We start from the raw sequence: 72,089 nt of genomic DNA, 5'->3' as shown, positions 1-72,089 counted from the left end.
AATTTCAAAACTCATTACCCAATTTTGAGTTCAAAATTTTTCAAAAACTCTCTAAAAATATTTTCAGTTGAATATTTGGATTTCTTGTGATATTGTGAGTCATTTTGATAGATCGCGTGACATCTTTTTCGAAAAGCCCTAAAAATCGTAACCTAATTTTGAGCTTAACATTCCTTAAAAAATGTTTTCTTTGGGATATATGGATTTTTCGTGAAGTTTTAACCCATTTTGGTAGGTCGCATGACATTTTTTTCCAAAAACCCCCAAAAATCATAACCTATTTTTTGGACTCAACATTCTTCAAAAATGCACAAAAAATGTTTTCAGCGAAAATTTGGATTTCTCGTGAAACTTTGAGCCTTTTCGACAGGTTACACGATACTTTTTTAAAAATCCCGAAAATCACAAACCAACTCTTGGGCTCAACATGTTTTCAAATTTTTTTTCAGAATATTTGAACTTCTCGCAAAATTTTAACCCATTTTGATAGGTCATTGACATTTTTTTTCAAAACTTCTAAAGCCAGATGAATTGTTTGCACCGCAAAAGTTCCAGTTAGCATTATTTACTTTAATCTATGTACCTATTTATTTATTGTTTCATGTACTCGACTTCGTATCGAAATGAAGATAAAAGTGCGTAAAAAAATAAAGTAACTTTCATACCTACTTATCTGTTGAAGGTTTCTTTGACTCTTTCCCCTCTATGAATGAATATCTACTTCATACATTCAATAATTACGAGTGTGTCGAGTGATAGATGTTTGTAGGTGGTTGGTCCGTATTGAGTCGCTTTTTTTTCTTCGATACCTGTTGTTATATTCTGCACCGTTAAAATTTGTTTTCAATTTGTTAGTTAATTTTTGAAAAGCAATTATCAGCCACGTTTCAAGAATGTTCGGTTTTTGTAATCGAAACCAAGTAGGAATGAAAGTCTACGCGTGAATGAACATTAGTTTCTTTTGAAACTTTTTCAAACTTGCAATCGCAGACAGGCCACCTGCAGTGGATATTTTTGAAAATTTTCCGAATTGATATGAGGAAATATGCCTTCATCGCCTAAGCGATGATTAAATTAATCATCACCATAGAGATGATGAATAAAATAACTCCCTTAAACTGCAAGTTCGGTAATGTGTTAACTCCTACTACTGTGCTACTCCTACTACGTAGCTATAACGTAATCGCGCGCAGCAAACGCATAGAACGCATCCGATGCACCCAAAAATAGTATAAATAGAGCAACACGGACGCGAGCCAAACTAGTTGTATTTAAAATGGGCTAAACTTCTAAATAAGTTGAGCTTCCAAATGATCTTGGACTCGGCGATCGCGCGAAGCTGGTTCTTGGTCAGAAAGTGCATTTATGTAGATACGAGTAAGATGAGATCCCTCTACGGGGATGCTCATCTCCTTTTATTCAGTCTTCGCCCACTTTTAGTGGTTAAAATGTTTCTCGTTTCGTGATTTAAATTATCGTATACGTAATTAATCGCGTCCACACCGGATATCATCCGATTATGCTGGCCATCGGAGATAGTCCTAGAAGAATAGGTACCTCGTGTATTACATTGCTGTCGACCGGCCTAGTATTAGTGAGCCACCTTGAAAGAGACAGTAGAAGCGGACATTATGTGAACCTGGGTGAGTATATCTCACCATTTATTCCGAAATTGCATGCAATTTCTAGGGTATCTAATTACCCACCTTCAGTAATCCATTAACGCGCGTCGTAAGGTATAAGCTTGTGCATGTACCTATTATAGAACAACCCTATAGTTATTCTATACTTCTTTATCTTTGTACCCTTTTTAATATGTATTTGATTTCATTATTTCTAATTAACAATAAACATATTATCACTTTAGTGTAATTAATATGAGTTTTATTGGTAATTAGAGATTATTTCTGTGGAGAATGAGCTGCATGACTGAAACCTCTCCGATATATTGAGCTAACCAGGCGAGGCATAAATTCACTACCTTAGGGAATATTTCTTGACTTAAGCACGTAGGTAGGAATTCTGATAAAAACTATCTATATCAATCATGTAAGATCTCACTCTATCATATTGGCGCCTAACTTCCGCGTAATTCTTCCGAAAATTGCAAAATTTTCAGTCAGACTTACTAAAAAACCCACACTTAAAAATTCAAATTTTTTCAAAATTCTCAAACTTTTCGATTTTTTCAAATTTTGTCAAACTTGAATTTCAAATGGTTCTCCTAAAGAACACAATTCGAGTGAAAAAATATGATTTTCCAAGATATGTTGCATGTCAAAATTGACTAATCACTTAGTCTGGCGCCTGACGTGGATGAACTTCTCTAGAAAAAATCATACATGCCACAGATCTTCGAAAACTCATAATATAAAAATTTAAATTTACCAAAAATTAATTTTTGAACTTCCTTGAATCCAAAAAGCTCGAAAAACGAGCATAATTCAAGCTAAAAATTACGTTTCAACGATAAGCCTTTGACCTTTGAACTCAAAGGCCACAGTACCTTACGAAATTAATTTTTGAAGTTTCTTGAATTCAAAAAGCTCATGAAAAAACGAGCATTATTCAAGCTAAAAATTACGTTTCGGATTAATCTAAATTATATCCTTCTAAAAATTTTTTTTTTTTTGTTGTTTGGTCTTTTTTCTTTTTCGTTTTGATTTTTTTTTAAATTCTTGTACCCCACTGAAAATACGTTTTTTGCCTCGAAGTCTCGTAGATAGGTCTTTAGGTAATATGATAGCTCATATTTTAATGAGAAAAGTTTCAGTACATAATGCTTACTAACACAATGCTAAAATAATGTAGTATATTTTTATGTATATAAAATGAATTTTTTCCAAACACTCTTTCGTGCATAAATTGCGAATAGGGGCAGGAAAAGATTCTAAAATACTTTCCGATTCATGATTCGTAAAAATACAAGTCGGAGTCAAAATAATAAATTCTTTTAAAAAAACGAAAGTGGTTACTACTCTGTGACCTACATGGTGGGTAGGTAGCTGCGGCTATATCATACTAATCGAGAAAAAACTCCCTGCTGAGCAAGGTGTAAAACCTGACTAGTCTCGAGGGAGATAATCATCTCGAGGACCATGGTAGAATCATGATGCCCTGGTCACTGTGTATTTACAGAGAGTATCATTCATAAGACAATAACCAAAATTTCATCTACGTAAAACTATGGCTTCGTAAAAAATTAATCTCCGACTTACATGGTGGGTAGGGGATCGCAGCTATATTGTGCCAATTGAGAAAAAAAAAACTCCTCATGAGCAAGGTATAAAACCTGACTAGCCTCAAGGGAGACAATTATCTCAAGAATCACAGTAGAATTGCGGTACCCTGGTTGCTGTGTATTTTCGAGAACATCAATCTTAAAATAATAAACAAAATTTCATCTAAACAAAATTTTAATATCACAAAAAGTGCTAGTCTCTGTCTCACGTAATGGATAAAGGATCGCAGCTATATTGTGTCAATCAAGAGGGCTTCCCCCAATGAGCAAGATGTAAAATCTGACTAGCCTCAAGGGCGATAGTCATCTTGAGAATCACAGTAGAATTGTGATACCTCATTCATTATGCACTTTTGAAAATTTTTAAAATTCAAAAAATTCTAAAAATTGCTATTCTCATAAGACTCTCATGAAGGATATTTTACTCACAGAGAATCATGGTACTCCCCATGAGCGATTGGTAAGTTTGTCTCCTAAAGTGAGTACTCTACCATCATGTGAGTCTAACTTTGAAAAATAGCAACCAAAAATTCTCAAAAAATAGCATAAAAAATTTGAAAAACGTCTATATAACTAAAACAGTAATAGAACAAATTTTTTCAAACACTCTCAAAATGCAAAAATTTAGAATAGGGACTAGGAAAAAATTTTAGATAAGACCATTAGACTCGCGATTCGTAACAGTACAAGTCCGAATCGAAATAGTTTAAATATTTTTAAATTCAATTTAATTGCTTCTTGACCTAACTAACTCATTTGTGGTGTATTTTTGGACATTTCTATGAAAGTTACGATGACGAAAATCTGAAAATACAACACAAACAAGGTGGAAATTCTTCCGAGGTTAATTTTGTTCCAAATGGAACAGATTAGCCATCTGACGAATTCGGACCAAAAATTAGGGCAAAATTGCTGTTTTATGCCAAGTCAGAAGATGAAAATCTGACAATTTGACAGAAAAATGCAAAATTACCCACAAAAAGCAAAGCATAAAACTTTGATCCTTTTATGCTCGTAACTAAAGTGTTCAAAATTCCAAAAACGTATGTATAGTTAGGTTGAGAAAAATTCACTCAAACTCATTCCTCCCTTATGGAGTTCAATGACAACTTGAGTGAGGCCACCCAGTTTTAAAATCATCAAAGTGTCATAATTTTGATGAAAATTTTTTGGCCACTTTAATTTAGTTATTCTATGTACCTAGTAATATTTTAACAGCTTGGTGTATGGGTAAAATAAGCAGTTCAGCTCATTTTATCCAGGTAGGTACCTAGAAACAAATTTATTTCTTGCTTTTTACAGACGAAAATCTGTAGAAAAACGGAATAAATTCAGCCTATAAATAGTTCGTTGATGTTCTTTCTGTAAAAAATTTTCTCAAGTTACCAGTGAGAAAATGGTCAAATAGCCTGCATGATTTGGGTTATTTGATCGAATTTCACACTGGCTACATTTTCTGTAAAAATGTACCTATCTGCTCACTCTATTTTGAATCTGTGTACGTTCAAAATTTCGAAAATCTAGCCCAAAAAGATCGTTGCAAAGACTCGAAATCTCCGAGGAAACTTTTTAAAAATCATAGGATAAAAAATATCTAAGTTCTCAGTAGAAAAGAGCGCGATCTTTTTCCATATAAAATGCATAGGTACCATACCTATAGAGAATCTTCTTTGTATCCAGCTCATATAGCTATATACACGTGCCTTGGCCTTACAGAGCCTTTACTTTCGAATAGGATTCTTTGTTTAAAAACTCCGAGCCGAAATATTCTCACGAAATCATAGCGCCAGTAAATAGTCATAAAAATTAATAAGCAAGAGACTCGAACATCTTTCGTTCAAGGCGTTGACATTTATTGCTTTAGCAATAAAAACTGTCACTATTTGGTCACTTTATTACACCTATTTAAGCAAAATATACAGAATCTTCTCGGATACCTGAGAACACCTTTTTGATATAATAAAAATGTCATCATTTGATTACATTTTTCTTACCTATTTTTTGGATATAATAAAAACGTCATGATCCAACTACTTTATTACACCTACTTGCTGGAGTATATAGATGCTCGGCAACGAATACGTAAACGACTACTGAATACAGCATAGATACATAAAGGCTGCCTTTATTTTCGTCGCATGTAAAAACTAACCATACTAATAGCCATAGAATTAATTGACTTAACATTTCAATATTTTTTGCTTTTCTATGCTGGCCACATGGGAAACTGGAGAATATTAACACGCAATATTTTAAATATTCTACTTGACATTTTGACAGTTTTTGACAATTTATTACCATTCAATATTTTTCTGACATTTTTATTATTCTTATACCTACAAGTATAAGAAAATGAAAACATACATAAATACAGGAGCTAAATACTCCGATTCATTTTTCAAAATCTATTAATTTAATCATTAATCTGTCAGCCTGATTGTTCTATGCATGTGTACATACTAACAATAAATAAATACTCTGATTAATTTTTTCAAAATTCAATAAATCAAGCCATTAATCTGTCAGCTTCATTGTTCCATGCTTATACACATACTAACAACCCTTAAAATACTCCAATCAATTTCTCAAATTTATTGCTTCTGTCAGTCTTTATTTTTTCTATACTTACAAATAGAAATAAATAGAAATCACATACTAACAATAGTCAAATACTCCGATCCATTTTTTGTAATTAATTCATATTTTTTGATTGTTTTCTGACAGATTTATGTTTTTTACAATTCAGCCAACATACATATTTACAATATTCTTGCAACCATAAATTACAGAAACCAGACATTAATTGCTACAATTTCTGACAAAAATGTGACATCTTGACGGATTTATTGGTCAAAATAGGGATGATTCAATGAGTTTAAATGATCAAAGCCATAAACTTCATCCAAAAATGAGAAAAATGAGCTTGAAATAGACTTTTATTACTCAAAGCGGAGAAATTTAGCGTGAGAAAACACATAGAGCTTAATTCTCACGATCTTTTGTGGGAAAAGGACTACAATGAAGTTCCCACCAAACCTCCAGATTTCCACTTCTCTTTTTTGTCAAAATAGGCATCCAAAATCACTATATAAGCTCAGACTATCCAAACAGTTAGATTATTTTCTGTGTGACTTTTGCTCAAGTTAGACTTTCGCGTTGGACTTTCGTCTGCACTTAGTATTTCGTGATTCTATGAACACTCCTCCAGCTTTGAACACACGCAGTAGGGTGAGTAGAAAACCTTGTAAATTTTTCGAATTTCGTAAACGTAATCGGAAATCGGTTTTAAATAATATCAGTGAAATGGAACAGGAAAATAGCCAAAATTCCACTCACTCCGTCTTTAGTGATCATTCTCAGGCATATGCTAAAGAGCATGTATATGAGGATATGAGTGACTTACAAACCCCAAGTGACGAAGGGATAGGTACCCAACAGTACTCTCGCCCCTTTGAACCAGAACTTTTTAAAGATACTACCAATGAACAAGTATTTGCAATTTTTCAAAAAACTTGGGACTGGAATGAAAAAATTGATACCGAAGTGAAAAAGAATTTTGAAAATCAAAAAGATAAAATTCAAAATGCCACAAAGGTAGCATGCGAGGCAAAGGGAATTGGAATTTATGTCAACTCTAAACTTGCTGATCTCGCAACCCAAGCTCATAACAACCTGAAAGAAGCAGGAACCTGGGTTGATGAATTGAAAGAAAAATTAAAATCTACTCGCGTTGCTCTGATCGAAACAAATAATGCCACGAAAGGAAATACTTTGGACCTGCAACGAATTTCTGAAACAATTGACAAAATTTGTCAAGAAACTAAAAAGCGTGACGAAGGTTGTGCTCAAATTGTCGAAGAAATTAATAACATCAAAGAAAAAATCCAATATACTCCCTCGGCAAGTGGCTCAAAAGTTAAATCTCTCGCGATTGATGCAGGATCTATAAAAAGTGCAGGTATTACTTTCACAGACGACCAACTGCATTTTCCGCACGAATTCTTAGAAGAATTTGATGCGTATTTTTCGGAAACAAATGTAGCTATAAAACATAAGATTCTGGCATTTAAAGGGGTGATTGCTACAAAAACTCGTAAATCATTCCTTGAGACGGTACGAAACGTACGAAATTACCGCGAATTGAAAAGTAAATTTCTGGACTTTTACTGGGATCGCAGAGCTCAAAATGAAGCAATGAAAGCTTGCAGATATGAGTTCAACTCTGCGGAAGACCTCAAAGATATGGCGAATAAAATGGCCAGATGGGCTAAATCACTTCGAAATCATCGCCATAGAAGCGAGGATGAAATTATAGACATCCTGATAGGGAAAGCTCCAGAAAATTACCAGACTAGACTAATGCAAGAAGGACAGTCTATGGACGATTTTCTTGAAAAATTGTCCAATTTGGCTAGAATTCAATACGATCCTGAAAATGAAGTACCCGTTAGGTTTCAACGAAATTATAGACGTAAATTTGATGAACCCCCCGTACCCGCGCCTGTAAATAATACGCGATACACGAATAAGGGCACACCATCAAATGAGCAACTGCTGGCGATTTATAATCTTATCTCGCAGAAGGGGATTCCAAAAAATTTTAATGAAAACTTCACCAACAATCGCCAGCCTGCTCAAAATGAAAAACCATTTACGTTTTCACCTCCAACTTCGTCGAATCTGCCTGCAACGACTTATCCTCCGAAGGATAAGCCAGAACAGAAAACGATACTTCAAAACCCCAATCAAGTAAAAAACCCAAATACGATTACGTCAAATTCAACACCCAAGCCATTCGGTATTGATAAAATGGCAATTTGACAATTAACAGATTTAGACCAAAAACTCAATCCAACGCACCTGCGGCTGCCGTACAAGCAGTAGAATTTGATCAAGACCTAGATGAATACGTTGTAGACCAATCACCCCCAGAAGACTTAAATGATCAGGTGGCGACATGCAACATGTTAAACACAATCTTCGCAGATGCGCCAGAAGAGTTGGATTTACAAACAATCACCGCTGCCTTGCAATTAATGACAACCACTCCCTCCGACGATGGTGAAAGCTCTGCTTCGGGAAACGAAAGCCACTAGGTAGCCGAGGGGCAACTCCTAGTGCTTTCATAGCCCCCTCAGATTCAATTTTGGAAAAATATATTTGGGTTGGTGATGGGTTGAGCCATTACATAATGCGCGGCGAAGTAACGTTATCAAATGATTTACCCGACTATTTACGCGACCAATTAGCCCTCGAAGAATTACATCGTAGGTTGCGGAGAGCTAATTTCCCTGAAAAATCTCACTTTGTAGTCTCTGCAGGTCAGTTAGAATTCAATTTTTCGCGCAAACCATATCACATCATTGAAAAACAGCTACACAACATAACCGACTTATTACTCGACAACGGTGCACAGAGCATAATCCTATTATTCCCTCTGGCAAAACCACGCACACCAGATGAATTTGATATAAAATTGTCTCGTTATGTCGACTTTAAGAACATATATGTACGTGTAGCTCACAATCCTAAGATAAAATTCTTACGTATGCCAGCTATGAGCTTTTTGGAAACAGAAACTATTCATAGTCAGGGTAAACAATACACCAGACCCAGAGTTGGTGCACGCAAAGAATTATTGCCAATGGAACAAAAATTCCACTATGTCTCTGCAATAAATCGATATTTCCCTTCAATCACGGAATACCGTGATGTCCGCAATTTGCTCATCTCAGAGATAGCACGAATCGAATCATTTAAAGAAAGAATGGCGACACTTCCCACTCAAGCAGAAGTAGAATACCTGGGAAGTGACACCAATGAAAACACAACAGAAGCTCCAATTTATCAAATTTTAACACTCGAAAACTCAGATTTAGGCAATAGACTCAAACCAGAAAGAAAAATTAAGAACGCGATTCGCAATCTCTATAACGACCCTGCAATTCTATCAGATTCACCAACAGCTATGAGTTTGGGTGAAATATTAGTCGCAAAAATCAATGAACAACGATTCCATAAAATGATAAATAAAAAGAAAAAACAAAATATCGAGTTCATTGATGCGATAGACAACACTTCTCTCAAGAATGAGAAGCCTGACCCAGTAACCTCTTCACAACTTGTGACGCAGAAAACTAATGACCCTGCGTGTGTCATACCAGTCACAATCGGTGCCAGAAAGGTTGCGTTACAACTCGATACAGGGGCACTTCCTAATGTGCTCTCTCGCTTAATGGTCAAAACATTCCTTGAAGAGGCTCCGAATTGGGTGAAATTCATAAAACTCAAAAAACAAGTCCAACTTAGATTGGCCAATAATACGCTAATTCCATCTGCGACGCATATCATTGAACTTCAAATGATACTTGGAAATGAAATGATAAAAGTGCCATTTTACATCATTGATGCACCAGGTCAGACATTCATTTTGGGCAGAATCTCTATGGATTACTTAAAAATGAAGTTAAATGTACCCGAACGACTCGTAAAATGTAGACCAGAATTTTGTGAAAAATTCACAATACCATTCATGCACACTGATGAATTTCAAAATGCATTGACGGTATTCTCGTTGGTTACTAATAAACAAGAACATGAAACATTTTCCGAAGATATGTCTGACACTCATCATACTATCATTGAACAAGAAATCTTTGAAGAGCGTAGATTGGCTCAACGTACTTTTAAAGAGAATTTACGAGCTGACCTAAATACGGCTCTTGAAAATGGATCAATTACATTACAACAAGCGATCCGAGGGTTCGATAGACTACAGCATTTTGCCGATATCTTTGACCTCAACCCTGGCAAATACACTGGAGAGCAGGTTGAATTCACGTTTCAAGAAGGAAACACACACCTGCAACCATGGAGAGGGGAAAAATTTCGACCTAGCAAAAAATTATTGCCTGCTTTACGCAAAGCAATAACTAAAATGCTCGCTCTCGGTATCATCAAATATTCACATTCATGCTACATTAACACCTTAGCACCTGTAGTTAAGAAAAACGGAGATATTCGTTTATGTCTAGACGCTGATGAACTAAATAAATTCCTAGTCAATGTCTTAACTGAGCCAAATACAATCGCAAGCATGCTCTATGACAATGCTGGCGACAAGTTCTTTTGCACCCTCGACTTCACCGCAGGCTTTTGGCAACTTGAACTTGATTTGGAATCACGTAAATTCACTGCTTTTCAAGTTGAAGGGCAAGTGTACGAATTCACCAGGCTACCTTATGGGCTCAAAATCTCATCAGGCGAGTTTGTACACATGATTAATCAAGTCATTGAAAATGAGGACGGAATTACAAAATACGTCGACGACATAAAAATATCAGGAACAACTTTTGAGGAAACTATCAAAAGACTCGAAAAAGTCTTTCACCTCATAAGAGAGCACGGTCTGAAGCTAAATCCAACAAAAACTCAATTTTTCAAAAATTGCGCTGATCATCTTGGTTTCATAATTTCAGATAAAGGAATTGGAAAACAAAGTGAAAAAATTAGAAAACTAGAGGAATTTGAAAAGAAACACACTAAACGAGGAAAATTCTCTCTATCCAAAAAGAACGACATTCTGGCTTTAGTTGGCAATACCGGCCTCTACAGGGATTTCATTCCTGAATATTCCCAAATTGTAAACCCTATTTACCATCTTACGAAAGGTGATGTACCTGTTGAATGGACAGAAAAACAACAAGAAGCCTTTGAGACCTTGAAAGCTGAATTCAAGAAGGATTTCAAACTACAACAAGCTCCAAAGGAAGGTGATCTGTTCTTAGACACTAAACTTTCCGATGACTCAATGAATGGAGTTCTATTTTATATGGTTGAGAATGACAAACGCATCATCATGTTCATCTCGATAGCATTCAAAGATCATCAGAAAAACTTCACCTTGTTTGACCGAGAAATTATGTGTTTGGTAAAATGTGTTCAAAAATTACAAATGTGGCTACATGGTCGACGAGTCCATGTCAGATCTAACCTTTTACCAATAATCAACCGATTTCAAGAAATTGCTCAAACCCACCGAAAGGCGGCTCACTGGGTAACCGTTCTAAATTGTTACGATATTATTTATGATATGAATTTTTCAAACAAGGCCCTTTATAAAATAAAGGCGCCTGAATTAGAAGTTCACAATGTCGAAATTCCGGATGACTCAGATCCAACAGAATTGGAACCATTTGAACCTCAAACTGAGCCATCTGAACCTCAATTACAAGAATTTGAGACAGGAATCTCACCCCTGGAAGTCAAATTTCTTGCTGAAAACATTCCTGAACTTCATAAACGTCTCAGAAACATCTCATCATATCAGCAGACAGACACGACGTGTAAGAAACTTATTGAAATTCTTGAGGAAAGTATCCCGGCGAATAATAAAAAGCAAAGAGATGCTCAGAAAAACAAACTTTCGAAATTTGAAATATTCAAAAACGTCAAAGGGGAGAAAATTCTCATGAAAAAATTAGAAAACGGTTCAAAAGTGCCCTGCCTGCCTAATGAGCTTTTCTATGACACTGTTGATTACCTACATTGCGTATATGGCCATGTAGGATCTACCAAACTTGACGTAATATTTCGCAGAATATTTTATCACAACAACTCATTGGCGTATATTCGCGAAATTTGCAACGTATGTATTGTCTGTAAGGTTAATAAGAACTACGCAAATCACAAGACTATTGAATATGCACACATTGAAGCATACGCACTCGGAGATGTTCTATCAGTCGATTTGCTTGGACCTTTACCTGCAATGAAAAATGACCCAAAATACCTCCTGGTCACAAAAGATGTTTTCACAAACCGAACATGGCTACGAACACTCTACAATATCAAGAAAAAGTCAATTTGCCAACAAATGGCTACGGTGATTTTTGATATTGAAAGCCACAAGGTGAACATCAAGAAAATAATAACAGACAATGGCTCACAATTCATCTCCAGTTCTTGGTACAATTTACTCGAAGAACACCAAATTCAGGTGGCCCACACCAGTGCATATAATCCACAATCTTCATCCGTGGAAAGGACGATGCGCTGGATTGGTGACAAATTACGAGTAAAAATCAACAAGAATCACAATCCTTTCCGTTCACATCTTGGATGGCAAGAAATTATCTCTGAAATTGAGGATGAATTGAACAATACACCAACTTCATTTGGATTTAAACCCAATGAAGCCTGGGGCATCGCAGATGTTATTGGATTACAAATACCCCAGACGTGTGTAAAGTTCAACTTCAAGAAAGAACTCATCAAAATTCATGAGAAAATGATCAAACGCGAAATTCCATCTGTCTCGACTGAAAAATGTCTCGAGGAAACGTTAAATCCCGATATTGACTTGATATTTGACACAGATGGTTACGTCCGTGTTACAGCGGATGGAGCCTGTTCAAAAAACGGTGACGCGAATGCAATTGCTGGAATAGGTATTTGTTTTGCGCCAGACTCAATTTTAAATATTTCAGAACGTATAACGAGCACTCAATACCCAATTTCGAATAATCTTGCTGAATTAATTGCAATCCGTACCGCTTTGCAAGTACTTAAAGAAAATGATATCCAAAAAGTAAAATTATTGAGTGACTCGAATTACGCAATAAAAGCGCTCAACAATACCTGCTCATTATGGCAAACCAACAACTGGAAAAATTCCCGGAATAAACCAGTTCACCATGAACATCTATTCAAGGAAATTCTCGAACTTCGTAAAGAGTTCGAAAAAGTCGAATTCATCCATGTTTTTGCAAGAAAACATGAGTTTACCAACATCATCGCTGATTCATTAGCTAAAAAGGCTGTCTATACTATCGAGCAAGACAACCAAAAGAGAAATGAAATGACCCCCCGTCAATTAGTTGAGACTTTTATTCGAGAAAAAAGAAGGCTGAAGAAAATAGAAGAAGAGTACGCCTTCAATAAAAGTCACCCCGACCCAACATTCTTTAAGAAAGGAGATTGGGTTTTAATGGCCAATCACAAACAATCATCTTTCGCCAAACAAACTTCCGGCAAATTATATGAAAAGAAAACTGGACCATACATCGTTGTCCAAAGAAATGGCCATAACTGCTATCTTTTGGAACCAACTGATGACGATGAAATTAACAGAGTAGCAAACATTCGCCAATTGACTCTTTTTATTACAAAAGAGAACTTAGAAAAGTTGAGAAGCGAAGTTTGCCTTAAATCTAGCATTGACTCTCGCTCATTAGAGCAAAGAATCAAAGAATTTCTTACTGACTATCGAAATGAATCTGAAATCGACAGTGAAGATGATGAACTATACCTCGATTCAGATCAAGAAGATGACACTGAAATTGTAATCAGTAAGAAAGACTTTCGAAAAGCGTCTCAAGTGGTCTTACAAGAAGTAGCAAAATCAGCTCGTGAAAAACGTGCTGAAGCACGAAATAAACGACCTGAAAAGGCGCAAGCTACAACACATGCGTCTCAAGACTCAATTCTTTCGCAATCCCAACCCTCTACTTCAGGGGCACAGGATGAACCCCCCAGCGTAATAAAAAGAGCAAGAGGTCGTCCACGTAAGAATAGGGCAATTGAATCTTCGTCTCAAGAGACTATTTCGACAATCGATGATAGCCAAGACAGTCAGGATAGCCAAGATTCTGACGATGAAATATTTTTGAATGCTCCTATGACACTCCAAAGATTACCCGATAATGACCTCTCCAATGCGCAAAACCCATTGGACACCCCACCTGACTCTGTACTTCCAGAATCACAACCTAGCGAAACTTCAAACGTTCCTAGGGCAGGGGCAAGTGCTCAAAGGCCTACCTCATTACCAACTAGGACACGATCTGAACGAGTTCTCACTAGATTACGGACGAAACCAGCGACACACTGGAAAAAACAGCTCGAGACTAAATTCCTAAATTACGTATCTGATAGCGATCAAGAGCCTATCGCTCGTTTTTATGAGATGGTTCCTGATGAAAAATCAGACGATGAAGGAAACCAACTATGGAAAACCTAATGCTTTGCAAAAAATTCACCACTTTTATCGTTGTGAACTGAAAAATGTACAAAAAACCCAAAATCATATGTCCTGTTACACTTTGCAGTCACCATAAAAATTCAATAGATGAAAAATAATCTCACCAATAGTTAATCACCGCAATTAAAAATGCGCAAAATCACAAGATCTATGTCCTATGACATTTCTTGATTACAACATACACCCAACAAGCAAAGCATTCAGGATAAGTCAGTGTAAATATTTTTTTTTTTTTTTTGAGTCTTATAACCCTTTCTACTATCCTATTGTGGTATGTATACTTGTACAGCTATAAAATTACGGTCCAAAATTGCTGGGAAGTACACCAAAAAATACTTTATCAGATGTCCTCGTGTATTTCCAAGCGAAAACATTCTCTTTTTCTTTTAATCAAAATTATATTCGATCATTAATTCATTTTTTGTCCTCGGTACCTTGTCTATAAGTAAGTATTCTAAGACACTTACCAAGATCGATGTTTCGAACTCATAATTCGGACACTAAGTAAAATACTATCTTACATCGATTGGAGATACGCTAAATACCCTATCCTATGTCCTGATGTACTTTCAAGCTATACTGCTCTTTTAACGTAAATATAAAAACCACTTGATTTTGATATTATAGTTGCATACGATAACCGATTCCTTTTTATGTTAATCGTAGTTCTAGCCCTTGGTAAAATACACCACGGATACGTAGCAGGTAGACGAACCCGGAACCCAACTGTGTCATTTACGTACACAAACATCAACAACGCATCTTCACACCCCGAATTCGTTACTCCAAAACAGTAAGCGAGTGTGACATTGACCCTACTACATCTCGTCAACACAGAGCGCAGACACCCGCATATGACAGCTGGATAAGAATACGCAAACGAACCCAAATAAACATGTACACAGATTGGTCTGAGATTTGCTACCCGATGACTTGGGAAAAGAATACGCTTATCAAGTAAATTAAATACGATTCACGAGTATTCCATGAAATAATTATCTTCTCAATAGCCCATATATCTATCTTCTTTTCATAAAATACGAATTCAAATACACGCAAACATACCTAGATCTAGGTCCTGGTATGTTATAGAATACTATTCGTTCTCCTAAACTTATCCATTTAGTACACCCTTGTTCAAACACACCTTACAATATACCTACTTCCACTCAACCCAGAAATCATCTTTTTTTCTTTTCCTATTAAAATCTTCGACTCGTAATCGTAGGTATAATATAAGCTGTACATATATGTAACCTTAATTAAAAATCTCTCGAACACAGCATTTACTGCCCAACAACAGTAAATGTCCTTACGTAATATTCTGCACAGTGTGTTTATTGTTTCAGTATACGCCACAATATGTAAATACTATGCCACTATAGGATACTGTACCATGTCCCCTAATAAAACCAAAACGATCTTCTCTAAAAATTGATAACCGCATGGTTCCCAGCGCAGCACAGAAGACAATTTTGGTCAACGGCGCGAGTAAATAGGATTGCTAGCTGCTCATAAAAACGTCAAATAAGTTAGTACCTCGTTAAGATATCAAGTAAGGTACAAAAATTCGAGCAACACCGGCAGCATTATAGATGAAATAATCGTCTACAGTGCAAGCGATAAGCCTGCATTACTTCAACGATTCATAGCGATCTCTACGAATTCGCTACTTTGAAAACTGAACGATGTGCAAAATTCCATGCATTTTATTCGTCTGGCAATCTTGATTTTTTTTGTATAGTCAGCTTTTTTCGGAAAATTCAGTTCATAGAAACTTAGAATGAAGTCCAGACGAAGCGCTACCACATCCAGAGAGACCATTCGATAAAATAGTCAAAAGCCATAAAAACTTCAACAGACGGCGATACTTGTCACTCATATTTTTCTCTCTTATATTCGATTATTTTATTTTTTGATAATTACCTCGCCTTCTTATCTACTTCTCACGCACAAGTGTTCTTACAATCATATACGCACCAAAATTTTATGGATTTGGAGGTGGGGACGATTTTTTCATCTATCAGTATCATCCAAAAAGATAGAAAACTGAAATAAAGGTGCTACCTTTTCTCGAATCTCACCTCATTATATGTAGTGCTGGGATCCACACGACACCTCTCGACTTAGCTGTGGTAAGTTTTGACTTTACTTTACCTATTCGATCCGAGTTTGCTTTATATCTCAACTTGATCTAGCTGGCTTATATTTAAGTAAGTTAGTTGGATCTTTTGCATCGAATTCCCGAGTGATTATTTGTACCTTTGCACCAAAATATTCAGTCTTGTTATTTTTTCCAATTTTTTCCTAAAAAATCCAGATTTCAATTACGATTTCACCTGATCAATTTTTCGATCGATATTCTCAATTCCTTGCTGACAATCGCTCGGTTCAATCGAATTTTTCGGATTAATTATTATATATTATCGAACATACTTCGATTAATCTCTGAATTTTTCGACCAGTTTCGATCAGATTTTTTTTGACCATTTTTCCAAAAATTTATTCGATTTTTTGAATCTCTTCCCGAACAAATTTCAATTCTTTCAACATCACAGTTCGATTTTCCATAGAAATCATGTCGTATTGCGAGATTATTTGCGACCAGTGCAAGTTATCTTTAGCACTGCCCGGACCATTTGCAAGGGCAATTCATGACGATATTTACATAACAGCATGTAGGCACCTTTTTCATTTTGGATGCCTATATCGCTTGTATATAAATTCTACTACTAGAACAGAACAAGGTGCACAATGTGTCCCCTGTCCTCATCCGTCAGGTAAGCAAATGATCTTAGGATCTGATTCTTTCTTTGTGGATCAATCCTTACGAATATTCCAAGTACTCAACACTGACTCTAGAGTCCAGTCTCTCGTAAATCAACTCGCATTACAACGAGATTACATCACACGTATCGAGATGGTGATGATTACCGAGAATATTGAACTAAAAAATCAGCTAGAGGAGTATCGACGAGAACACTTCAATTTAATGACTCGATACAACTTGCTCCTAGATCATCAAATAGGCAACCTATTTTCGAACATACGCCCGAGAATAAATTCGTCAAACAATCCTCAACCCTCTTCTTCTCAAACTGCATCCGTCATGCCACAATCTTCGACTTCAAATTCCGATGTACCGCAGTTTACATCCCCCCCACCACTGTGGCGAAAATTTCAAAGTTCAGCACAACCTCTCTTCGCAAAACCACAAGCTTCTTGTGATTCTGCACTGATTCAAAGACCAGAGCCTGTAGAGACCCCAATTCCAACGATTGTCACTCCTCGACAACAAACTGTCCACGCTGGTTCATTAACCCAGCCCATAATCTCTCAGCTCAAATATGTAGACGTAGTTGGAACACCTTCCACTTCGTCAGACAGCTCTAGAGCCTCAGGTTCCGGCATTAGTACGACTTCGGATCGCGTAGCTCCTACAACACTACGATCCAAAATTTTCCCCCCAAAGCCAAAAAAGGGCACTTCTGCTGACAAGCGCCTTTTTCATAAAAATTATAGAGCCCGGTTCGGCTCCGATTCAGCTGAAATAGAACCTTTCTATCCCATTAATTCGTACCCGCATGGCTTTACGGCAGCAGGATACGAAATTTTGGACGATGCTTATATCATCGTATTTTTGGCCTATAATATCCTAATTATGGGGGATGGACACGCTGATGGTATCGCAAGATACTTAAGTGTATCTAAACCCTATGAAAACCTGGTTGACATAGAAATGTACCGTAGAGACCTTCTAGCTTCTGAATTACTCTTATATCTCGAAACGTTCTTAAAACTCCCAAAACGAATTATGATGTCAATTGGGAATTTTGATGTACAAAGAGGTACGTCATATGGACAATTCTTCAATATATTCCAAGCTATTATTCTATTATTCAAAAAACTAAAAGTGCAAGAACTCATAATCCTTCCACTCATCCCGCACAAGAAAGTCAACCAGGAACAATTTTCAGAAATTAACAGAGCCTTAAATTACGATTGGGAAAGAACTCTTGGAGCTAGAATAACTAGAATTCCACATATTTTCGAAGAATTTCATACAGATAGGGCAGGAATCGACCAATATGGCCCATTCTACCCCTCCAACCAATATGCCAACGTACTTCTAGCCCTCAGAAATGAGCTTATCCCAGACGTACTTCCCAGACACTCTACAAGCCAATCTCCCAGACCCCCTACACCTGATGTTGAAATTCCTCCAAATAATATTCTTCCTTTACTACCACTGGATCTTCGAATTCCCAGAATTTGTTTGACCCCTGTCAAAATAGACCCTCCTCCTACCACAGCTTCATCTAATAAATCGTCCCAAACTACGACCCTTTCCACCCCCTCTACCTCTTCTTGTTCAAGCAGAACAGATCTAGCGGTGCAAAGTGTATAAATTTCCACCGAAAAGAATGCAAACAATCTCGGAAAGAAAGGTAAACCACGTCGTGTAGAACGTCGTAAACGCGATGAGGAGGAAAGCTTAGTTCGAAATGTACGACGACGCACCGATCCCATTGTGCGTATGGTAGAAGAAGCTATAGAGCAGGTGGAAAAAACCAGCATGCCACCAGTTAATGTGCCACGCGACCGCGCGGCTCGTATGTTTGCTTCTGATTCCAGGTCATCTTTAAATGATCAACGAACGCCATCACAAGATGATGAGACAGAGAAGGAGGAGGCTGAGAAAGAGATCAATTTGTCAGGCCAAAACCAGTAGAGCTATGGATCACTGGGATTGGATCGCAGTTGTAAAATTGAATTTTCTATATACTTATTAAGCAGTTATATTTAACCCTAGATTTAAATATAAAAGTAGAACATTACTAACGTTTCAGACTCTCATCTATAAACAAACTCCAACAAGTAAGTATTTTCCGAAAAACATACTAATAGTTTGCTTCCCCACAGAATTATTATGACTTGAAAACAACACAGTCCTGAGTAATGATCCTATGCTAATTGACGACTTTGAGAAATGTTTGACTCGGAAAAAGCTGAGATTCATTGATAATGATACTGTTGGTGACCAAACAACTACAGCTTCTCATCACACGATACCACTACTTCTTCAACAAATAATTTTCACAAATCAACATTATTCAATAGTTCATATTTTACAATATTTGTCTTCTATATGCATTCATATTCAAATTCTGCATCATGTATCTGCTTTTATACATATAGTTTTATGCCATGCACATATATTATCCCTGTAGAATTAGACGAATATCTTAGAATTACGCAAAACAATAGAATTAAGCAAAATCCTAGAATTAAGCAAAATTTTTTTTCTCCATGAAACTTTACGCAATTTTTTCACACAACTTTTTACATTTCTTCTCTGTTCTCTACAATGTTAGATTCGTGTTTTTTACGCATTTATTTTCATGCCATGTACATATAATATGCCCTTAAAACTAATCTTAGAATTACGCAAAATAGTAGAATTAAGCAAAATTTTTGAAACTGCATGCACTTTCGGAAAGATAGGGCCGCATAATGTACAAATTAGAACACACAGTGACGTTAATCACCTTTTCTTAGCTTTTGAACTTTTTTCAACTTTATACTTTTGGTCGTCACATCTGAACAAAAATTAGGGAACAAAAATCTAAAATCTGCAATATGACAATTGTAAAACTTTCTATAAAAGAAGCTAGCTTTTCGTCTCCGTCATATTTGCAAGAAATAGGAAATCTTCAGAAATTTATAGGTCAAATTACCATAATGACACTTAATGACCAAGAACCACTCACGTTAGCAGAGCACATACTTCGCGTATTTATTCTATCCAGTTATAAGGAAAACCTTCAGTTCATACCCATTAAGACATTTAGGATACATTTGGCTACATAACAAAAAAGAGAAGGGCCATTTCGGAACTCAAAAATTTTAGAATTTTCTGTAACACACATTACCATTTTTCGATCCTGTTGATTGGTTATAAATTTGAGTAAACGATCCCTCATTATTGACTTCAAAAATTATAGACACCTTTAGTAGTCAGGAGCATATTAACGACTTTTCCACTTGAAAAATCCCACCCTCCGACCCATCTCTTGAAAACCTGTCACCTCAAAATAGTCTGCAGATCAACGCAGCAAAGTACGGAGGGGCAGGGTGGTGGAGCCTCCCTTGTCTTGGAAGGGAGGGGAAAGCGGGGTTAAGGCATATTTTTCCTCTTATTTTTCGTGATCCGTGCTTCCCCCCGTGACCTGCTGTAGGGGTCAACCCCCGGAAGGGCATATGATATGAGGAAATATGCCTTCATCGCCTAAGCGATGATTAAATTAATCATCACCATAGAGATGATGAATAAAATAACTCCCTTAAACTGCAAGTTCGGTAATGTGTTAACTCCTACTACTGTGCTACTCCTACTACGTAGCTATAACGTAATCGCGCGCAGCAAACGCATAGAACGCATCCGATGCACCCAAAAATAGTATAAATAGAGCAACACGGACGCGAGCCAAACTAGTTGTATTTAAAATGGGCTAAACTTCTAAATAAGTTGAGCTTCCAAATGATCTTGGACTCGGCGATCGCGCGAAGCTGGTTCTTGGTCAGAAAGTGCATTTATGTAGATACGAGTAAGATGAGATCCCTCTACGGGGATGCTCATCTCCTTTTATTCAGTCTTCGCCCACTTTTAGTGGTTAAAATGTTTCTCGTTTCGTGATTTAAATTATCGTATACGTAATTAATCGCGTCTACACCGGATATCATCCGATTATGCTGGCCATCGGAGATAGTCCTAGAAGAATAGGTACCTCGTGTATTACATTGCTGTCGACCGGCCTAGTATTAGTGAGCCACCTTGAAAGAGACAGTAGAAGCGGACATTATGTGAACCTGGGTGAGTATATCTCACCATTTATTCCGAAATTGCATGCAATTTCTAGGGTATCTAATTACCCACCTTCAGTAATCCATTAACGCGCGTCGTAAGGTATAAGCTTGTGCATGTACCTATTATAGAACAACCCTATAGTTATTCTATACTTCTTTATCTTTGTACCCTTTTTAATATGTATTTGATTTCATTATTTCTAATTAACAATAAACATATTATCACTTTAGTGTAATTAATATGAGTTTTATTGGTAATTAGAGATTATTTCTGTGGAGAATGAGCTGCATGACTGAAACCTCTCCGATATATTGAGCTAACCAGGCGAGGCATAAATTCACTACCTTAGGGAATATTTCTTGACTTAAGCACGTAGGTAGGAATTCTGATAAAAACTATCTATATCAATCATGTAAGATCTCACTCTATCAGAATTATTCTTGAAATCAGTCAATACCACAATAAATCACCTCAATTGTGAGTTTTGAAATTTCGCATGGAGAACCATTGCTCGTTTTAGTCGTTTTTCAAGCAAACAAACTTGGCTGAGTTGATATTTTCGTGTTAGAAGCCCAAAGTTTTCTAATAAAATGTGTTTGGTAGAAGGAAATTTTGAATTTTTGAAACAATTTTGTTTAAAATGAAATTTTGAACTCTCATTTTCTTGAAAATCAATGTTTTTTAAAAATCTTGTGATGGAGAAAATTTGATTAATACAATAATGTTTTAATTTTCAATCACATAGAATTTTATAATTAAATTGATCAAATTACACTAGACCCCGAAAAATAACAATCTAGGTATTACAATATTACCTTACGAGGAAAAACTCCCATCAGGAAGTTCAATCTTGGAAAAAAAGTTATAGCCTAATAATAACTCATTTAAATAAAAATTTAAAATTACAAAATATACTTAGTACCTAACTAAAATTACCTGTTTGAGCCACTCAGTCCAATTTTCGAATTTTTATAAAATGTTTACTGTTTACATTTACATTAATTTTTGAAAACTTCAAAATCAGCATTTTGAACTACAAATGCCCTTCAGGTAAATGTCAATATTCTCGTAATCATGATTGCTTTGAAATTTTGTATTTTGTAAAATGCTATGTTGTTTGTAATACTCATTACAAATTTCACCACTTTTAACATTTTCAGAACTTCGTGAGCAGGTAGTGGATAATTGAGACACGTGTTCTTTCAAATTTGATGGAGTCTTGCGATAAATTATGGCCAAATAATCTCAACAATAAGGCATTGGAAAAATTTCGAATTTTTAGGTCAATGTTTCATCTCCCTGCCGAGGACTCTTAAAGTTGGAAAATTTTTTTAAATTTCAAATAATTCAATTATTATTAGGTATTATTATTTTTATTTTTATTTTTTGGAGGCGGACTGGCGGGGGAGGGGGGTCACATGGTTTTTTTATGTCTTAAGCACTTCCATATCATCACGTTCAATGCATTAGAAAAGCTCAAAGTTCATTTTTGGCAGGTTAAGCAATTCTCAATATACATACATAGTTCTTTCCTATAAAATATGATAACTTTATGGTTATCTCGATGCGTTATTTCTTTCTTTCATGGGTATGATTAGAATTGAACAACTATAATTTATTTTAAGATCAGAAATTTTCAAATTTTCAAAACTTTGAGTTTTGGCCGGAAGGAAGAACAAGGTTGGGTATTGAGCAAAAAATGTGAAATTTGTCCCAAGTCTTGTCATGGTCATTTGCAATAATTTTCTTTCTGGGTTCTAATACCCATTGCTTCAATTTTCAATTCATTTTTTCACTTTTTGATCAATTCTAAAACAGTAGCTTGCAACAGAAGGAATTCATTTGGAGCCTTATAACAGCTAGAAAGTGTAGACTATTGATTGGAAAATTTATTTTCAATATTTTAACGAAGAAGCCAAAATAGTTTATTTGTAAAAATGAAAATATCAAGTCGATAGTGATTAATGTTGTTGAGGAAAGTTTTCTCGAAAATTCGGCTTTGGTCAAGTTCTATACAACACGTCAATCAAATAGAGTGGTTCACTTATTTTAATGTAAAAAATATTGGTAAACCTAATTAACTTTAACTTTACATCAAGTTTTGAATACGAGTACGATACCTTGGCGTACGTCAGCTTATTTTTTCTGCATTAAATTAAAAATGTAATGAAACTCGAAAGAAATAGAATTATTGAAAACTTGGTAGTGGGTAGGTATATCTTCTTGATATTCATCCAGTATATTCCATTGAAAATGTATGTAAATTGAATTCGGGGGAAAAAATCAGACTATAGGTATTTCAGCCAGTCCAATATCCCCTTCCCCATGTTGATAATTTTTTGCGAAGGGAATTGAAATTGTTTTCGATGGATGTCTGGATGTGATACAACATCGTTTCATTCACTTTGTGCATTATTTTTTCCACCGTTATCGTTTTCTTTTTTGGAGGCGGTAGTATTGAAATTTTGAATATGAGACGCGATTCCTCCCACTTCAATGTCGATTTGTTCGTATCGATTCGTCCAGTTAATGAGATGAAGCCACCGTGTAAATCCATTAATTGCGTAGAATTCGACCATGCATTTTCTTCATAATGATACGAATACGACCAATTGACGCGAGCTACTAAATTCTTAACGACGAATTGAAATGTCGTACCCGTACTAACTTTGGTAGTTTTAATTGAATTGTAATTGAAGAAACCCCAAATCGCGATGTAGTTTATCCGCAGTGGTAAGTGAAAAGATTGGTTATGGCCAGGATTTGAAATCAGGTAGAAATACTTTTCCGTTTCGGCTTTATTTTTGACCACGTCCATAACTGGATGAATGCAGGTATCGAAAAGACCCGAGAAGCGCCAACTATCGTTGAATGATCGTTCAAGGATTGGTTCCATGTAAAATCTTATGATGTCTTTCATAGTTTTCATATCGCTTGAATCAATATCAGTATCGCCAGTATTGACGTAAATCTGAAATTCGTAATAAGTATGTATTTGTGAGCGATAAGCATTACCTATCTAAAATTTTAAATGGAGCTTAAATACTGTAGTGAGTACGCGGGATGTTTGATCAAATGTCATTAATCATTTTTCAGAATTTAGAAAAGTACAATGAGAGCAGGGTGCCCAATGCCCAATTGCCCATCTTAGTGCTTGAAAATTTAAGCAACAGAGGGATTGGTGGTGGAGCTGCTTATTGGTTGTGCGTTTCAATTTCAAACCAGGCACCGCCTTCATTTATAAGTTTTCTGTACTAACCCGTTTATCATCAATAATCATTTCTATTAGAAAACTTGAATCGTCCTTTTCTTTTGAAATACTTAAACTATTGATAAGCAAACTGAATGGAAAGTATTTATTTGATATATTTTTTGCGGTGATAGATCCTTTCAAAACAACGTAAATATCTTGGTAATTTGCCTGCAAATACATGGTACATAATTATGAATTAATAAAATAAGTTAGTTGCGAAACGTATCGATTTACGAATAAATTTTGATCACGAAGATCAGGAAGTGCATGATTACTAATAAATCACCAATGAAAACTTTTACGTACTCGAAATATCTTTTCGAAATCGCACGTCTGGTCCTGAATACCGAGAATAGTATAAGTCATCGATATATCGGTCAACTTGATGCCGTAAAGATCATTTGTGACGTTTCCAAATCTGGTTTCGTTACTTTCAGATGTTTGGCTTTCTGTGATGTAATGAAAATCCCATAAAATTTTCGCGATGGTAAAAGCTGTCTGATCAGCAATGTCGTACGCTGTGTTTAGATATTCTATCCCAATCACATTGGAAGGTCCATTTCCCGATTGTGTGAGCGATGCATTCGAAGGCATGGGATCCTCCTTGGTTAGACTACCTAATTGACAGAAAAAATACTTACAATTAAGTGTTCCTTTTGAAAAATTTGAGGTGTATAGGTACCAAGAGGAGGGCTACGAGGTCTTTCGACCCTTTGGACGTTCTCTAGGTTTCCGTGTTGGGAATTTGAATCGCTTTGAAAAGTGTAATAGAGTACCCTGCCCAATTGGCCAAATCACAAAGATGTTGAGCTTTCAAAGAAATGTCGTTCCAGAAATTGAAAGTCTTAAAAAAGCTCCAATTCTTCATTTCCGACAAGACAAATATAAATTGGAAACTTTTTTCAGTTATAATTCAGCAATATGAATTGGGAACATCAGTCAAAAGCACATTTGGAAAACATTTTTTAAAAAATGAATAAGAAAAAATAATCGTAATGATAGTAAAAAAGACCATTTGACATTTTCCAAATTGAGCGAAAGCAAAAAAAAACTTCCTCCAAAAAAAAAATTAGCAGAATTCACCTGTGGAGCTAAATTTTTTTTCTGAGCGACTTTCATTAAACTCAAAAAATATTAAAGTTCTGTAGGTACTGAATTTGGCAAAAATCCTGTAATTTATTTTCAAATTCACCTCAACCTTTGCTCGTACAATGTATTTATGTATTTGTAAAACTTACCCAAGGCTCTCTTCATAAAATCTGCCGTAGTTTTTTCGAATACTTCCCGTATTAAAGTTTCGTTATTGCTTGGCTTCACTTTAAATCCATTCGTTCGCACTTTCACATCTGTTAGGGTATCAGTTGTATTATAATTCATGATCATCTGGAAAAGATCCATTGCGAAGTTCAGTTCTGTAGGCTCCTTTCCATTTCCAGCTTGTATCATGTTTCCCCAAACATTTCTTATCGATAAATTAAAATTGGTCAAATCGTCGGATAAATATCGAACTTCGACGGATTCAAATTTTGTTATGTTTTTCATCATTATGTCGACTAATTTCAGTTCTAAGGGAAAGTTTTTTGGATCTATATACTCATCGTCTACGGCAAAATAATACTCTCGTTCGTATTGATCCGGTGAAAACCACTTGTAAGTTTTTTTAGAATTTTCGAATGGTTGTTTACAAATTCCTACCATCTCAATTGGGTTTGCAACCCTTCCGATACGATATTTTATCATGTCCGTGAACGCATCGTTTAATGCTTTACCCAGGTCTTGTCGTCGGCTTTTGTTAGGATGTTTCGCCGAGAAATTGAACTGAAACGAAATATTATTGCACGTAGGTAATCAAAAATAATATGATACCACTGCCAGTCATTAAACACTAAAAGTATAACTATTTTTAGGTGGCGATTTTTTTTAATGTTGCTGCAAACATAACTTACTATTAATAAATTTTTTCCGCTGGGTTTCAGTTCTGTAAAAGGACTCTCCGTTGATTTGTGAATTGCTGAGATATTTGGTTCTCTGATGAATATTTGGAACTTACAGAGTTCGTTGGAATTTTTTGATTGACCAATTCTTCCATATTCACCACAATTTTCACCACGACCGATTATTTTTTCGTAATTGAACAAGTTGATCTGATGATAAATATGCATATTAGATGAGATACATATAGTTTCACTGCTGACGTGAGAATGAAAGATTTGCAAATTACTAAAAAGACGGACTCGCAGTTCGAAATGCAAAACTATGAGAAAATTGCCTGTACTTTGAGAAAATTTGGATTGATCGAAGAGGTTTGGAAAATTTCGCTTATTGCACTTTTCAGTATTACGACAATTATTAATGCTCCAGCGATGCTAAAAAATGGAAAATGTCAATTAAAAATTGAGCCACGTTGGAAGGTTTTTGAAACTTTCTTAGCTGCATTCTTTATATTAAACAAGCATTTTTACAAATAAACAAATTTGTGATCTGAGGATGTGCCTCAACCTACCAAAGTTTTTCTGCTCATTAAAAAGCGCTCATCATTTTTTCCAACCTAACTTTTATTCTGGTGTGCGAGTGTTGCAATTTTCAAATTGTTGAGGATGTTTTATGATGGTTTTATGTATAGAATTCTCAAAATAGCCCTCATGAGAAATTTATCTTGTGAAATCGACAATCTGCCCAAAATAAAAAAACGTATCCAGAGCGTTAGTTTTAATGCACAACCATCTACAAAAATATTATGAGTCAACCTAGCTCCTTCTGCCGCTCATTCACTCAAACCGGAGTAACAGGACTATATAAACTCAAAATTTAATATTTGTTGAGAGTTTTATTTACAAAAAAATTACTGCCACTACCTCCTTTTTTTTTCAATTTCCATCATAGGTAAGTATACAAAATACAGTTTTTTTTGTTTCAATCAAGCGTATCAATATTGTTTGAGGCTCTAATAATTTTTCTCTGAAAAGTGAATTATTTAGAAGGCGAGGAATTTTTAATGTATTTTTTTCATTTTTTAAAATTTTCGGAGGATCTACACTAAAAGACCTATTCACTAAATTTGAAACAGTGAAATTTCACCGCTTAGCAGTCACGACATTTTGCCTTTTTAAAAGCAGTAGTTTTTGACTGCAAAACAGTAGAAAATCTACTGAATTGGTCAGTCAAAATGATTTTAATTTTGAGTGTATTTCATCAAATTAGCCTACTTTGGTTCAGATTGGTGGAAGATGGACTCAGAAATTTTCTTGGGGTGGCTCATGGCTCTACATCAAAACCAGCTTTTTCGCGAGAGTGTCGATTTCACCATCTTACTCTCGAGGGCTCTTTGATCGCTATTTTCTTCTTGTGTTGTAATAAGTTTCAATTTTTTCATTGTTGATGTTTTATGCATATTAGATCGTTAAGTCCGTCTTTGCAGTATGGAATCGTTGAATTCAACGAAAAATCGCCAGAGAAGAAATTTAAATTTCTTCTCTGGCGATTTTTCTTAGTTTAAGTGTTCGTTTGCATGACTGATTGAACGATAAAAGTACAATACTCACCCGCAGACTGTCGTTAAATTTGCATACTGTGTGATTCGATTTGGAGGGTGTAGGTGTTGGTGTTATTTTAAAGTTGCTAATGCTAATTGTACGTGAATTGTCACTGGTCGAACTCCAATTATTGGCAATGTTCATGAAATTTTTGTTATTGAATTGACGTGTTATATGTGTGATGGTATGAATCAGAGGCGAGTTGATGTTATATTTCAGCATTGTTTCTTCTGAAAACAAATTTTCCATCGTTGTTGTAAGTTTTCAGAATAATTATAGAACTTGTTTCAAATGGAAATGACCTATCTAAGAAGTATTAATTTTTTTTTCTGATTGAGAATATCTATATGAATACACGTACCTAGTACCTTGTGGTGCCCGGGTCTTTTATGGTAATTGTGGTGCCCGCGTACATAGAGGATCACATATATATGTATGATAAAGGTGTTTTAGAGCAGTTTATTTTTTTGGGGTTTTTTAGTCATAGTGGTGCCCGTTATATAAACTTGGTACTTGTGGTGCCTACCTCAAAATTTTTTTTTTCACCTTAGAGTGCATTTCATCAAATTCTACATCGTTTTATATAAAAAGACCTTGTGGTGCCCGATTTGGGCGCCACAAGCCCAAAACCGGGCACCACAATGACTACGTATACTTAAAACGGGCACCACAATGACTAAGTTTAAATCTATGTATAGGTACTTAAGAAGGAAGTATTCTCAAGTACAATCCGACCACTTGACATTCACTCGTAATTTATTTTATGAAAGAATGAGGTAATGAATCTAGGATGATCCACAAATGAGGAGCTTTGCGAGGTGAAAGTTTTTTAGTCAAATTTTACTTGTATATGTAGTTGTGTACCATACCTTCAGCACAGAATTTACTTACTTTTAGCCGAGGTTTGATTTATGACATCTCTGATTAGAACCTGGAGTTCTTTAAGTTTATTTTTATCTCCATCGTCAACTTTTTTCGAATGACCATTGATAGATATCGTGTCTGGCAGATTGAACTCGATGCCCACGTTACCGATTTCCCCGCTGATGTTCCCTTTTAAAATCAAGTACTCGGTTTCGACATCCATGTGCATTGGCCTTTCTTTTTCGTTGCAGCGAAACCAGCTCACATTGGCTCTCCACATTGGTATTTTGAATTCGGAAGCATTCGTCACTTGTCCGTAATCAGGATACTGAACGGTGATTTTTTTCAATTGATGCAATCCTCGAATCATCACCTCGTCATTGTATCCAGATGTAGTATCGTTATCGTTTATGAAATACGCGTATGAATCGCCTGTACTCGGGACTAGTTCCGTATTTGCATTGCCCTCGTATAATGAAGGGATCACTTCTAACGCCATGGTTAATATCTTCAGGTAGGATTTGTTCTTGAGATTTTCTCTCACCACCGTTTTAGATCTGTTCTGATCTTTACAGTTTTGATCTAGCGCAATATTCTGAATCTAAATCACAATATATTGTTTACATAGGTAGTTAATATGTACATGTGACTTACGATTGTTCTCGTATTTATTTTAAGACTAAATTCCAACTAAAAAGTATGACTTACTAATTCATCTGATTCGATTTCGGATTTGGCTGCGGCTGTGTTGTTTATGCTGAGTTTCAGGAGTATGTCTAATAATGAATCTATATCGCTGAATGTTCTTTTTATTTTGCCAGTACACGGTCCGTCGTCGCTTTTTGGTTTGTATTCCCACGTCCCTTGCACTTTCATGCTTTTCAGTGATAGCTGTTTGAATAATGAAAATTATGCGTGGTTGTAATATTTTGTAGGTGTTTATAAGTTAAGCGCTTCTTAATATTAAGGCTCAGAAAGAGAAAATCGCGACAATGTATTGGAAAAATGCCATCGCTCATATCATCATTATGCTCCTTTATTACAGTACGCACTCCCTTCGAAGTATCTAGCTCAGAAGAGGTGAGATGTCTTTCCTGCAAGCGTGCTTGAAATTCGCGGTTTAAATCTTTATGATAAATGATGATGTTTGTGACACTTGAAGCGGTAAGCCATTTTACCCCTCGGAGTGTCTCTATTACAAATTTGTAGCCTTTACTTGAATCGGTGGGAACGGAAAGGTAACAAGTCACATTTTTGGAAAAACATTTTTTCACGGATATAGGGGTTTCAAAGTACGACGGATCGACTGGTGATGTCAGATTTCCGCAAAACTGCCGGGAAAGTGGTATTTGGGCGCAGAAAAAGGGCGGATCCGCATTTATGACTTTTTTGTAAAATTTTTTTGATTCCTTGAAAAATAACTAACATTTTTGAGAAGACCATTTTTTGAAATTTAAGTTAATCTCTGAACTGAAAAATGATGAAAAAATTAACAACTTCGGCAAAAAGTCTTAAAACTCAATGGGTTTTTGGTCAATTTAAACGAGATGGCAGTCTAAATGATGTACTTAGATGTAGAATCAAGCCCCATTCGTGCCCGAGCAATTTCAAAAGAAATTTTGTCGATTGGGTGCAGAAAGGGTCTAAGTCCCATTTGTTTAGGCAGCAACAGCGCCGGCGCACGTGAATATTTTTTTTTCTAAACAGAGCTAAAAATTGTGTCTTGGGGTCCTCTTTCAATGACCTTAAGCATGTTTACCAAAAATTTTTGATTTTCAAATAAATCAGTTTTTTGTTATTCCTGAAAAGTGCGAAAATGGACTTAGCCCTTTTCCGTTCCCACCGATTCACTTATACTTATGACTTATATGCAATATGCAATCACTGAGCAAGCATTTACTGCCTATTACGAAAAAATGTATATTTGTTTTCGCAAGTTAATGATTTCTTCATGAAAAGAATTAAAATTTTTTGATTCGTTTCAACCGTGATTTATGAATTTTACAATCTGTTGTGTTATATTGTTGTCATGACTTACCCCGAAGTAGGAATCCGAATAGGGTTTTCCAACGCTCATCGCAACTGCATCGTATTTCCAGGTCATATCTAGGCGATACATTATCTTTTCGGATTTAAAATTGTAAGTTGATTTTATAATTTTGTCCTTTTTCTCAGTTGATAGTATTTGGTTGGGTGATGTTTGGTTACCGAATTGGTCTATCGTCATTTCTTTCAGTGCATTTACAAAAGAATTTGTAACGTCGTGCTCAGGAGTTATAGTGTAATCTGCCATGAAATCGGTAGTGGTATTGGTATCGGTATTGGTAGCGGAACCTATGAATAAAATAAGTAGAAGCATTAATCCGAATTATCATTTTCTTTTAGAGGGCAGATCAAAGTGCCGTAATATGCACTTTGAGATGACTGCGGTACCGCGGTTTGATGACAATGTAGTGAGTAGTGCTATGGTTATTGGCTACATACAGTATTTTAAATTGTAAAGTATCATCTCTGATTTTACTATGTACTCTTAGGTAATGTATGTAGTCGTCAAGAATATACTCCAAATGCCAGCCTCCGAAATCAAATTTAGGTAGGTCTAGGTACATATCATATGTACCTAGACCTACCTGTTAAACATATGCATTTTGTGAATCAGAATTCAATATTTGAAGGTAAGTTAGCTTGAAAAAAATTGATCTACATAAAATTTCCAATAAATAGCTATTTATACAATTTTGTAGATAAGACCCGGTAATATGAGATCCATGATACTGTATCATTTCCCTCGAAACAGGTTGTGAAAGGAGCTGAAGCGGAAAAACCACCTTTTTTTTCTCGAAAATTCCCCTTTTGTGAACCCGTATTTTTCCTCCAGAAGCACCTCCCGAGCTAAAAAAATTTCTGAGCGACTCATTCAACTCAAAATATTAAAGTTCACCAGTCACCACTGAATTTGGCAAAAATCCTGTAATTTTTTTTCGGATCAACCCTAATCTTTACTCGTATGTAATTAGTAGGTATGTATAATGTATGTAGGTAATTGTACCTATTTGTATTTGTAGAACTTACTCAAAGCTCTCTTCATAAAAGATGCGGTAGTTTTTTCAAATGCTTCCCGTATAAATCTTTCATTATTGAATGACTTCACTGTAAATCCATTTGTTCGCACTTTCACATCGGTTGGGGTATCAGTTATACTGTAATTCATGATCAACTGGAAAAGATCCATTGTGAAGTTGAATTCTGTACGTTCCGTTCCATTTCCATTTCCATTTCCATTTCCAGCTTGTATCATGTTTCCCGAAACTTCTCTTATTGTTAAATTATAATTTGTCACATTGTCGGTTAAATATTGAACTTCCATGGATTCGAATTTTGTCATGTTTTTCATTGTTATGCCGATTAATTTCAGCTCGGATGAAAAGTCTGTTGATTGTACTTGTATATATTCGTTATCTACGGTAAAATAATACTCTCGTTTGTGTTCATCCGGAGAAAACCACTTGTACGTTTTTTTAGCATTTTCGAATGGTTGTGTACAAATTCCTACCATCTCAGTCGGATTTGCAGCATTTCTAATACGATTTTTTATCGTATTTGTGAAGTCATCTGCCAATTCTTCACCTAGTTGTCGTCGTTGTTCTTTGTTAGGATGTTTCGTCGTTAAATTGAACTGAAACGAAATACATAAGTATGTTGTATTTTTGTATAAATAACGAGATGATGCCAGCCATTAAACACCAAATAAGTATAACTACTTTTAGGTGGCGAATTTTTTTCAATGTTACTGCAAACATACCATTACTGATATTTTTCCGCTGGGTACCAATTCTGTGCTGAATTTGATGTGGTTTCGAATTACTGATATGTTTGGTTCTCTGATGTTTATTTGGACCATACCTTTATTCAACGTGGCATTTCGTGATTGATTAGTTCTTTCAAAAAATTCACCTCGACCGATTATTTTTTCGTAATTGAACAGATTGATCTGGTGATACATAATATGCATGTTAGATATGATAGGTATACAGTTTCACTACTCAGAATGAAAGATCAGATATTGGCTAATGACTATTTTCAAATTGCTAAAGACGGACTCGGGATGCAAAAAAGTTTTTCTGTCCATTGAAAAGCTCCCATCATTTTTTTCAATTTTAATTTTTTATTGTGGTGGTACGAGTGTTGGAATTTACATTTGTGCGTGAAATGCTCTATATTGCTTTCAAGAGAAATATATATACATAGTGAAATCGACAGTTTGGCCGAAATAAAAGTAATCCAGAACCTTAGTTTTTATGAAAAACCACCTGCAAAAGTGTTTTGAGTGGGCCTCTCTCTTTCACTCACTCACTCAAACTCGAGTAATGGGGCTTCAAGAATTGAACTGTAGTAACCAGGGGATTTTTTTGGAACAGCAGTTACATGCTTGATGCTTATTTAAAACTATTCTGTCCATAAATTTTTAGAAAATGTTTTCTGAGTTCAATTAGTGATTATATTTTTCATGTCAGGGCGCTGCATGTAGAGAGACTCAATATTACTGGACTGTAGGGAGGTTTTTTTCTTTAAAAGAGGTTTGGGTAGGCATTTATTCAGAAAGATTCTAACTTGAAATGAAAAATTTTCAGAAATTGTTTACCGACTTCGATAAATTTTTCACGCACGGTTTTGTTGTTTTTCCTAATGTAGCCGAAGTTTAAGAAAAATGTCAACTATGGCGACCTTCATTTTCTTCCTCAAATCGTTTTGAAATGTTCTACTTCTTGAAAAATCATTCAACATAACCTCAAAATTTCTGGACCATCCCATTCAAAAATAGAAAATGTTAAACTTTGAGCTTATTCTGTTGCATTAGCCTACTCGAGTTCGAATGGGTGATAGATCCACTCGGAAGGTTTTTTGATGCGATGTTACCTCAAAACCAACTTTTTCCGGAGAGTGTCGATTTCACCATCTTACTCTCGAAGGGTGTTTGATCGCCGCGCTGTTTTCTTTCTGTGTTGTGATCGATTGTTCAAATTTTTTATTTTTTCATTGTTGATGTTTTATGTATTGTAAGTACTTATATGAATATATAGATCGTCAAGTCCGTCTTTGGAGTATGAAAACGTTTAAATTTCTTCTCTGGTGCTTTTACTTAGATCGAAAGGATTTCTATTATTACTGATTGAGCGATATAAAAGTTCAATACTCACCCGCAAACCGTCGAAAAAATTGCATACTATGTGATTCGACTTAGTAGATGCAGGGGTTAATGTTATTGTAAGCATTTTAATTTTCTGCGAATCTTCGGGCAAACTCCAACTTTTGGTCAAGCTCGTGAAATTGTTATTGTTGAAGTTACGTGTTATTTGTGTGATGGTTTCAATCAGAGGTGCGTTGATGTTGTACTGCTGCATTGATTCATCTGTAAACAAAGTCATCGTTGTTGTAAGTTATTAGAACGTATAACTTTAACTCGTTTCAAATGCAAATGACTTATCTACATGTACTTTTTCCTGATTGGGAGCATCTTTGGGAAGTACACTCAAGTAAGGTACCATAAAACCCGACCGATTAACATTCACTCGTAACTTTTTTGTAGATGAGGTGGGATGGTCTATTTCTGAAATGTAATCTGGGCCTAAATTAAATGTTGTGAAAAAATTTGTCTATTACAAATTTTTCTGAAACTTTGCATATGAAACCATCGAGAAGCCTTTCTTATACATTGAATTTCAGAACAAAATCGCGAATGCAGGAGAAAGGTATACGTAGTTATACTTGTCTCCTGAGAAAACTTTTTGGCCACCAGGTTACGACTAGGCATGAATATTGAATACATACAGGGTGCCCAGAAATATCGAGCACCCCAAAGAAAGTTTTCAATTAAAAATATAGGTTGGCAACGTGAAATAGATGCATATGATTGGTGGAATGTTATCTCTCCAGTTCAACAACCAATCATGTGCTATCATTATTATCATTCACTGTGACCAACCAAAGTATTTTAGTAGAAAACTTTTTTAGGGGTGCTCGATATTTCTGGGCACCCTGTAGCACGTAAAATGGTTATTTTAGCCCCCTAGATAAAATGTGGACCACGTAGGGGAGCGACAACATCACTTTTCAAGTCGAGGGAGATGTCTCATACAATAATCAGACATCAAACCGCTAGCGCTTGATCTAAGTATGCATAATTATTATTATACATATACATAAATATGACGTGCATACCTAGACCTACTCACAACATCTTTGATCTTTACCTGCTCTTATCAACGGCAGCAGAAGAAGGATTGCGGTAATCTTTTCCATGGTGTCTGAAAAACGAATCGTTTTACTAGAATGTGCCGGTTATGGAACTACCTACATTTCGATTTCTTGAGAAAAAAAATACAACTGATTTTTTTTTTTTTGTACAGTTGATGAAATTTTCACTAGAATTCGCGAATCAACGACCGACCAATCGCATTGGGAAAGCACATTCGAAATGATTGTTTCTTATTATTTAATTTTTTATATCGCTTATCTGTTTTGTGATTTCCAAATTTATGTACATTTTTGTTAACGAAAAAAAATGAGTAACACTGATGACTAGGGTAACCCAATATACGAGTATAATTTTTGAATGTTTTTTTGTGGCATTTCGATTGCAAATGAAACAAAATCATTTTACTTTTCAGAAAATTTCCTTTCTAATAAGCCCGACTTCATTTCGAATATTTTCGAATATTTTGCCTTGAAATGCATGTTTTCACATTATTTGATTGCTATTTGAATATTTTGGGAATTTTGATTTATTTTGAAATAGATACTTGCATTCTGTTTTTCAAAACTTTTAATGATTTTTGAGGTTATAAAATAATATTTTCATTGGATCATTTTGTTCTATTTTGTAAATGTACATATTTCAGAAAATAAAACTCAATAATATAGCAATTTTCGTGTCGTGCTGGTAAAACGATACCCATATTGAAGTCGCATATTTTCAAATATTTTTAGGTTATTCGAATATTTGAGCAATATTTCACTCCAAATAATCGGATATAATACATTTTACCTCGAATAAGAGAATATTTTGGGTCGCCCTACTGATGAAAAATTAGTAGGTATATCCGTTCTGTATGTTAGGTGTATTTCCTGCTGTCTGAGCGTCAGTTTTTACTGACGCATAATGTGAATCAGGGAGAGACGCCGCAGTGGGAGAGATTTCGCTCTTTCTATATCTCAGCCGGTGTTTCATCAAAAAAAATTGAAAAATAAAAAAAAATCCTTACTACTTACTTACTATCCTATCAAGTTTTAGCCGTTTTACCATTAATAGTTTTTGAAAATTCACAATTATTTTCATTTTAAAAACTTGAAAAAAATTTGTTCACGTTTTTTTAAACTTGAATTTTTTGGCTCAGAAGCAAGCTATGTATTATCGAACTGAAAGTTCGATGTATGGGAAGTGTGAGGTTTATTTACAGATTAATTTAAAGCATTTGTTGAAACTTTTGATTCACTTTATCAATGAAATGATTTTTTTTTTTTTGGTAACATTGCGAATGGGGGAGATGTCGCCCCAAGGAGAGATGCCGCATCCCAACTTTTTTATCCTGAATAACCACGATTGTGAGTTTTGAAATTTCGCGTTAGAGAATCGTTATTTCGAGAAAACACACTTCCCTGAGTTCATTTTTCCATGTTGATTGTTGAAAGCCCAAAGTTTTCAAATAAAATGTATGTAATAGGTAGAAGGAAACTTTGAACTCATCTCATTTTCTTGAAAATCGACGCTTTTTAAAATCTTGTGACAGAAAACATTTGATTACGAAATACTGTTTTAATTTTCAATGACATAGAATTTAATTATTATAATTTAATCAAATTAATCTAGGCGCCGACATATAACAATCTAGGTAGGTACTATTATCTTTCCAGGAAAAACTTCCATCAGTGAATTGAATCTTAAAAAATATTAATAAGTTAATAATAACTTTACGCATTTAAATAAAAATATAAAATTACAAATATGGTAACTAAAATTACCTACTTGAACCGCCCAGCCTAATTTTCGAATTTTTGTTAAATTTTTACTGCGTCTAAATTAATTGGTGAAAACTTTAAAACCATAATTTTGAATTACAAATGCCCTTCAGGTAAATGTCAATATTCTCGAAATCATGATCGCTTTGAAATTTTGTAAAATGTGAGGTTTTTTGTAATATCGAATTACTGATGGCAAATTTCACCATTTTCAACAATTTTCAGAACGTCTTATTCCTATAAAATATGAGAACTTCGTGGCTATCTCGATGGGTTATCTCTTTCCTTCAGATAGTATGATTGGAATTGAACAACTATAATTTATCAAAAGATCAGCTCAACCATGAAAAAAATTGGTTTTTTTTTCGAAACGTATGGAAAATTTTCAAATTTTTAAAATTTTGAGCTCTGGTCGGGAGGATAAGCGGGGTTAGGCATTGAGCTGAAAATGTGAAGTTTGTCCTACGTCTTATCGAGGTCATTTTCAATTATATTTTTCTGGGTACGACTAAATTTCAAAAAAATAAATAAATAAATAAATAAAATGACCCTCTCTTACATACTCAGAAGATTTAATTTTACCAGAGAAGTTGAAAATAATATTGGAAAGAAAAGGTCAGTATTATTATTATATATATGTGACCAATAATTTTATCTTTTTCCATAACTGAATAAAAAAAAAGAGTACCCACTCATTGGACCTTTTTTGTAGAAGATAAAAGGTATTCCCGAAAATTCGGCTTTAGTTGAGTTCTACAACAAGTCAATCGAATAGAGTACCTAGTTCACTTATTTTAATGTAAAAAATATTGATAAACCTAATTTAAGCTTAACTTAACACCAATTTTTTTTTGGTACCATCCCTTGGCGCGCGTGTATGTGCATGTACCTACCTTACCTATTTATTTTTTCTGCATCAAATTAAAAATGTGATTAAACTCGAAATAAATAGAATTATTGGAAAGTTATAGGTAGTGGGTACATCTTGATTCATCCAGTATAGATATTTATCTGAAAATGTGTGTATGTGAATTGAATTAGAAAACAAATTAATATCTTTCTGCTAGTCCAATATCCTCAAGTTGATTATTTTTTGGGAATTGAATTGAAACTGTTTTCGATGGATGTCTTGATGTGAGATAACATCGTTTCATTCACTTTATGCATAATTTTTTCTTCCGTTATCGTTTTCTTTTTTGGAGGCGGTAGCATTAAAATTTTGAATATGAGACGTGTTTTCTCCCACGTCAATTCCGAAGTAATCTTATTGATTTTTCCAGCTAATGAGATAGAGCCAGCGTGTAAATCCATTATATGCGTAGAATTCGACCATGTATTATCTGCATAATGAAACGACCAATTGACGCGAGCTACTAAATTCTTAACGACAAATTGAAATGTCGTACCGTTACGAACTTTGGTAGTTTCGATTGAATGGAAATTAGAGAAGCCCCAAATCGCGATGTAGTTTATCCGCAGTGGTAAGTGAAAGGTTTGGGTATGGTTCGGACTTGATATCAGGTAGAAATAATTTTCCGGTTCGGCTTTAGTTTTGACTATTTCCTTAACTGAATCCCTGCAGGTATTGAAAAGACCTGAGAAGCGCCAGCTCTGGTCGATTTTTTCTTTAATCTTCGGTTCCACGTAATCTCTTATGATATGTTTCATAATTGTCCTATCGCTTGAATCAATGTCAGTATTGCTAGTATTGACGAAAATCTGAAATTCAGAATGTATTTGTGAGAGATGTAATGTTTGATCAAACGTAATTCTCCATTTTTTAAAATTCAGAAAAGTACATACAGGGGTGATTTGGATAAGACCTGAAAAATTAAAACCACATATTCTACTCGTCGAATTAAGAAAAAATTTCCTTTGCAAAAATTTTGAAAAACCAATCCTTAATGAGATATTCGCAATTAAAGTTGTGTAAATTATGGCAACACCGCATTTACATGTCGCCATGTCGCCATTCGAAGAAAAAGTGTTATCAAAAAGTGTTCCTTAGTTGTGCTATCCTACTTTGATTTGAACTTCAATCATTTGCCAACCAGCAATTACTATTTTTTTTGAGGAAACGAAATTGTAATTTACAAGGAAAAATTTTGCGATGTTGCCAAAGTGAGCATATTGGTTGAGATAAATCAAGGATAAATCATGTTTTATTGAAGAATATATATTTTTTTGGTTAAAAGTATTTAAAATTGAAAATTGAGTCCTGGAAACCTTCAAAACCATTAGTTTACAAAAAATTATAGAGAGTTTGTCAAAATTGAATAGGTACTTTGATTATTCAGCATCCAGTGGACCAAAAAAGAGAAAATAAAGTAATGAAATTTGAATGAGGAGTACTACCGTATTAATTAATAAAATCCAAAATAATTTAATTTAACTTCAAGTTTTAATTGTTTTTCATGTAAGAAAACACATTCCTGACTTCAAAACATCATGTTATGGACCAAAACAGAAAAGAATGATATTCTACATTTCTGAGATCTCACTTCATTTTTTTCACCACCTTACCCCCCAAAAATTTTCAATAGAGACGCCGAAATGGCCAATTTTTAAAAAACAGCTGACCCTCTTCAAAGGTCAATAAGTCCAAAATGAAGAGGTTGTGGTCCATAGTGTATACAAGATTTCTTACTCCTATTCATGAGTAGAATTCGTGGTTTTAATTTTTCGGGTCTTATCCGAATCACCCGATAGCGGGGTGCCTATATTGACCATCTTGGTGCTCGAAAATTCAAATAACAGAGGGATTGGTGATGGAGAATCAGTTTCTTCAAAAAGTTCATAGCTGCTTAATTACCTATTGGTTATGAATTTAAATTCCAGGCCCGGCACCTTCTTCATCTATATTTTTTTCCTACTTACCCGTTTATCGTCAAAACTCATTTCCGTTTGAAAATTTGTATCGTCCTTTTCCCTCGAAATACTTAAACTGCTAATAAGCAAACTGAATGGAAAGCATTTCTTCGATATATTTGTTGTGGTGATAGATCCTTTCAAAACAACATGAATATCTTCGTAATTCGCCTGCACATATCAATCAAAAACATAATGTAGTTGTGAAACGTCCCGATTTACGAATAAATTTCGATCACGGAGGTAAGGAGGCGTATTATTGCTATATTAAATCACCTATAAAAACTTTTACGTACTCGGAATATCTTCTCGAAATCGCACGTCTCGTTTTGAATACCAAGAATAGTATACTCCATCGATGTATTGGTCAAGTTGTAGCCTTGAAGTCCATTTTCGAAGTTATTTAATTTGGTTGCATTACTTTCAGATGTTTGGTTTTCTGTGTTGTTATGAAAATCCCATAAAATGTTTGCGATGGACTGAGCTGCGTGATTAGCAATATTGTACGTTGCATTCAGATAATCAATTCTATTTGCATCGAAAAGTTGATTTTTCGGTTGTGTGCGCGATGCAGCCGGCGGCGACGGTTTCTCGTTGGTTTGATTACTACCTAATAGACAAAAAGAATACGTACAATGAAGTGTTTCATCAAAAAAATTGAGATGATATATATTGGAAGAAGCTGGGCTACAAGGTCTTTTGCCATTTTGGATGTTCCCTAGGTTTCAATGTTGCGGTTTTGAATTGCTTTGAGTTTGAAAAATGCAATAGAGTACTCTGTCCAATTAGCCTAACGACCAAAGAGTTGAGTTTTTAGAGAAATATCGCGCTAGAGAATAATAAAAGTTTTGAAAAAGCTCTAATCTTTAATTTCTGACAGAGCAAGTTGGAACAAGAACAAAAGCTCGACGCTGAAAGAAAATGCTTTTGTCTGAAACACGAAGAAAAGAAAAATCCAAGTCGTAGAGAGAGGGTTTTTATCGACCCATGAATTTTTTTCGTAAATCGGACCGAAATACGACTCAAAATTTGGCGGTAACATATAGAACTTTTTTTCATTTTGAAAAAAAGGAATTGAAATCTTCACCTTCCTCCCTTAAAAATTGGATCACCGCCATCCCAATCGCTTTTGAATACCTCACGAAAAAATGTACAAAAAGGAACGGAAGTTTGTGCTAATATTTACACTCAACGATCCCATAACCTAATGATAAACCGTACGTTCCACGATTTCTTCAATTTTCATCTCAAAAATGTGTGAAACGATATTTCGCGTGATATTTGCCCATTTTCTTTCTTTTCTTTCTTTCTATTTTTTTTTTTTTTTTTTGATATTTTGATATTTTGACTCACATTTTGAGATTTTTACCCCCCTCCGCGCCTTCTCCTCATAGTTTTTGAGAAAAATTCAAATATTTCAGTGAAACGTTTTTGAGGAGCTTGGAAGAATTATGAGCCGCGAGAAATCCTAATATTTCAAAGGAAATGCTCTGTATTTTTAAAGTATTTTTACGTAAACTCGAAATTCAGTCATTATTTTCATTTTCGAATTCTGACGTCCTGTTCTTTTTTCAATTTTCAAAATTATGTCTCCAAAACTGTTTGAAAATTGAGCCATGAAAAAGCTCGACTTTCAGTTATACCTACGTCTTTCAAATTGTTCACGAATTTTTCGAAACTACCTGGGTACTCTCGATATGGTGATTAAAATAAGATGTGAAAATTAAGATCGGGTATGAAGATATGAATTGGTTAATTCAATAATCTCTGCAACATTTTCAGGATTTTCATCAAATTTTGTGGAGACCTTCATTGGCTTCATTTTAAGTTGAATGTCATTCTGGGAAAATTTTAGCATTGGAGGTGCTTCTGGAGGATAAATTTGGGTCCTCAAAAAAAGAAAATTTTAGAAAAAATTATGGGTTTTTCGCTGTAGCCCTTATCGAACCTGGATGAATAAATTGAAGTAATTTTTTACTACTTCACGAAATATTTATTTCAATTAATATTTTGGATAAAATGGTCAGTTCAAAAAGACTTGGCCAACGTCATCGAAATCCTAGGCCACTTAATATATCGCTTGTTTTTAAGTAAATTCTTCTTTTGAATTTTTTTTTCAAATATTTCGCATTAATCAAGTTAAAACATTGAAACATATCGTTTTTGAAACTGCAGAAACATAAGATCAGTTAAAAACTTGAATGCCAAATTTTTCGGTTTTTTAAAATTGGCAATTATGGCCGAAAAGTGCATGGCACCACTGCATCCTGAAATGTTTCCTCAGTTTTTGAAACGACATCATTCGATGTTTTGGCTTACGCAATTGCAAAATATTTAACATTTTCAAAACTCGGAATTTACCCAAAAATTAGCGATTTGCAAATTTTTAGTCACTTGGTGGAATCCTAAAAGTGGTTTTGGATATCGATGAAATGGCTGAAGTTGACGCACGAATTTCAAATACTACGAGTATCTTTTGGAACTGGGTCATTTTTCTCGAATCAGATTGGAATGGGGCGGAAGCGGAAAACCGCGATTTTTTCAAAAAAACTCCCTCTTGGAACACATATAAGAGCACATCCCACGCCAAAAGTGTTTTCTGAACAACTTTTATTCAGCTCAAATTCAAAATATTAATAGTCTCCACTGAGTTAAGCAAAAATTCTGTGATTTTTTTTTCGGATCCACCCTAATCTTTACTCGCATAATGTGTTGTATGTATTCGTAAAACTTACCGAAGACTCTCTTCATGAAATCTGCCGTAGTTTTTTCGAATACTCCCCGTATTAAACTTTCATTAGGCCTAATGAATGACTTCACTTTAAATCCATTCGTTTGCACTTTCACATCGGTTAGGTTTTCAATTGTACTATAATTCATAATCAACTGGAAAAGATCCATTGTGAAGTTCAATTCTGCAGGCTCCTTTCCATTTCCAGCTTGTATCATGTTTCCCGAAACATTTCTTATCGATAAATTAAAATTGGTCACATCGTCGGATAAATATCGAACTTCGACGGATTCAAATTTTGTCATGTTTTTTATCATTATGTCGATTAATTTCAGCTCGGATGAAAAATTTGTAGGATCTATATACTCGTCGTCTACGGCAAAATAATACTCTCGTTCGCGTTGATCCGGTAAAAACCACGTGTAAATTTCTGTAGCATTTTTGAAAGGTTGTTTACAAATGTCTGGCATTTCAGGCGGAGTTGCAACGCCTGCAATACGATTTCTTATTGTCTCCGTGAACGCCTCGTTCAATGCTTTACCTAGTTCTCCTCTTCGGTCTTTGTTAGGATGTTTCGCCGTGAAATTGAACTGAAACAAAATATTTATTAAACACTAAGTATAACTCCCCGTGTAGGGACGGGTCAAGAATATCCTTATGGTACTCTCTGCCTGTCGTAAAAGGCGACTAAAAGAGGACCAGGCAAGCGCGGAGGTCTAGATAGCAGCCCTATCACCGTGATATATCTGGCATGGCTGGTAACCAAGTCAGACGAAAATCAGCCTTACTCAAAACTCACAAACAACAGGAAACGGATGGAACTATGGGATCCCAGGCGGAGGTGAACCCCTGGTTAAAATAAAAACGCACGCTAACGAAAGGAAATACAAATTCGGAAACTGGAATGTAAGAGGATATGCAGCCAAGGAAGCAGAAATAAACGGAATTCTAAGCAGCAGAAATATAGACTTTGCCGTGATGTCTGAAACAAAGAAGAAAGGAAGTGGAACAATCGAATCTGGAAATTACATCGTTATCTACAGTGGAGTCGACAAGAAAACCAGAGCTGCAGGCGGAGTGATGTTACTCATACATAATAAACACCGCGAAAACATCGACTCATACAACATATGGCATGAAAGAATTGTATCAGCAAGGATGAGATTGAAAAAAGACTTTCTTACAATAATCGGAGTATATGCACCAGAAGAGGGAAGAGAGGAACAAAGCAAAGAGTTCTATGAGCAACTACAGAGGGCAGTACAAGCAGTAAATCCAGAAGATAAATTGGTAATAGCAGGAGACTTGAATGCTCAGGTAGGAGATGAGCGTGTAAAGACAGTAACTGGTATGTATGGAACAGAAGGAATGAATACAAATGGGAAAAGACTGATAGATTTTTGCACTTTCAACGGATTAAGAATCATGAACACATTCTACCAACACAAGAAAGATCACAAGATGACATGGAGCAATACAAGAGGACAAAGCTCAATGATCGACCATTTCATAGCCAATGAAATTCTTGGATGTAAGAACATACAGAGGCCTAGAAATAGGTACTGACCATCATTTTGTTCAAGGAGTAATGAGAATGGAAACAACAAGAATACCAGCAAGGAAAAATGAAAAGAAGATCAACACAAGAGCCCTGGATGACCCAACCAACCAATGGCTGTACCAAAGACGGATGAACATCATTAGTCAAGAGATACCAGCAAGCCAGGACATAGAAGAAGAATGGAAAAATATCAAATCCATTGTGACAAAAGCGGCAAAAGAAAGCTTAGGAATGGTTCCTTGCAGAATTGGGGCAAAGCGAATAAAGAATTGGGACAACGAAATCCAAGAACTCATACAAAAGAAAAGACAGGCATTCAGAAAATTCATGAGCACAAAAAGCGAGGTTGATGGTGAAGAATATCGAAAACAGTCGGCAAAATCAAGAGAAAGTCCAGGAAATTACAGCGAGAGAGCTGGGAAAATTTCATCACATTCCTGGAGCATGACACATACAAGTTACGGCCAAAGGTGTACAAGATCATAAGAAGAATTGACACAAATTTTAACGAAAGAGTGGGTTTGCCAAAGATTAAAATCAATGATGCAAAGGAATATTTTGAAGAACTCTGGAGTGATGAAAATGCACAAGATACAAAGATAGAAGATGAAATTGGAGAAACAGAAGACAGCATTTCAATTAAAGAGCTTCAAGAAGCTTTGAGAACAGCAAAAAATGCAAAAGCTCCAGGAGAAGATGGCATACCAACAGAATTGTACAAATATGCAAGTGGCGAATTTAAAAGAAGACTTCTGGAATTCCTAAATAGGATGTACCAAGAAGAAAGGGTACCTGAAGATTTCAAAACAGCAATTGTAATACCACTGTTCAAGAAAGGCGATATGTCAAACCTGAAAAACTACCGAGGAATAAGTCTACTCAACACCTGCTACAAGATATATGCGAAAATACTGGCAAAACGACTGGCAGAGCATGCAGAAGAAAAGCTGTCAGAAAGTCAAAACGGATTTAGAAAAGGAAGATCATGCACTGATGCAAGTTATACAGTAAAACTACTGATGGAAAAACGGATCGAATACAACCTAGAAACACACATGTGCTTTATAGACCTGGAAAAAGCATATGATAGGGTTAATAGAAAAAAACTGTTTGAAGTCCTAAAAGATGAAGAGATAACATATAAAATGTGAAAGGTGATAAACAGCATATATAAGAACACTAGAATAAGAGTACGAATTGGAAATAAACTCTCAGAACAAGCAGAAATAAACAGAGGAGTTCGCCAGGGATGCCCACTGTCTTGTGTTTTATTCAACATGTACATGGATCACATGGTAAAAGAATGGCAGAAAATGAAGCCAAAAGGAATCAAGACAGATAGAAGGCAAGAAATATCAACAGTATTATTCGCAGATGATCAAGCAGTACTAGCTGAAACAGAAGATGACCTACAGAGATCAATGTATAATTTAACAAAGACATCAGAAAAGTATGATATGAGAATATCTTCAGAGAAAACAAAAACAATGGCCTTCAAAGGAAAGGAGCCAGTAAGAAGCAAGATTGTAATAAATGGAGAAATCATTGAACAGGTCAACAATTTCAAATACCTGGGAAACACGATATCATACCAGGGAGAAGTAGATGTTGGTGGAAAGATTGCAAAGTTCCTGAGAGTCACAGGACTGATAAATAGGACCCTGAGAAGCAGTAAGGTGCGAAAAGAAACAAGATTGAAGGTGTACAATACCCTAGCAATACCAATGATGACGTATGGAAGCGAGGTATGGGCACTGAAGAAATCTGATAAAAGAAGAATAACGGCAGCAGAGATGAAGTTCATGAGGAGAACGGCAGGGGTGACTCTCAGAGACAGAGTCCCATCCGAGAAAATAACAGCAGATCTCGGAGTGAAGCCAGTCATGAAGAAGATAAAACAGTATAGGAAAGATTGGAGAAATCATGTCAAAAGGATGGAGGAAACAAGATCACCAAAACAGGTCCTCCAATATACACCAACGGGGAAGAGAAGCAGAGGTAGACCAAGGAGGAAACTCACGGATACCTCAGGCTCATCCTCAACAGGTTCCACACCGCAGCAGACAGGCCAATAGGCCTACCGCTTATAAGGAAACGACGACGACGACACTAAGTATAACTATTTTTAGGTGGCGATTTTTTTTTCAATGTTGTTGCATACATACCATTAATAAATTTTTTCCACTGGGTTTCAGTTCGGTAGAAGGGCCCTCCGTTGATTTGTGAATTGCTGAGATACTTGGTTCTCTGATGAATATTTGGAACGTACAGTTTTGGGTGACATTTTTTGATTGACTAATTCTTCCATATTCATTACAATTGTCACCACGACCGATTATTTTTTCGTAATTGAACAAATTGATCTGATGATAAATATGCATGTTAGATGAAATACGTACATGTTTCACTAAGAATGAAAGATCAGTCATTGGCTATTTACAAATTATTTCTAAAGACGGACTTCCAGTTCGAGATGCAAAACTATGGAACAATTTCCTGTAATTTCAACGCCTAGAAAATTGGTATTGATGGAAAAGAAGAGTTTTGGGACATTTCACTTATTGCACTTTTCGGTTATACAAAATAAATTCTCCTGCAATGATCAGTTTCAACTCTTAAGAATAAAAAATGGAAACTGCTCGAGAAAATTAATTTTGAATGTTCAATTAAAAATGAAGCCACGTCGGAAGGTTTTGGAATTTTCTTGGAATGTACCTCTCTCTACCTTCCAAATTTTTTCTATTCATTAGTGATAGAACTAACAAATTTTTTAGCATGTGTTGTGTGGAATTTTCAAAATTGCCTTTAAGAAAAATATGCCTGGTGAAATGGACAGTTTGGCTATATTTGATAAAACTGACCCAGAACGTTGATAGTTTTAAAGCAGAGCCATCTACAAAAACGTTATGAGTTGACCTCGCTCTCTCACTTTCTGCTCAAATTCAATATTTTACATCTCAACTGAACTGGAAATGGTCCAAAAATGTCGAGACTTTCACAAAAAATAGTTACTGCTTTCCTTTTTTTCAAATCCCCATATTTCAAAATTTTTATTTTATTTTTTTTATTTAGAGGGTGTTTTGTGGAGGTTGAAAGTTTACAAATGTCTAGGAATCACTTTTTCCGTCCTCGTCGTGAAATAGTGTAGGTACCTGCCTACTATTTAAAATCTACTCGTGTATAAATACATACTCGTATGTACTGTGACATTTTGGAGCACGTTGCTAAAAAATTTAATCATTTTGATAATTTGAAATCTTGCCTTTGACTAAACCATCGCTCGTTTGGTCTCCCACGCAGTGTTGCTCGACGAGAGTCTTCAAAGTGAGAAAAAATGAGGGGGGATGCAATGAATACAAATTTCGATTTCTGTTTCTAAAATTTCTCTGAATTATCCCTTCAAAAAAGAAAACTTCCAATCTCTAAACCAATTAGGATCGAGAGATTTTTTTCTTTGAAAAACAGTTATGTAGTTAGAACAATTCTTACCACAAATGAGAAATTTTCAGTAAATGTTTTCAGACTTTAATGAATGATTTCTTTCATCTTTGGGTGTTCTATATGTAGTGGAGGCAAATAAGAAAAAATAAAAATATTTTTGGCTACCCAAGCTTCTGTGATGAAAAATTGTTAAGAGTGGTGCCCTGAATTTTATGGAAGGTTAACCCCACCCCAAACGGGGTTTGATCGTTCTCTCCCCTGGGTTTGATTTTATCGAAAGTATATTACACTTAAGTTCTACATGAAATTATCTACAACTTTTGTCTGAAGATTTTTTTCGTAGGATCAACGGGAGAGGAGGTAGGAGAGTCCAAAGAATATCCCAAGAAAATTGGCAAAAAAGGGTGGGTCATAGGGAAATGCTGGAGATCTATTTTTATATCTTGAACACGAATCCTTTGTGTACCCACCTGTCCCTAGTGAGCTTTCCCCCTATTGTGGATTTTAATCCTCCAAATTAGGTTTTTCAGAGGGTTTTCACCCATACCTCCCAGCAAGTAGTGAAAGTAGTGAAAAAGAAGTGACTTTGAAAATGCGTAGTAAAAATAGTCAAAAATCAGTGAATTTAGTCAAAAAGGCAGTAAAAAAAATGTAAAAATTCAAACGCGCTACAAAAAACTTCAAATCATTGAAAAAAAAGGTTACTTTGATGGAATTAAAAATTACTTTGTACTTGTATACAAATTTTCTCATATCTTCCAATTTAGATTTTTTGAAAATTTTCCTATGAAAAATGTGACTTTGTTAATTTTGTGTGTGTGTGGGAACTGGAGAGCTTTCTGAAAACTGGGTTTAAACAAGTAATTATTTTTTCAAAATTGCTCACAAACTTCGACAATTTTTTTTAGTTTTTGTTGTTTTTCCATTTTTTAGGGTGGGGGGAGGAGAGGGTGAATTTCATTCAAGCGGCTCAATATATGGTTTCTTTTTTTTACAATTTCGTGGAGGATTAGTTTTTCTCTTGAAAAAGGAATAATTTTATTTAGAAGAATTAATGACGTACAGGATAGCAACATTTTTGGATAAATAGGTTTTTTCCGTGTTTTTTTTCGACTTTACATCGCGATGCTCTTCAATATGACTCAATTTCAAGTTAAAGTACTGAAATTTTCAGGAATTTTTGAATTTACTTTGCTGTAGCGAGATAGCTGAGTGCAAAATTACCCTCTTGTGGCTTGAGGATTCAAAATTATCGTGACCTTGTCTTTTTTGAGCGTGTTGCACCGACTCTTGAATCACCTTTCATTTTGTCTTCAAAATTGTTTTGAAATTTTCAATTCCCTGAAAGATCATTCAACGCGGTAAATTTTTTTGAAAAGAATGGCTCGCGCATTCACCCAGCGATTTCAAAATTTCTGGACCAACCTACTCAAAAATATAAAATATTGAATTTCGAGCATAATATTCTGTCATACCAGTCTACTCGGGTTCGGATGAGTAGTAGGTCAACTCGGAAATTTTTTTGAGGTGATTCCACATCAAATTTCAAAATCAATTTTTTCGTGAGAGTTTAGATTTCATCATCTTACTCTCGAGAGCTCTTTGATCGGTATTTTCTTTCTGTGTTGTAATACGTAGGTACATAAATAGTTCCAATTTTTTTATTTGTTCATTGTTGATGTTTTATGCATGTGAATAGACCGTAAAGTTCGTCTTTGGCGTACCTACCATGAAAACGTTGAAATTTCTTCTCTGACGCTTTTTCTTAGTTTAAGTATTCATTTGCATGACTGATTGAACGATAAAAGACAAAAGTACAATACTCACTCGCAGAGTGTTGTTAAATTTGCATACTGCAATATTCGATGTGGAGAATGGAGGTGTTGGTGTTATTTCTAAGTTGCTAAAGCTATTTCTACGTGGATTGCTACTCGAACTCCAACTTTTGGTACTGTTCGTGAAAATTTTATTATTGAAGGAACGTGTTATTTGTGTGATGGTATGAATCAGAGGGGAATTGATGTTATATTGCAACATTGATTCTTCTGAAAACAAATTTGTCATCGTTGTTGTCATTTTTCAGTATTATAGAATTTGTTTTAAATGGTAATGACAATGACTTATCTATTTTTTTTTTCTTGATTGAGAACATCTACATTACTTATAGAATAGTACAATCCGACCACTTTAACATTCACTCGTAATTTATTTTATAGAAATGAGGTAGTGATTTTAGGATATCTGCAAATGAGGTACTTTACGAGGTGAGAGCAGTTAGGTCGAATTTTACTTGTACTCTAACCTTCAATGCTTATCATCAGAATAATTTACTTACTTTGAGGCGACGTTTGATTTATGACATCTCTGATCAGAACATGGAGTTCTTTAAGTTTAGTTTTATCTTCAGCTTCAACTTTTTTCGAATATCCATTGATAGTTATCGTGTCTGGCAGATTAAACTCGATGCCCAGGTTACCGATTGCCCCGCTAATGTTCCCTTTTAAAATCAAGTACTCGGTTTCGACATCCATGTGCATTGGCCTTTCTTTTTCGTTGCAGCGAAACCAGCTCAAATTGGCTCTCCACATTGGTATTTTGAATTCGGAAGCATTCGTCACTTGTCCGTAATCAGGATACTGAACGGTGATTTTTTTCAATTGATGCAATCCTCGAATCATCACCTCGTCATTGTATCCAGATGTAGTATCGTTATCGTTTATGAAATACGCGTAAGAATCGCCTGCTTTCGGGATTAGTTCCGCATTTGCATTGCCATCGTATAATGAAGGGATCACTTCTAACGCCATGGTTAATATCTTCAGGTAGGATTTGTCCTCGAGATTTTTACTCACCACCGCTTTAGATACGTTGGCGTTCTCATCTTTACAGTTTTGATCTGGCGCAATACTCTGAAACTGTATCACAATTTACGAGTATGTTCTCGTGAGACTAAATTCGAACTAAAAAGTATGACTTACTAATTCATCTGATTTGATTTCGTTTTTGGCTGCGGCTGTGTTGTTTATGCTGAATTTCAGAAGTATGTCTAATAATGAATCTATATCGCTGAATGTTCTGTCCATTTTGCCAGTACACGCTGCTTGGTCACTTATTGGTTTGTATTTCCAGGTCCCTTGCACTTTCATGCCTTTCAGTGATAGCTGTTTGAATAACGAAAATTATGCGTGGTTATATTTTGTAGGTGTCTATAAGTTGAGTTCTTCTTATGAAAAATATTATTAATTATGAAGCCGAGAAAGTGAAGATCGCGACAATGTATGGAGGAGGTGTCAAACTTTTCAGTGAACTTAAAATCAAAATGAAACTTTTTCCAATAGCTAGGGGTTTCTGGGGTTTCAAAAGGCTTTTTGGCGAAATCGTAAAAATCAGTGTGACCACTTTTTTTCGTATGGAAAGTTAGCTCGAAAAGTTTCAAAACGTAGTTTTCATATCGTTCCGACTCTCAAAAATTCTGAAAAAAGTATATTATGGACAACTTTTCATGCTAAACAACGTATATTAAAAAATTAGGATGACGTTATTTCGTAAAGTCGATTTTAAAAAATTGAAAGTTTGCCAAAAACTGCGATTTTTTTATTTAAAACATGAAAAAAAGTTTTGATTGGTGAAGTTGACCCATTTGACCGATATTTTTACGTATCCGTTGAAAAAGTTGAAGTACCACTTTCACTCTAGAACTCATCACAAAAAAATCAAAATTCGGAAAAATTCAATTTTCTGGAAAAAGTTTACATTTATTCTGTTGTCTTATTTTGACCTCTTTCTGGTATATTTCATGAAAAAGTTGATAAAAATTACACTATGACTAATATCAAAAAAAATTAAAATTGGTTTATTTTTCTAATTTTGATTTTTTTGTGATGAGGGGGGTTTTCAACTTTTTTAACGGATACGTAAAAATAGGGGTCAAATAAATGCTTAGCCTAAACTTCGCTCATCGTCAGAAAAAAAAAATCAGGCTTGAACGATTTGTTTTGGGATCCCAGAGTCCATCTTCATCGGTTTTATCTACGAGCGTGTCATTTCTTGATTTTACTGAACTTGAGGTATTCTCAGCTTAAGGCATTTTCACGAAATCGTCCAAATTTGATATTTAGGCGTATGGGTTTATGTTTTTAAATTAAACAGCTTTGAGTGAGAGTGAGACTATAACTCGAAACTCAAGAATGTTCCTTTGAAGATATAAAAAATGTCAAAAAAGTGAAAGTAGGACCCAATGGAAAGTAAATCAAAAGTTGTTTAACATAATTATTCAAAAGTTGGCCTTCAAAAGTATTTTATTAAAATGAATTTGATTTTGTGTCATTTCTGGAGCTTCCCCAGATTACCATTACAGGAGGGAATCTTTTGTATGGACACTCTCTGATTTGAACGAAATTGAGCTTTATCAAAACAACATATTGTTCTAAAACCTTCATAGACCTACCTAACAACAATTTTAAGCGATTTTGTGCATTTTTGGACAATTTTTGAAAAGTAAAATTACACAGAGCTCTTTTAAGGACAATTTTTGAACTTTTTCATGAAGCATAAATTTTTTGAGTCGAGTGAACCAATGCGAATAATCCCTTCAATTCGACTCCTTAGCATCAACAACTATTATTTTTTCGCCATTTTGAAACATCCAGTGATTTTTGGATTTCGGCACTCTCTCGACCATTTGGAATTCCATGTATAACGAGCATTTTTTTATGGAAATAAATTAATTGAGAGATCAAAAATGAATTCCAACCCTATAATTTTGATCGAAGCTTATTAGGCACTATCTCGAACATTTTACGTGCTCACAGCGAAGCGTTAAGAGTAAATTTTTGACCAAATTATAAAATTCCAGAAAATATTTCTTAAAAAAAAAACAAATTTTCTTAGAAGGCATTCTCACGGTTCATCAGAGAAAACTTTTTGTTTTTATTTGTAAATCGCTACAAAAAAATGTGTGAGTCGTTTTCGGTAATTTATGATTTCTTCTTGAAAATAATCAATTTTCGACTTCGACGTAAATTTTACAATCTATTGTGTTATAGTTGTCATCACTTACCCCGATGTAATTTGCAAAGTTCATCAAAGCGGCATCGTAATCCCAGGTCATCTCTAGGCGATACATTATTTTTTCGGATTTAAAATTGTAAGTTGATCGTCTGTTTTTGTCCTTTCTCTCAGATTGTGATATTTTTGAGGGTGATATTTGAGTACCGTTAGGAGCGAATTGAGTTATCGTCATTTCTTTTATTGCATTTACTAGAGAATATGTAACGTCGTGCTCAGGAATTATAGTGTAGTTTGCCATGAAATCGGAAGTGGTATTGGTATTGGTATCGGCACCTGTGAATAATAATTAGTATGTAGAAGCATTAATCCGAATTATCGTCTTCTTTTAGAGGTACCGGGTGGATGATTAATATCGAGACAAGAGTGATGCAATTCATATAAAATTGTTTCTCTTCGTGTTTCTCTTTCTACTGTCTTAAGTATTTATCATCCACTCAGTCTGTGTGTATAGATAATTGTACCTAGGTATTAGCATAATATGTTTTACCTGCTGTTATCAGCGGCAGTAGTAGAAGAATCGCGATAATTTTTTTCATGGTGTCTGAAAAATGAATAGTTTCACTAGAATGGACCGATTATGGAAGTGTGCCTACATTTCGATTTCTTTAGAAGAAAAGAATATAACTGTTTTTTTTTGTACAGTTGATGAAATTTTCAACAAAATTCGCGAATTAACGACCAATCGGGCTAGGAAAGCACATTTGAAATGATTGTTTCGAATGATTTAATTTTTCATATCACTTATCTGGTTTGTGATTTCCGAATAATATAACTACTCGTATGTACATTTTTGTAAACGAGAAAAATGAGTAACACTGGTGACGAATTAGTATATCTGTATGTTATATTTCCTGCTGTTCGAACGTCAATTTTGAGTGACACATGTGTTATAACATTGTGTAGATGAAATACCCATTTTTCACGAACATGTTCCGTGGAATTGTTATCAAGTATCCTTGCTACGTACCTAAAATAAAAATTGCGCAGAGATGTGATGGAGATAGATGCGATAAATAATTAAAATCATTTCGTGTCAGTTGCAGTGGTGCTCAACTGTTCATTTGCGAAATAGAATTTTTTCAGCATTCTTATATGCATCATTAAAAAAATCAGCTTATCTTTTCCAAACTTGGCGTAACAATTTTATAATTATACGCGTCCAATAGGTACAAAAAAAAATTGGAAAAAGATTTATGTGCTTAAATTCTTTATTGAAGTACCTGACATAATGTATTGAACATCACTTGCTCTAAGAAGGACTTTTCCTTTCGTCCTTGAAAAAAAATAATGAAAATACATACCCGGCTGTTGCATTTTTGTCATACAAATTACTTTTTTTCTCAATTTTAAAAATTATTCGAAAATGAAAAAATTGACTTTTAGCATTGGTTTTGAATGTTGTAGTTAGGTTTCACTCGTGTTTTTGAGGTGAAGGACTATGCACGGTTGTGACTCGCTAAAATTTATCAAATGGAAACATTTTAAAGCCTTGTTGAAATTTTTATACCATGAACAATATCCATTGCAAAAAATGTGTACTTAGATATTCTTGAACAGTTTTGACGCGTCCTGATGACTTGCAACTAGCTGATTAATTGAATGAATGGTTTCTTTCCTTGAAAAAGTGAACCGTTTCGATTTTAAATGCTTTATGTTGAAGTTTCCTATCAATTTTAGTTTCCTGTGAAGTAATAAATAGAGCCATCGCTACGTTGAATATAACTGTAAAGTCGAGCATTTTATGAAAAAATGAATAAGTGTGGAATTGAAGTTACTCATTGTGTAATTTCCTGCTTTTCCTGGGATAGTTTTGCTTTTGTTAATAGTGTAGGAAAGAATTTCGAAATGAAAAGATTTTCCTCAAGTCCAGAATGTATATTTTTTCCGTTTTTTTTCTCAAAAAACTGAAAGCATATGATGCTAACGCAAAATTTATTTTTTTTTTTTTGTTGAGAAAAACGAAAAAACTATGCACTTTGAAGAAAAATAAATAAGTTGTAGGTTGTTGGAAATTTTATTCTCTACAACTTTGGTTCTATGCATTTTTTACGTAAAATACTTTTTTCCACCTCTAGATTGATCTTAAAATTGGGTAATGAAAAAATGAAAAAAAAAAAAAAAAAAAAGAGGCGCACACTCATAATTGGACTACCAAGCTGTGCAAATCAATACTGAACTAAGTATAGGGATTTCTGGATGGTTTCACATGAATTTTGAAGCTTTGGGGCACAAAAATTGGCGAAAAAGTGAAAAATGATTTTTTCGAATCAAAGGTCGATTCTGTCCTGGAACGTCACATATTCTAATAGAATTGAAGTTGTAAGGATCAGTGGATCACCTCAGTAACAAAAGGAATGCGATCACCGCTGCTCAGCCAAAAGTTGATTAGCACTACAGCGATTAGTGCAACTCAAACTACCTATACGAGTGTGAATTTGCCGACCCTTGGAACTGAAGGAACAGAGTAATTGCGAATTCAGTGTGAAACTGATTGCGTCAAGCTGCAGAAATTCGACAAAATGGATTAACGCATGGCATTTTTTCAAGAATCCATAAAATCACGACCCAATTTGTGGCTCAAAATACTGCTAAAGTATTCAAAAAACAACTACATATAGGACTGAAAGTCTACATGTGAACGATCATTGGTTTCTTTTAAAACTTTTTCGAACTTGCAATCCCACCTGGCACCTGCAGTGGATATTCTTGAAAATTTCTCTGCATTATTCTTAAAAATCAAAACCAAAATAAACCACCCCGATTTTGAGTTTTGAAATTTCGCGTTAGAGAACCGTTATTGCTCGTTATTTCGAGAAAACACACTTGGCTGAGTTGATTTTTTCATTTTTAAAGCCCGAAGTTTTCCAGTGAAATGTGATAGATAAAAGGAAACTTTGAAGTTTTGAAATTTCAGTTTCGTTTATAGTAAAACGTAATAGGCTACGCTTATCTCTCATTTTCTTGTAAATCATTGTTTTTTTTTTTTTAAATAACCCGATATAGAAAATTTGATTACGGAAAAACTGTTTTAATTTTTAGTCACATAAAATTTTTATTAAGTAATTATTAATTAATTTAATCAACTTAAACTGTACACTCAAAAATAACAAACTACCATAGATATTATTACTATTATCTTACCAGGAAAACACTTCCATCATGAAGGTGAATGTGCATAAAGTGCTATCGTAATTTATTCAGATATGTACAAATAAAAATTCCAATAAACTAAAATTACTTACGTATAAATGACGTATATTAACCACTCATGTCAGATTAATAAATATTGAATTGCAAATATCCCTCAGGTATCTAGATGCCAATTAATTTACTAATTAAAAATTCTTGCGGTGTCTGTTTTGAGATGATTTAACAAAAAGTTTAATTGTTGGTACTGGGGAACTCAAGTACATTTTTGATTTGTTTTGAAGGTTTGAAAAAAGTAAAGTTGCCTGTGATTTATAGATAATACCGAATTTAAATTTCTCTATTTGCAACAGTTCTCAAAAATTCAAATGTAAGTGTGTACCAGCTAGGTGCAATTTCTTTTCGAAACTTAACGGTGCCTTGCAAAAAATTATGCCCAAATAATCGCAACAAAACTTAGGAAAAATTTCGAGCGTTTGGGTCAATGTTTCATCTTCTCAATGAGAACTCAAAGTTGAAAATTTTTAAAAATTTCTAATGCTTCAAAACTTGACATTTTTTTTGTTCAAGATTTTACTGTGTACCTATCGCAAAAATTACTACAATTTATCTTAAAAGTATTTAAATTTTTAGGGTACATCCAAAATCTCATTATTTATAATAAAAAGTGCGATACGATTTTCTCCGTGTGGAAAAATTTTCAGTTTTTCAAACCTTCTGGTTAGAAGGGGGGCAGGAAACTAGAAATTTGGAATTTTTTTTGTTGGTACGTCTTGTCAAGGTTATTTGGCAATGATTTTTTTCAGGGCTCCATTATGTTTAATGCAATCTCACAAGGAAACAGCACCATGTGAAACCTTCATAACCCTAATAGGTAGGTACTTATCAGCTAACCCGATTGATTTTTAGATTTTTGGTAATTGAAAATTCAAAATTGGGCATTTTCGGCGACTAATGTTTTTTTTTTTTTAAACAAAATATCTCGTACCTACTTATTCTTTAAATGTGATGTCATCATTTCTGGTCACTCTGGAAACTCCAAGCAGTTTTTACGACTTAAATTTTCAAAAATGGCTAATTTTTAATTTTTAGAGGGCCTTGGTTGAGCTCTACAACAAGATAATCAATAGAGTGGTTCACTTATCTATTTTAATGTTAAAAATATTGATAAATCTATCTAATTAAGCTCAACTTTACTTACACACTAATTTATGATAAATGTACGATATTTTGACGTATACGTAGGTACCTACTTAATTTTTCTGCACTAAATTACATAAAAATGATATTAAACTCGAAACAAATATAATTATTTGAAAACTTAGGTAGTGGGTAGTGGGTACTGGATACATCTTGATTCATCCAGTATATTTCATTGAAAATGTATGTGAACTGAATTTTTTTAAAAATCCGACTATGGTCTTGCAGCCGGTCCAATATTCTCATGTTGATTATTTTTTGCCAAGTGAATTGAAACTGTTTTCGATGGATTTCTTGATGCGAGACAACGTCATTTCATTCACTTCCTGTATTATTTTTTCTACCGTTATCGTTTTCTTTTTTGCAGACGGTAGTATTGAAATTTTAAATATGAGACGTGATGTATCCTCCCACGTCAATGTCGAATTGTTCTTATCGATTCGTCCAGCTAATAAAATGGAGCCACCGAATAAATCCACTTGCATAGGTTTTGAAAGTCCATTTGCTTTATAATACGACCAATTGACGCGAGCTGCTAAACCCTTAACGACGAATTGAAATGATGTACCGTTGCGAACATCGGTAGTTTCAATCGAATTGTAACTAGAGAAGCCCCAAATCGCGATGTAGTTTACCCGCAGTTGTAAGTGAAAAGATTCGTTGAGGCTCGAATTTGATATCAGGTAGAAATACTTTTTCGCTTCGATTTTATTTTTGCTGACAATGCTCTCAACTGGATCCTTGCATGTTTCGAAAAGATTTGAAAAGCGCCAGCTCTCGTTGATTGTTTTTTCAATGTTTGTTTGCACGTAATTTCGTATGATATCTTTCATAGTTTTTCTATCGCTTGAATCCATATCAGTATTGCTTGTATTGACGAAAATCTGAAATTCAGAATGTAAATTTGTGAGAGATAATTATCTCGAATTTTGAAAAGAGCTCACCTATATTAGTTGTGAATTTCAGTATCAAGCCACGCGCCACCTTCATTAATTTTTTCGTACTTACCCGTTTATCATCAAAACTCATTTTCGTTTGAAAACCGGAATCGTCCTTTTCCCTTGAAATACTTAAACTGCTGATAAGCAAACTGAATGGAAAGCATTTATTTGATATATTTGTTGCGGTGATAGATCCTTTCAAAACAACGTGAATATCTTTGTAATTCGCCTGCACATATAAAATTTAACACATAGGTAATTGTATAGTTGCGAAACGTCTCGATTTACGAATAAATTTGGATCAAGCGGAGGTCGGGAGGTGCATTATTGCTATTAAATCACTTATGAGAACTTTTACGTACTTGGAATTTCTTCTCAAAATCGCACGTCTCGTCTTGAATACCAAGAATAGTATAATTCATCGATATATCGGTCAATTTGGAGCCTTCAAGATTACTCTGTGAGTTATTTATTCTGGTTGAATTACTTTCATATGCTCGGCTTTCTGTGTTGTTATGAAAATCCCATAAAATTTTAGCGATGGATTCAGCTGTCTGATTAGTAATATTGTACGTTCCATTCAGATGTTCAATTCCAATTATATTGAAAGGTCCATTTCTCTGTTGTGTGAGCGATGGAACCGAGAACTGGGAATTCTCATTGGTTTGATTACCTGATTGACAGAAAGTAAACGATAAAGTAGTTAATTTAAAAAAAATGAGATATCTGCTGGAAGAAGCCGGGCCACGAGGTCTTTTAACTCTGTAGAGGTTGCCTAGCCTATAGGTTTCCATGTTGGAAATTTGAATTGCTTGAAGAGGGTACCCTGCCCAATAAGCCAAATCACACAGACGAGCTTTCAAAGAAATATTGTGCCAGAAGATGAAAGTTTTGAAAAAGCTCTAATCCTTCATTTTCGATAAAACAAAATTGGTATACATACATAAATTGGATTTTTTTCAGTAGATAATATTTGTCTTTTTTTTTTTGATACCTATTTTGATTCACATTTTGAGGCTCAGCAGCTCCTCCATACTTTTTGAGAAAAATTCAAATATTCCAGTGAAACTGTTTTTGAGGATTAAAAAAAATATACTTATGAGGCCAAAATGCATGGCATCACTGCTTTCTGATATATTTTCCCAATGTTAGAAACGACATCTTCCGATGTATTGGTGTATAATTGATGTAACATACATTACGTAGTTAACTTTTTTTAAAAACTCGAATTTACCCACCAAAAAAAATAAGCAATTTTAAAATTTTCAACTGCTTAGTAGAACACTAAAAAAGTGGTTTTGGATTTTGATGGAATGGCCTAGATTGAAGCAAAGTTCATGTGATATGTTTTGGAACCGGGTCATTTCTCTCGAAACCGGTTGGGAAGGTGTTGAGGCAGAAAAACGGCGATTTTTTCGAACATTCCCCCTCTGTGAACCCATATTTCTCCCCAAGGAGCACCTCCAGAGCTAAACAATTTTCTGAGTGACTTACATTCAACTCGAAATTTTAAAATTCTCCACTAAATTTGTCCAAAATCCTGTAATTTTTTTTCCGGATCGACGATAATCCTTATTCGTACATACAAATGTATCTATTGTACATATAATATGTAAGGTTTGTAAAACTTACTCAAGACTCTCTTCATAAAAGATGTCGTAGTTTTTTCGAATAATTCCTGTATTAAACTTTCATTATTGCTTGGTCTCACTTTAAATCCATTCGTTTGCACTTTCACATTGGTTGGGGTATCAATTGTACTATAATTCATAATCAACTGGAAATGATCCATTGTGAAGTTCAATTCTGTAGGCTCGTCTGTTCCATTTCCAACTTGCATCATGCTTCCCGAAACACTTTTTATTGATAAAATAAAATTGGTCACATTGTCGGATAAATATCGAACTTCGATGGATTCGAATTCTGTCATACTATTCATCATTATGTCGATTAATTTCAGCTCGAATGAAAAATTTGTTGTATTATCTACTTGTATGTACTCATCGTCTACGGCAAAATAATATTCTTGTTCGTGTTGATCCGGTGAAAACCACGCGTAAATTTCTGTAGCATTTCTGAATGGTCGTTTACAAATGTCTGCCATGTCAGGCGGATTTCCAACGATTGCAATACGAGTTTTTATCGTATCCATGAATGCCTCGGTTAAAACTTTACCTAGTTCTTGTTGTCGTTCTCTGCTAAGATATTCTGTCGTGAAATTGATCTGAAACGAAATATTTTTGTAATTGAAAAGATCATGTCAGTCATAAAAAACCAAGTATAACTACTTTTAGGTGACGAGTTTTTTTTCAATGTGGCTGCAAACATACCATTGCTGATTCATTTTTTTCGCTGTGTAACAGTTCTGTAAAAGGACTCTCCGTTGATTTGTGAATTACTGAGATTTGTGGTTCTTTGATGATTATTTGGAAAGTGCAGTTATATTGGGTGGAATTTTTTGATTGACTAATTCTTCCAGAATATTCATCACAATTTTCACCACGACCGATTATTTTTTCGTAATTGAACAAATTGATCTGATGATAAATATTTATGCATATTAGATAAAATACAGTTTCACCAGAATGATAGATCACATGCTTATTGCCTATTTTCAAATCACTAAAGAAGGTCTTCCAGTTCGAGATGCAGAATTGCAGAACTATGAAAAAGTTTCCTGTAATTTCTCCGCCTAGAAAATTGGGGTTGATCGAAGAGTTTTGGAACATTTCGCTTATTGCTCTTTTCGGTATTACCAAAATTAACTCTGCAGCAATGATCATTCTTAACTTTTAAGGATGAAAAATGGAAAATGGTCGAAAAAGTGAATTTTGAATATTTAATTAAATGTGAAGCAGCGTTGGAAGGCTTTGAAATTTTCTCAGCTGCAGTCTTGGTACAAAACAAGCGAAATCAAGGGTTTCTTACAAATAAACAGTTTTTTAATAGATACATACGGTATAACTTATAAGGATGTACGAGTGTACCTATCTACCTACCAAAGTTTATCAGTCCATTAAAAAACTTTCGTAATTTTTTTTCAATTTTAATTTTTTAGCCTGATGTACGAGTGTTAGAATTAACAAATTATTGTGGATCATCTGCGTGAAATTTTCAAAATTGCTTTTATGAGATGCATATGTACGTAAGTATAGATAGTGAAATCGAAAGTCTGACCAAAATAAAACTGACCCAGAGCGTTATAGTTTTGATGCAAAAGCCGTCTACAAAAACAATCTAAGTTGACCATGCTCTCTCAATCACTCACTCAAACCAGAGTAATAGGGCATTATGTGCTCAAAATTCATTATTTTTAATTTTCATAGAAAATGTTCCAAAATAATGTTGAAACTTTTTTCTTATTCGTGTTTTTTTTTCTTTTTAGTTCCCAAATTTCGAGTTGTTTTCTTTTAATTTCCATACCTATTTATAGTTTTTTTTTTTTTCTGTAGAAGTTGAAAATTTTCCAAATTTATATGGAATCACTGTTTCCGTCCTCGTCGTGAAATGTACCTACTTTGACTCATATAAATACTGTTACATTTTTAGCACGTTGATCAACAATGTAATCATTTGGGAATTGTAAATTTTGACTTTGTCTAAACCATCCTTCGTTTGGTCTCCCAGGCGATATTGCTCGATGGGAGTCTTCAAAGTCAGAAAAAATGAAAGAAAAATGCGATGAATGAGAATCTCAAGTAATTTATGTACTTATCTAAAATTTTAAACAAATTTCAATCGCTGTAGCAAAGTTTTCCTTGTACCGTCTCTCATATTGAACTATAGAGAATTCTGATGTTGAAAAGTAAAATTTTTGGAAATTGAATTTTTTCGTGTTTTTTTCGACTTGCCATCACGACACTCTTCAATATGACTTAAGTAATTCTAAGTCCAATGACTGAAATTCTTAGGGATTTTTTGCGAGCAAAAATTACCCTTATATGCGGCTCGAGGATTCAAAATTATCGAGCTCCTATCTTTTTGGAGCTCTTAGTTCAAAAGTGTTATTAGCTGACTGATTTAACGATAAAAGTACAATACTCAGTATACTCACCCGCATATTGTCGAAAAAATTGCATACTATATGATTCGATTTGGAGGATGCAGGTATTGGTGTTATTTTAAAGTTGCTACTTCTAAAGCCACGTGAATTTTCACTCAAACTCCAACTTTTGGTATTGTCCATGAAAATTTTATTATTGAAGTGACGTGTTATTTGTGTGATGGTATGAATCAGAGGTGCGTTGATGTTGTATTGCTGCATTGATTCTCCTGAAAATAAATTTGCCATCATGATTAAGTTTTCAGAATTATTATGAAACTTTTTTCAAATAGAAATGGCTGACTTATCTACATACTTATTTTTTCACTGTGAGAGCATCTACACACAGGAAGTATACTTAAATAAACCTCGACCACTTAACACTCACTCGTAATTTTTTTTTTTGATGTGGTAGTGATGAGGATGGTCTACAAAGGAGGGACTTTTCGAGGTGGAAGCAGTTTGGTCGAATTTTACATACGTGTACTCTACCTTCAGTGCTCATTTCAGGAAAATTTACTTGCCTACATGTGCTCGTTCCGTTGCGATGCATTTTGAACCCAGCGGCTTTTTTTTTTCTTACTGAAGAATACTTTATAAGCGAATCTTTGAATTGTACCTATTTTGGGTAAGAAGGACTAGTCGCGGACATTTGGTGGAAAAAGGGGATAATAAGATACCTTTTCCCCAGGGGGGGTCTTTTTATTTACATACTTAATGTAATGAGGTTTTTTTTTAAAGTTCATTCACTCCTAATAAATGTAGTTAGATTAATTCATGATCATCAAAAAATAAGATTCTGAAAATTCCCGTGCTCTAGGGTTATTCTTTTTCTTATGATTTTTCTTTCAGCATTGTAATTTGAAAACCCCTGTGTTTACTTTGAAATCACTAAATGTGTAGAGGGTAAAAAGAGGACCAGAAGTAAGTACTCGCCTTAGCAGGGAACTTTATGCCCTGGTGAGTCGGCTGTTCTCAGCTTGATGACAAAACGTAAAACTATTAAATTTTATCACTTACTTAATCAGATGTTGGAATAGGTAATGAAGATAAACATATGCACTTAGATAGAAATAGCGAACTAAAACACTCATACACAGCATAAACGAAATAACAGACTGAACTCGCAGATGAATTTGTATTTTTGTTCACTTTGTTTACTATTTCCCTCTATATTCATCTTAATATTCCAACGTCTAATTAAGTGATAAAATACTTATTTTTTTCCAAAATGAAAGAAAATTCTATGTTATTTTCGAGCAGTAAGTTGCTTGATTTTTGAAATGCGATTTTTAAATTACATACTAAGCAATTTCATGAAACACCTGCAAACAAGAAAAATCAGAAAAATGAGTAACACTGCGGTAACGAATTCGTATACGTATCTGTATGTTACATTTCTTGCTGTTTGATCGCCAATTTTTACTGGCACATAATATTATCAGTTTTGGATTTTGGAACTGGGTCATTTCTCTCAAAACAGGTTGTGAAGGAGCTGAAGCGGAAAAATCATGATTTTTTTTGAAAATTCCTTCTCTTTGAACCCATATTTCCCCTCCAGGAGCTCCTCCAGAGCTAAAGTTTTTTCTGAGTGACTTACATTCAACTCAAAATATCAAAGGTCTCTCTGAATTTGTCCAAAATCCTGTAAATTTTTTTTTCTGGATCTACCCTAATCTTCATTTGTATAATGTACCTGTCTATTGTACATATGTATTTGTAAAACTTACTCAAGGCACTCTTCATAAAAGATGCCGTAGTCTTTTCGAATAATTTCTGTATTAAACTTTCATTGATGGACGATTTTACTTTAAATCCATTCGTTAGCACTTTCATATCGGTTGGGGCATCAATTGTACTGGTATAATTCATAATCAACTGGAAAAGATCCATTGTGAAGTTTAATTCCGGAGACCCCGCTCCATTTCCAGCATGTGTCATATTTCCCGAAACATTTCTTATTGATAAATTATAATTGGTCACATTGTCGGATAAATATCGAACTTCGATGGATTCGAATTCTGTCATGTTTCTCATCATTATGTCGGTTAATTCCAACTCGGATGAGAAGCTTGTTAGATCTATATACTCATCGTCTATGGCAAAATAATACTCTCGTTTGTATTCATCCGGTAAAAACCACTTGTGAATGTTTTTAGCATTTTTGAATGGTTGTTTACAAATGTCAACCATTTCAGTCGAATTTGCAACAATTCCAATACGATTTTTTATCGTATCCGTGAACGCCTCGGTCAATTGTATACCTAGTTTTCGTCGTCGGCCTTTGTTAGGATGTTTCGTCGTGAAATTGAACTGAAACGAAATATTTTTGTTATTAAAAATATGATGCCAGGCATTGAATACCTAATTTTATTACTTCTACGTGACGAATTTTTTCAATGTTGCTGAAAACATACCATTACTAATTTTTTTCCGCTGGGTACCAATTCTGTAAAAAGACTCTCCGTTGATTTCTGAATTGCTGAAATCTTTGGTTTCCTGATGATTATTTGGAGTGTACCGTGATTTTGGGTGGAACTTCTTGATTCACCAATTCTTTCAGAAAATTCACCACGACCGATTATTTTTTCGTAATTGAACAAATTGATCTAATGATAAAAATATGCATAAATGTAAGATGAAACATACACTTCCACCGGAATGAAAGATCAGATATTGGCTATTTTCAAATTACAAAAGAAGGACTTCCAGTTCGGGATGCAAAACTATGAAAAAATTGCCTGTAACTACTTGTATGTATATGGCCTAGAAAATTGGAATTGATCGAAAAGTTTTAGAACATTTTGCTTATTGCACTCTCGGTAGGTATTACCAAAATTGATTTTGCAGCAATGATGATTTTCAACTCTTATGTAGATGAAAAATGGAAAATGCTCGAGAAAATGAATTTAGAATGGGTATGATTTATCGTTACGACAGAATAGGTGAATCGCACGACAGAAAAGGTCGTCTAAACGACAGGCCCGACAAATAAAAGATATGCCCGACCAAAAAAGAAATTGAACGACAGAAAAAAAAGTTGAACGACAATCATATGTTTGCACGACAGATAAAAAATGTCCACGACAAATAAAAAATTGAACGACGGTTTAAAAAAATTGAACGACAATGGTAAAAAAAAAATAACGACAGAAATATCCATTAACACGTCTATTTTTAATTTTTTTTTTAATCCATCAACACGCCTATTTTTACCAAAAAAGTTACAAATCGAATAAAATGAAAAAAAAAATTATAAATTTTCTTAAAATGATAGGAGAGTAATTCTCAAAAAGTGGTAAATTTTGTGTACATAGCAAATTTCTCAACGGTTTTGGCATAATTTTTATTTTATTTTTTTTTTATCTATGCAAGCATCACATTTTACATTTGGTATTGAGATTTTTAGCCCTCCTTTCATTCGTGTACATTCGGTTTTATACCCCAAATGTCCTTCGACTTGTGTGTCACGCGCCATGTTTTTGAAAATTAATGATTTATATAAAGTGTAATGATCTTCATTTTTTTCGTTGAAAAAATTGACGAATTCTCATTATCGTAGAACGCAAAGGTACTGTATTATTCTGCAAATTGCAATCTCAATAAGTCCATAGGAACCTCAAATTTTACATTTGAAAATTGTCACACAGTTTTTGCACCAATTTCAGGGAAATTTTTAAGTAAGTATATTTTTGCTAGCTTCCCAATCCAACATTTTATTTATTGCTTTTTCGTGTATTTTCAGATTTGCAATTGGATAAATTGTTCTGTCGTTTAAAATTTTATTCTGTCGCTCAGACATCCTTTTTTGTCGGGAGGACTTGTCGTGATTAATAATTAAAAATAGTCGCTCTGACTCATTATTTTGTCGTTGAAAACCTGTCGTTGTAAAGACCTAACTTGTCGCTACCACAGCATTTATTGTCGTTTGCTGGTGTCGTTCAAACACCCTTTTCTGTCGTGCGATTATATATTTCCCATTTAGAATATTCAAATTGAATATAAATTAACGACGGAAGGTTTTGAAATGTTCTCATCTGCAGTCTTAGTATATACATATAATACGCAAAATCTAGGTTTTCTTACAAATGAACAATTTTGTGATCTTAGGATATACCTATGTACCTGAACCTACCAAAGCTTATCTGTTCGATCATTAAAAAGTTTTCGTCATTTTTTTTTCAATTTTTATTTTTTATTCTGATGTACAGTGTTGGAATTACGAAATTTTTGTACATTTTTTGCGTAGAGTTCTCAAAGTTGTAGTCATGAGAAATATGCCTAGATAATGAAATCGAAAGTCTGTACAAAATAAAAAGCTATCCCAGAACGTTAGTTGTTTCAGGAACTTCTTCACTTACTAATCACTGGGAGATTTAACGATAAAAGTACAATACTCACCCGCAGATTGTCGAAAAAATTGCATACTATATGATTGGATTCGGAGGATGCAGGTATTGGTATTATTTCAAAGTTGCTACTTCTAATGCTACGTGAGGTGCCACTCGAACTCCAACTTTTGGTATTACTCGTGAAAATTTTATTATTGAAGTGACGTGTTATTTGTGTAATGGTATCAATCAAAGGTGCGTTGATGTTGTATTGCTGCATTGATTCTTCTGAAAACAAATTTGCCATCGTTGTTGTAAGTTTTCAGAATTATAGTTTCATCACATTGACTTATTAGATCCTATGAGTAAGAAATGCGAGCCACTCATAAGAAAAATGGGGACCTTGGGGCACGAGAACCCTGGGCCCAAAAAGCATCGAAACGGAAAACTAGTACATGTACATCGTAGCCTGTCTCTAATATGTACCTAAGGACGGGGACAGTGAACACGAAAGAAAAAATTTTCAGCACAAACGAATGGCATATGTTTTAAGTCTATCGGGTGAGTGGGGGGGGGGGGGTTGAGGAAATGCACCGTCATTAAAAAATCTTTCAACGGCTTCCGTTCTTATTCCAAACTAATATCGATTGCTATAAGTGTAAACATACATTTGTTATTAGGTATAATATATTTAGGTATGCTCTAAGTTTACTACTCGTATGTTAATGGATGAATAATGTACCAGGAGAATAGGTATGTTTTACCTGCTTTCATCAACGGCAGTAGAAGAAGAATTGCGATAATTTTTCCCATAGTGTCTGGAAAACGAATCGTCTCTCTAATATCCTATGGACCAATTTTATGGAGCCACCTACATTTCGATTTCTCGAGAAAAAAAATATGGTAACTGTTTTTTTTTTTGGTACAGTTGATGAAATTGTCAACGAAATTCGCGAATCAACGACCGATCGCGATGGGAAAGCACATTTTGAAATTATTATTTCTTGTCATTTATTTTTTGATATCGCTTAATGAATAATTCTGATAACGAATTAGTTTACCTGTATGTTACATATCCTGCTATCTGATTGCCAATTTGTACCGACACATGTACATATAATTGCATGAAAAATAATCTGGATACGTAAGGTGGAAATTGAACAGAGGTGTGATAGATTGTGATAGATCATGAGCTCTGCTCGTTTGCGCAATGGAAAATTTTTCCGGGAATCTCATGCGGAAGAGAATCAACGTACCTAAATCCTACAAAGTCTAATAATATCAACTTTACTCTGAGATATTACAAGTACACAGTACACACCTACATAACATAATAATATTTAAATTTTTGGCTAAATTTTAACCCATTTTGACAGGTTGCGAGGTCACTTTTGAATCGTTCTGCGTTGGTTAATTTTTACTGGAACTGGGGGAGGTGAGGCAGAAGGCTTTAAAATTTGACAGCAGACTGTTGAGGAAGTCGAATTTCACGAATTTTGGTTCATTATTAAAAGAGACCAAAAAGTTGATCAACTCTTTTAAAAATTGAAAAAATTACGGTACCTATAAATCACGAATTTTATTAACAATAATATCTACATACCTCCAGTATAAAAAATTGATGTTTTTATTTTATTACATACACATTACATATTTTTAAAAAATTGAACAAGAATTTCTGTCAAGAAAAAAGAACGAAAATACTTCGAAACGTTTTTTTTTTTTTTTTTTTCAAGTTAGAGAAAGATTAATGGTAGTTTCGAAGTCTAAATTTTTTCACATAGATTTATGATGGCGTTATGTTAACGAAATTGATAGATCGGACACTTGGTCTTCATACATATTACAACATGTAGTTATACTCGTAGAAACGTTTGTTTTACTCGATAGCTTGACTAATTCTTTGTATTGACCGCGCTGACCCTCAACTACATCATGAGATTGAGAAATGGTCGACCATGGTTGTGGTTCGCTAGATCCAAAACACAGGAATATGAGAGCACTCGATACCAAAACTGCTGCTGATAATTGAAAACAGATGTTCCAATCTTCTAATCTCTGTAACAGAAATGATGTACATAAGTATGTGAGCCTGGGACTTTATTTCGTTCAACGATGTACTACGTAGTAGGTATTCTGAAGTTGAGAGTGAGAGAAGATGCTTACGTGGTCTTCGACTGTTCCTTTTATGATGGTTTGGACGCATAAGATACCTACAGTTTGCCAAAATACAGCGAATCCTGATAAAAGACTCGAATGATTGGGAGCCATGTGCACAGGAATCATTCTACAAATTACGAGTTGAAATATTCCAGTTAATTTTTTGATAGATGTTTATGTTTTGAAATCCTGCTAACTTACTCTAAAATAATTTGACAGTACGGCAGAAAGGGTTTGATAGCCAGCAAACAAATCAAGGACGGTGAGAAATGAGCGATGAGTAAAGCGAAAACTACGAACGAGAATCCAGTCACTATATACACAACAGCGATAATTATTTTGTGAAGCTGTTCGAAAAAAATAATTTTGCATTAGAGAAACGTCGTCGATAGAAATATTCGAATAGGATTATTGAGACTGTAAGGATCACCTCAGTTATGAAGGGAATGCGATCACCCCTGCTTAGCCAAAAGTTGATTAGTACTCCGGTGATGGGGATTGTAAAAATGTTAATGATATCCAGAATGAGCAGAATTAAATACACTTGATTTATTTCTACATTAGTCTGCTTGTTTGTAACATCTGCGAAAAGAATTATATTATAATCAGTATTCAGTGCAAGAAAAGACGTTACGAGTGTTGCCTTACAGGTAGCTGTGGCACTCAAACTACCCACAGGAGTGTTAATTGGCTTGTCGACCATCGAAATTGAAGGAGCATTAATTACTCTTACGTTTCTTTACCTTTTATGTAATTCAGGGGTAGATAGGACAGTGTGTACGCGGATGCCCAGCCGAAGGCAAATTTACAAAAAAATAGTGCCCAACATGACGACGATACGAGAATGTCTTCATACGGTCGAATATCCTGAATATTGAAATTTAATTTCAAAATTATGTATTACGTAATATTGTAAAATTATCACCTCAAAAAAATTAATTTTTGAGAGAAGAATATGGAAGATGATTAGGTAATTGATTACTCACTCGTTTTCTCAATAAAGTTCCAGTTTCTTGCCAAATGTATTCGAATTCTTTATCGGAAATTCGTTTATCCTTCATAGGTTCGTTTTTAACGTAGATCAGCCAAATGATTGACCAAATAAAACACACGATACCTGAAATGGTTCCTCTTATAATATGATTGCTCAAGAGGAAAAAACATGATCTGAACAGATCTTGAACAGATTTAATCCGATCAAACTTTGATTTGAGTAGATCTGATCAGATCAAATTGAATGTGGTGATTTCCTTGAAAAAAAACATCGTTCTTAGGCCTCTCGAAATGAAATTATCAAAAACTTTCGCCCTTGCTTCGCTCGGGCCAATTCGTTTCGTTTTGAGATGAAAAAATTTTGGGCTTCCAAAAGACAAGTTCAAAACAGAAAATAAACATTTTTATAAGTCATTTATGAATATGATATCAAAGGTCATGAAGAAGCCCTCATTTTGGTCAGAAGGTCCCCTTTTTTACAAATTTCCGAATTGTAATTTTCAATCAGAAAATTATTGAGATTTTTCATTTTTTGGACGTCAAAACAGCGAAAATAAATACAGCTGGTAAGTAATTTAATAAATTGTTCCTGATGTGTTTTCACGACATTTTTTGAATAATTTTTTAAAAATTGGATACACATTTTTTCATTTTTTTTTTTTTTTTGGTGATTTTGTGTATTTTTTGAGGAGTCAAGAGGGTTACGACTCGTGTTCTATTTTTTTGAATGTCCTTCCAAAAGTCTTTCTAAGGTTTTTGATTTTAAGATTTCGTTATAGACACTCTCTCTCTGATCAAGTATGCCAGACTTTCACAAACTTGAAAAAATTGAGGACAATTTTCAAACATTTACTGTAAACTTAATCTGTTCTCACGAATCTATGCACAGTCTCCAAGTTTTTTATTGGTGTGTAATTTTTTGTAAATTTGTAGCATGGAAAAGATTAATTGTCAATCAATGGCTAATTTCTAGTAATTTTTGGTAAAATTGGTGAAATTTTGCAACTCAGAGAAATTGTGTTGAATTTTTTAATTCGTCTGACTTTTAGGAACTGTGAACAAATGACCATTTTCTAGCATTTGAGTTATCGTACCTTGAAGAACGTAGCCTGAATTTTTAAGTATCGAGCCAATAAATTGCTGAAATCATGTCACATTTTCAGAAATAATTTTTTTAAGACATTTTATCAGCCCTTTGAATGCTTGGATGCAATCCTGCGGAGTGAGTTTATACGTATCAAATGACTTTTCATGATAAAGTTTCAAGCAAGAGGCATATCCATGATTTAAAACGTTCCTTGGTAAGAGACCCCCCCCCCCCTTCTGTAATAATTTTGCATAGAAAATCAATAATCATCGATGTTGAAAATTGTTTTAGAATTATTGTAATCACTAGGTAATCACTTTTAAAAAATCATGAAATTTTGAGTTTTTGAGGATTTTTAAAAAAAATTCTTAACACCAACTTAAACAACCAAAAAAGTAGGAGAAAGTGTTGTACCTTGGTACCAAATAAAACATTACCTGAAACGTAGAAATTCATCGTCCATTGCCATTTATAAGCCAAACTGCTGAAAAAAGGATGCATAACCACGGCTGCTACGTAAATTCCATTAATGGCGAAAGACATCAGCACAGTTCTTTCTTTCATTGGCATCCAGCAAGCAAATACTTCTGCAGTGCTGGCTAAAAAGAACCCCTAATGCAAAATTTATAGCCCTGATTAATTGGAAAAATGGGTACCTTACGTAATAAGAATTGGCTACATTCAGATAAATTAATTGTTCTTACTTGTAAAACACCTGTCGTTAATTGGCATAACGCGAAAAGATAGACATGGATTCGTGCACATATTGGATTCATTGCCAAAATTATTCCTGTCAGCATCATCGATATTCCTAGGGTTCTAGCGCCTCCATATCTCTGTGCTACAAATCCACCACATATGGAGAGTAGGAAACCGATCCAAAACATGCTCAAAATTATCTCTTCCGTTTTCAAGTCCCATTGAAATTCTGATGGCTTTAAGGAAAACCAATAATATATTTTTTAGAAACAGATGAATTATTTCTTCGTAGGTAGCTACCTACATAAATTTGTAATTTTGTCTTCGCTTACCTTCATTGTGGTCAAATTATTTGTCTGGTTGACGATGACTCGATTGGTGGTCATATCAGCGAGCGAGATCCCGGTGACTTGAAATGTTATCCCATGCATAAGGTATCCCAAGAATAATAAAACCGTTATGTTGAACCGTTTGGAAAACCATATCCCAGGTATATTTTGTTCATTTCTGGGTGCGCTGGGATCTCGATACCGATACTGATGGTATTTGTCTTCTTTGTTTTCTGCTTCCATACTTAATTTGTGTGGCACCTACTAGATCGAAGATTACTTCGCGATTTAAATTGTTTTACGCGGATTCTTTTTCTAGAAGTATCTAATACATATTTATAGGTAAAGGAATGTATTTATGGACGAACTAATAATGTTATTTTTTCAAATCTGTGTTTCAGGCGATGTTACCTACCTTATCATAAAGATAACCAAGGAATCGAACGAGATAATAAGATACCGGTAATTGAAATTGGTGAGTCAATTTTCATTTTTCCCCTAATCAATCCACAAGATATTCGGCGTTAAATCGGAAAAACAGAATGATGTGAAACGAAATTTAGATCTGGGATGGTCGAAGAAAATTGTTTACATCATTATTTATGATGTGTGAAAAACAATCAAAATGTCACTAAATTGATCTAAAAGCAGAAATTTAGTGCGTATCCTGTTT

The 72,089-nt window shown here is 34.6% G+C and overlaps 3 protein-coding genes across 3 annotated transcripts; all 3 read right to left on the bottom strand.

Annotated features, from left to right (window-relative positions):
• Positions 1–36,593: 36,593 nt before the first annotated feature.
• On the bottom strand, positions 36,594–53,213 carry LOC135837150 (uncharacterized). The gene is made up of 10 exons (XM_065352329.1): positions 52,975–53,213; positions 52,477–52,760; positions 50,396–50,578; positions 49,753–50,332; positions 49,245–49,462; positions 46,142–46,339; positions 42,420–43,005; positions 39,981–40,294; positions 39,694–39,855; positions 36,594–38,535 (listed from the first exon to the last, which is right to left on the bottom strand). Exons 1-10 carry the CDS (start codon positions 53,021–53,023, stop codon positions 37,903–37,905), a joined length of 3,207 nt encoding a protein of 1,068 aa, XP_065208401.1. The 5' UTR covers positions 53,024–53,213; the 3' UTR covers positions 36,594–37,902.
• A 2,287-nt stretch (positions 53,214–55,500) lies between these two features.
• LOC135837149 (uncharacterized) lies at positions 55,501–66,408 on the bottom strand. The gene is made up of 9 exons (XM_065352328.1): positions 66,219–66,408; positions 64,235–64,426; positions 63,548–64,130; positions 61,830–62,047; positions 60,106–60,312; positions 59,408–59,999; positions 58,138–58,448; positions 57,843–58,004; positions 55,501–57,718 (listed from the first exon to the last, which is right to left on the bottom strand). The coding sequence occupies exons 2-9, from the start codon at positions 64,235–64,237 to the stop codon at positions 57,086–57,088; spliced, it is 2,709 nt and encodes a 902-aa protein (XP_065208400.1). The 5' UTR covers positions 64,238–64,426; positions 66,219–66,408; the 3' UTR covers positions 55,501–57,085.
• A 1,304-nt stretch (positions 66,409–67,712) lies between these two features.
• Positions 67,713–71,798, bottom strand: LOC135837147 (sialin-like). The gene is made up of 9 exons (XM_065352325.1): positions 71,420–71,798; positions 71,093–71,323; positions 70,826–71,000; positions 69,295–69,425; positions 69,052–69,175; positions 68,739–68,890; positions 68,510–68,655; positions 68,315–68,435; positions 67,713–68,206 (listed from the first exon to the last, which is right to left on the bottom strand). The coding sequence occupies exons 1-9, from the start codon at positions 71,657–71,659 to the stop codon at positions 67,946–67,948; spliced, it is 1,581 nt and encodes a 526-aa protein (XP_065208397.1). The 5' UTR covers positions 71,660–71,798; the 3' UTR covers positions 67,713–67,945.
• Between the last annotated feature and the right edge of the window lie 291 nt (positions 71,799–72,089).

The sequence above is a fragment of the Planococcus citri genome, chromosome 2 (assembly GCF_950023065.1).
Source record: "Planococcus citri chromosome 2, ihPlaCitr1.1, whole genome shotgun sequence".
In the NCBI taxonomy this organism is placed as follows: Eukaryota; Metazoa; Arthropoda; class Insecta; order Hemiptera; family Pseudococcidae; genus Planococcus; species Planococcus citri.
This window is presented reverse-complemented; position numbering and strand designations above follow the sequence as displayed.

Excerpts from the sequence above, each read along its gene's own strand:
- LOC135837149 (XM_065352328.1), bottom strand. Across the intron at positions 60,313-61,829 it reads ATTTTTTCGACAATATGCGG|ATCAATTTGTTCAATTACGA; the intron begins GTGAGTATACTG and ends ATTTATCATCAG. Across the intron at positions 60,000-60,105 it reads AAAAAAATGAATCAGCAATG|ATCAATTTCACGACAGAATA; the intron begins GTATGTTTGCAG and ends ATTTCGTTTCAG.
- LOC135837147 (XM_065352325.1), bottom strand. The coding sequence starts at position 71,659 with ATGGAAGCAGAAAACAAAGAAGACAAATACCATCAGTATCGGTATCGA. Across the intron at positions 69,176-69,294 it reads GAACTTTATTGAGAAAACGA|GATATTCGACCGTATGAAGA; the intron begins GTGAGTAATCAA and ends TTCAATATTCAG. Across the intron at positions 68,656-68,738 it reads GCATTCCCTTCATAACTGAG|CTTCACAAAATAATTATCGC; the intron begins GTGATCCTTACA and ends TTTTTCGAACAG.
- LOC135837150 (XM_065352329.1), bottom strand. The coding sequence starts at position 53,023 with ATGAAAAAAATTATCGCGATTCTTCTACTACTGCCGCTGATAACAGCA. Across the intron at positions 46,340-49,244 it reads AATTTAACAACACTCTGCGA|ATCAATTTGTTCAATTACGA; the intron begins GTGAGTATTGTA and ends ATTTATCATCAG. Across the intron at positions 39,856-39,980 it reads ATTTCGAGAAGATATTCCGA|GCGAATTACGAAGATATTCA; the intron begins GTACGTAAAAGT and ends TGATATGTGCAG.